Source organism: Coptis chinensis, chromosome 4 (assembly GCF_015680905.1).
Source record: "Coptis chinensis isolate HL-2020 chromosome 4, ASM1568090v1, whole genome shotgun sequence".
Taxonomy (NCBI): domain Eukaryota; kingdom Viridiplantae; phylum Streptophyta; class Magnoliopsida; order Ranunculales; family Ranunculaceae; genus Coptis; species Coptis chinensis.
This window is the reverse complement of record NC_141459.1, coordinates 10735982-10790772: the sequence shown is the minus strand read 5'-3', so window position 1 is coordinate 10790772 and position 54791 is coordinate 10735982. Positions and strand designations below refer to the sequence as shown.

General features: G+C 36.9%; 3 protein-coding genes and 1 pseudogene across 3 annotated transcripts; all 4 read right to left on the bottom strand.

Annotated features, from left to right (window-relative positions):
* Positions 1-8921: 8921 nt before the first annotated feature.
* On the bottom strand, positions 8922-10861 carry LOC147501832 (7-deoxyloganetin glucosyltransferase-like). Its single transcript, XM_086606825.1, has 2 exons — positions 10157-10861; positions 8922-10067 (listed from the first exon to the last, which is right to left on the bottom strand). The coding sequence occupies exons 1-2, from the start codon at positions 10662-10664 to the stop codon at positions 9121-9123; spliced, it is 1455 nt and encodes a 484-aa protein (XP_086462951.1). The 5' UTR covers positions 10665-10861; the 3' UTR covers positions 8922-9120.
* A 14108-nt stretch (positions 10862-24969) lies between these two features.
* On the bottom strand, positions 24970-26123 carry LOC147501831 (protein TRANSPARENT TESTA 1-like). The gene is made up of 2 exons (XM_086603838.1): positions 25638-26123; positions 24970-25562 (listed from the first exon to the last, which is right to left on the bottom strand). The coding sequence occupies exons 1-2, from the start codon at positions 26016-26018 to the stop codon at positions 25164-25166; spliced, it is 780 nt and encodes a 259-aa protein (XP_086459964.1). The 5' UTR covers positions 26019-26123; the 3' UTR covers positions 24970-25163.
* Positions 26124-27930: 1807 nt separating this feature from the next.
* Positions 27931-34062, bottom strand: LOC147501830 (chaperone protein dnaJ A6, chloroplastic-like). Its single transcript, XM_086606824.1, has 8 exons — positions 33830-34062; positions 33278-33450; positions 32345-32483; positions 32093-32150; positions 30731-30773; positions 29398-29446; positions 29208-29288; positions 27931-29102 (listed from the first exon to the last, which is right to left on the bottom strand). Exons 2-8 carry the CDS (start codon positions 33382-33384, stop codon positions 28251-28253), a joined length of 1329 nt encoding a protein of 442 aa, XP_086462950.1. The 5' UTR covers positions 33385-33450; positions 33830-34062; the 3' UTR covers positions 27931-28250.
* A 6320-nt stretch (positions 34063-40382) lies between these two features.
* On the bottom strand, positions 40383-45877 carry LOC147501829 (uncharacterized; annotated as a pseudogene).
* Positions 45878-54791: the final 8914 nt, after the last annotated feature.

Here is a 54791-nt window from a genome sequence, read left to right as displayed (position 1 = left end):
TTAGCCACAGATATAAACACTCATTTGCCCGAGGATAGGGTAATTTGGCTCAATAATCCTTCATGAACATTTTCATCTAAAACTGCTTATCAAGCACTTAGAATGAAAAGAGGTCAGCCTAACTGGTGCAAGATGGTGTGGGAAAAATTGGTGCTACCCAAGCACTCTTTCAATAGTTGGCAATTGTTCTCAGGTAGCCTTCCTACACAAGATAGACTCATGCATAAAAAAGTCCTTACCAGCTCAAAGTGTTGCTTTTGTAATCTTGAAAGGGAGAACTCGAAACACTTGTACTTCAACTGTTTGTATACAAGTAAGGTTTGGGCAAAAGTCAAACAAATGGTTGGTTTGGGGAATTTTGGCAAGCCCTCAAATGGAGAATGGTGTGACTTCATTAACTTGTGCAGAAAAAAGACTCTCAAGGTAGAAGTTCATAAGGTCTATGAATGTGCAACTGTTGGTTATATATGGATGGAGAGAAATGGTAGAAAATTTCATAACAAATCAAAATCTTGGGATCAACTAGCTTACTCTATTATTAAGGACATGAAGATCTATTTGGGCATTAAAATAGTCTCGATGCCTGATGTTAGAGATATAAAAGCCCCTTTGATCAGACTTAGCATAGATGTTCAATACAAGAAAAAGACTCCCCTCTGCTGCAAATGGAAGCTACCCCCCACTGGATTCATCAAGTTAAATACCGACGGTTCCATGACTGATCAGTATGTTGGCTATGGTGGTATAGAAGTAGACCATAATGGAATTGTGATATTCACATTCACTGGAGATGGAAACAAAATATTGGTATTATACCAAGAGCTCATGGAAATCGCAGTCAGTCTACAACTATGTCAACAACACGGCTTTAACAAGATTTCGGTGTGTTCAGATTCACAAGGGTCTATCTGTATCTTAATAGGTCAGGAAAATGCCCCATGGTACTGCAGCAACCTTCGGGCAACCATAAAGCACACAGCAAATCAGTTATAGGAGGTAACATACACAGATGTGTATCGAGAAGTGAACAAGAGTGTTGACCATTTAGCAAGAATTTCTTTACATGTTGATGAGAGTTTTATCTATAATGGTCCTCCTCTCACTAGTGTGTTAACTGAGATAAACGCAAATGATGTAAGAGGAGAAATTTATGTAAGATTATAATCTTTTAATGCAGGTAAGGATCTGCATAACCCTATTAATCCTTTTCAAAAATAAAAACAACCATAACCTAAGCTATGGAATTAACTATCACAAACAAACAATAGCAATGTAAAGTAATTTACCATAATGAGACACAAGATGTAACGTGGTTCGGCTAATGATGCCTACTTCTACAAGAGCAAATCCTTTTATAAGTATGAGAATGAATATTACAATCACTCTTCTCAAGTCTCTCCAAACTTACTAGATCTTTCTTCACTAAGCTCTCTCCTTACAAGTTTTATCTCTTTGTAAGGGTTTTCTCTCAATTTTGGTTTCTCTCAAAATTGGTTTTCTCTCACATATGACTTGTGGGTAAAGAACCCTAACTTCATATATATAGGATTCTGAAATTTCAGTGTAAAACAAAATTCTGAACCAACTTAGTTTTCTGCTGAAAACCGGAATCCAAAATAATACCGAATTCATATCACAGTGTGAGGGACCTACCACCCCAACAATCTCCCGTTCTCGAGCCATGAGGGGGGGATACCTCCACGCATTCCCAAATCAATGGGAGGAGTGTGCTACCATTCCGGCAGTAGCACAACAAACATCAAACTTGCCTTTTGACAAAACTTTGGTCATCATATCTGACCCATTCTTGTTGGTATGAATCTTCTCAATGCACAATTGCTTCTCTTCAAGAACTTCTCTAATCTAATGATAACACACATGTATGTGCTTGGATCTAGAATGAAAACTCATATTCTTTCTCAAATGGATGGTGCTCTGACTGTCACAAAGAACTACAAACTGCTTTTGCTTTAGCCCTAGTTTATTAAAGAACCTCTTCATTTATAGCATCTCTTTGTAGCACTCAGTGGTTGTAATATACTCGGCTTCTGTAGTTGAGAGGGCAACACACTTTTGCAACTTCGATTGCCAAGAAACTGCTCCCCCTGCAAATGTAAACAGATGATCGGAAGTGGACTTCATCGAGTTAACATTACCTATCATGTCTGCATCTATGTAGCCTCCAAGTAAGGTCTTACTCCCACCAAAACACAAACACACCTTGGTAGTGCCCTTGAGATATCTCAATATCCACTTAACACCTTCCCAATACTCTTTACCCGGATTTGACAGAAAACGGCTTACAACACCAATGGTGAAAATAATATCCGGTCTTGTACACACCATTGCATACATCAAGTTGCCCACTGCGGATGCATAAGGAATCTTTTGTATGTTTTTTCTTCTCATGCTCACCCTTTGGACACATATCTTTGGTCATGCGGAATTGGCCACCAAGCGGACAACTGACTGGCTTCGCTTGATCCATTTTGAATCTCTTCAACACCTTCTCAACATAGCTTTCTTGAGAAAACCACAACTTCCCACTCTTTCTGTCACGAGTGATTCGCATACTAAGTATCTGCTTTGCTTGACCCAAATCTTTCATCTCAAAGGACTTACTCAAGTCTTTATTCAGCTTGGATATTTTGTTGATGTTTTGGCCAACTATCAACATATCATCCACATACAACAAGAGCACTATGAAATCCTTATTTGGAAACTTCTGAACAAACACACAGTGATCGAACGCAGACTTCGTGTAGCCTTGTTTCACTATAAAGGACTCAAACTTCATGTATCACTATCTCGGTGTCTACTTCAAACCATACAAACTCTTTCTTAGCTTGCATACCAAATGTGTGCTCCTTGCCTCTAACCTCAAAACCCTTTAGTTGGTCCATCACTACATGATAAGAGCCCAAAACTGTAGTTTTAACCCCTTAATAATATTATATTTAGACCAATTATGTTTATAATAAATAAAAGTTAGTACTTTTTACGTACTTTTATGTATTTCAGGTTTTAAAGTCAACTATGTGAAGAAATATGTCACTTTTGCCAGAGAAAAGAGCAAAATTGGTTGCTAAAGAAGTTATATGGTTAAAGCTCAAGTTTCAAAAAGAAAAAGCTTTTTTAAAACCCAGTCAAAGCTGAAAAATCAAAGTTAATGTGGGCAGAAATAGAGCAAAAAAGTCAACAGAACTTCCACAGGCTGTATCTTTGGACTCAGACCTCAGAATTGGGCCTATTATATGTCAAAACGACTAGCTCAGAAAGAGTTTTATAATGTTCAAGCCTCAACCCAATCAGGAAAGTAAAAGTGGACAAAAAGAGGGTTGCAGTAATTTCCAACAGAGAAACCCTTTTTTTACTTAAGTAATTAGGTTTTGGGCTTGATTTAGTGGCTCAAAACATAGCTCCAAAGCCCATGCACGAAATTATAAACCTAACCCTCTCCTATATAAAGAGGAATAAGGCAAAACTCTATCTCTCTCTCCTACCTCTTCTCTTTAGTTCAATATAGTTTTTAGGGTTTATATTTATTAGCCTAGCCACCATTAAAACAATTTAAGTTATTTTTAATACAAGTATTCCTTTAATTATGTTTTCTTCTTCTCATTATTTATTCTATGATAGTCTAATGAACCATAGCTAAATCTCTATTAGAGGGGTTTGATTGAAGTTTTGATGAAAACTTGATGTTTTAGTATAGAGTAGTTATATTAAAGAGGTTCAAGTCTAGGGTTTTCTATTTAGCAATAAGTAAAATAAACATAGACTAGAGGGTAGTTCATTCACCATGAGAATGGATTTCAATTTTCTCTCATGCTAATTATTAGTTGGCTAGAGATACCATGAATAATTAGGAATAATAAAGGCCTAACCTTTATGTTGAACCTTGTGTGAAAACATAAAGATTAAGGTTGCAACAAACTCTATACTAGCATGTTAGGGATTAATCAAGGTAGATTTCAAATCTTCCTAATTCCTTCTTTATATTCACATCTTAATATTTAATTGCCCTAATTTAATTTAGAATATATTCAATATTAGTTTTCACCATATTAGTTATATTTAGAATCATTACTCTCATGTTTTTTAATTGTTCATCATTAGTGAAATTAGTTAAATATCTAAGCAATTATGAGTGAAACAAATTTTTACTCTAGTTTTATTACATGATAATTTGAGAGTAGAACTTTGATATAAAAATATATAAATTATAGTTTACTTCTTCCTAGTCTCTTTAGCTAAGTAGGAGTAAAAGCTTATTTTTCATCTTATAAATGTAGACATTTTCCTCAAGATCACCATGAAAAAAATATATTTTGACATCTAGTTGCTCAACCTTTAGGTTCATACTTACGCCAAACCCAATACCACCCTGATAGAAGTCATCTTAACTACATGAGAGAAAATTTCATCAAAGTCAATACATTTTCTTTGACTGAATACCTTTACAACAAGGTGAGTTTTGTGCCTTGGATGTGAATTATTCTCTTCATGCTTGACTGTGAAGATCCACTTATTCTTTAGAAATTTTCTTCATTTCAATTTCTCAACTAAGTCATAAATGTGATTCTTATGCAAAGAACCTATCTCATATTGCATAGCTATCAACCACTTCTTTTTGTCTTGATAGTACATAGGTTCTCCACCATCGGATAGTAAACCATACGTATGTGGTGGGTACCTGGTTGAAACTTGACTTTCTCTCTCGGATCTCCCCATCTCATCTTCTTGTGGCTCATGATCAGGAAGATGCACTTCTTGCTCAAGTAGTTCATCTGCATCTTCTATCTCAATAGGTTCAATCCCATCATGAGCAATAGAATCATCTTCAAACCCATGGTTTTCTGCATTCTCAATGCCTTCTATAACTCATTCCACAATAAAACTACTGGTTCTAACTCAACAAGATCATAAACGAAAGCTTCTAGCTTCTCACCATTCTCAAAGTCTGTTATTGTTTGGTCTTCCAAGAACACAACATCTCAACTTTGGATTACTTTCTTGTTGATCCGATCATAAAGTTTGTAACCAAACTTCTCATCTCCATAACCCATAAAAATGCACTGCTTGGCTTTGTCATCAAGCTTTGATCTTTTATCCTTGGGAATATAAACAAATACTCTGCATATAAATACCCTCAAGTATCCATAATCAATATTTTTGTCTGACCACACTCTCTCTGGATGCTTCGAAGGAGATAGGTTGATCATATGTACGATTGTGCGCATTGCTTCTACCCGGTAACTCCTTGACAACATAGAGTAAGATAGCATGTATCTCATCCTCTCTACAATGGTATGGTTCATCCTCTCAGCTATACCATTGTGATGCGGTGTCTTGGGAATTGTCTTCTCATGACGAATCCCAAGACTCTTGCAATATTCATCAAACGGCCGAATGTACTCTCCCCCATTATCTAAACGAATACACTTCAAAGGCTTCCCTATCTCTTTTTCCACCATGCTATAGAAAGTCTTAAACACACTGAGAACTTCATCATTGGTCTTCTAACTATATGCCCATATCTTTCTTGACACATCATCAATGAAAGTCAAGAAGTACAAAGCTCTCCCGTAGGACTTTACTTTCATGGGACCACATAAATCTGATCGAGTGTACTAGCTCAAGGATATTCTTCTTTCGGTGAGAGGAGAATCTTTAGAAAGACACCCTATGTTGTTTTCCAACCAAACAATGAGTACATCTATTTAAATTAATGTGTATCTTTGATGTTTGGCAAGGCCTTTTGCTTTGCAAGAACTTTAATATCTTTCTCTCCCATATAACACAGTCTCTTATGCCATAGTTTGGTGGAAGCTTCTTCTTGTGCTACATTTAACTCTGTTTTATACAAACTAGCTTGTGTATATTCTTCCGTTTGGCTACCACAAAGGAACATTTGCTTAGTTTCCATACCCCATTACCAAACGAGCTCTGGAAACCATCATCATCTAACTTTCCAATGGAAAATTAGGCTTCGTCGAATGTCAGGGACATGTTTTACATCCTTGAGTGTCAAGGTGTAGCCAACATTAGTTTCCACATAAACATCATCAATGCCTATAATCTTCGAGACTCCATAGTTACCCATCTTCACCTCACCAAATTCACCACATTTGTAGGTAGCTAGTGAAGAAACTCATGTGCGGTGTGACATGACAGGCTACTCCGGTATCTATCGCTACTATGTATCCTGACATGAGGTACTAACACAACACTCACCACAATCTGACACAATTCCCACTAGACCATCGTCTACTAATGCGGTATAGTATCTTGGCTTGTGCTTCCATTCCTCTTTACCATGTCTTCATGTACACAATTATTCTTCTCATCCCTCTTCAGTGTTCTACACTCATATCTGAAGTGACCCTTGCTGGCACAATAGTAACATTGTCTATTTGTCTTAGGAGTTCTAGATTCACCCCTAGATTTGCTTCTGCCATCACCTCTAGAATGAGGTGGTTTTCTACTCTTACCTCTCCCCCCGCTTCTCTGTGATAAGAATCTCTGAGTGAGAGGAGCTACTACGTGAATCCCTTCTTGTCTCCTCATTCAGTAATGCACTGGTAACCATTTCCATTGAAATGATTCCATCCTTAGCGTCTCCGCCAAGAGAAACTGTCAAAGTCTCCCAACTATCGAGTAGATAATTCAATAGTAACAAAGCCTCAACTTCGTCACCCATATGAATCTTCATTAAATGCAGTTGATTGATGGTATTTTGTACGTCATTAAGATGCTCAGACATTTAAAAACCTTCTTTGTACTTCGAGTTAGCAAATTTCTTAATGAGTAGCACTTTGTTGCCCACAGACTTCATCTCATAGAGGTTTTCGAGTTTCTTCCACAAGCTAAAAGCAGTAGTCTCTTGGGATACATGGTGGAATACACTATCATCAATCTATTGTTGAATGTACCCAATAGCTTTTCTGTCAAGCTTGCTTCACTCAGTCACAACTATTGCATCCAGTTTTACTCCTCCATTCTCAATAGGTTGTGCCAAGTCCTTGCAATAAAGCAAGTCTTCTATCTTTGATTTTGAAATAGTGTAGTTACCTCTATTTAGACTAGTCATGTGAGTGTTTATAGAATGATCCATCTCAACAAACTATTTCAACTCAAACCTTCAATTCTTTTAGGAATTTGATCAAACATCTTTCGAGCAAGATTTGGATAACAATCTTTGTGATTAATCTAATCACAGCTCCAATACCACTTGTTGAGGAAAATGATTCAAATCGATCCCCACTAAGATAGCTTGCACTTGAACAATCTACTATTCTAATCTAAAAATCTAACTTTCACTACAACCAACAACCACAACCTAAGCTATGGAATTAACTATCACAAACAAGCAATAACAAAATAAATTAACTTATCATAATGAGACACAAGATGTAACGTGATTCGGCTAATGATGCCTACTTCCACAATAGCAAATCCTTTTATAAGTGTGGGAAGGAAGATTATAATCACTCCTCTCAAGTCTCTCCAAACTTACTCTCTCTTCACTAATCACTCTCCTTACAAGTTTTATCTCTTTGTAAGGGTTTTCTCTCAATTTTGGTTTCTCTCAAAATTGGTTTTCTCTCACATATGACTTGTGGATAAAAAACCCTAACTTTATATATATAGGATTCTAAAATTTTGGTGAAAATGAAATTCTGAACCAACTTGATTTTATGCTGAAAACCGGAATTCTACTTGTACATGGCATGAGGGTGTGCGCCCCTTTGTGAACAAATCCAAAACATTACCGAATTCATATCACGTGATGAGGGACCTACCACCCCAACACTTACTGTCGACTTTGTGGAAATAATGACAAAACAAATTCTCACCTTATATGGGAATGCTCCTTCTCATTACAGATATGGAGTTGGCTCAAATAAAAGTTTAAAGATGAGGGGAAATTTCAACAAGTTAAATGATGCTACCAAACTCTCTCAATTCAGAAGTCCACTAATCAAACAGCTATATATGGACCTCGGCAGTGGTGGGAACTATGACCATCATTTGGAAACATAGGAACATGGTGGTGTTTGAAGACAAGAAGCCAGACATCTTAAAATGCTTTAGACAAGTCAGAAGACAAATTCATCACTCTTCCCACTTATCCAAGGTTGTCATGTACTCAGAAGACACTCAAATTCTCAACGATTGGGGCATTCAAGGGAAACTAATAACTGCTCCCCGAATAGAGCTTGTTAACTGGGTTGCACCAAATGCTCCAACCATCAAAGTTAACATTGATGGGGCATCTAGGGGTAATCCAGGACTTGCAAGGGATTGGATTTACTTTCAGAGATCATAACGGAGATTTTCTCTTAACTTATTGCAGGGCAGTGGGAGTGACTCTGAGTTACTGGGCTGAGTGTTTGGCAATCATTGAAGCCCTTGAACTGGCAGCCACTAAGGGATAGTCTGACATTTGGATTGAAACAAACTCTAAAACAGCAGTACAGGCTTTTGGATCGTCACAACTACCATGGGCTTTTATGCACATAAGGAAACATGTCCAAAATATGCTACATAAGTTTGTCATCACTTCAATTTGGAGAGAAACAAACTTCTCTGTTGATGTTGCTACTAGAAAGGGAGTCACACTTCTAGACAACATGGGAAGAACATATCTTGGTAGACCCTCATGGATTACAAGATGGGATCATTCTGCTAATACCTACTATAGATTTAGATAGTGTTTTGCATTTTTTTTAATCTTTATAAAGACCCAGTGTTGATTCTGAGTGAATTGTGAACTTGTCACAATCCACTCAAACCATTTTTTTTTTTTTTTTTTTCTTTTTAATACAATTGAACGAGCTTACCAGGCAAAAAATAAAAATAATAATAATAGCTCCTTATTAATAGAGACAGAAACGGAGACAGAGAACTGTTGGCAGTACTCATCACAAAACTCTTGATCATTTATTAGAAAGTGAAATGACACTAGTACCACACAGCAATAATGAGGTTATCACAAATACAGGAACTGGGGAACCTTAACATCTACCAGTAACCTTCTTGTTACAAACTTCCAATGATAGGCCAAATTATGAGGTCCATTAGCACCAATGATTGGCAAAAATTTGGATCATCTAACTAAGCTCTTGCTTGGTGCACTCCTAGGTACAACAAATCCTCGATTAACCTTTCAAAATTAGTATGAGAAGACCCTCCAGGATTTGTAGCATCTATTGCTTTCTTCTTGAATTCCATGGTTTTGTTCCTCATATCTTCACCCCTCTCTCCTTCCATTAACTCCTTGACCATCACCTCAACTTCCTCCCTCTTAGCATCATTATTAATCTCCATTCCAGTCCCCCATTTGTTGCATATATAAAAACAATTTGTTTGCTGCTCTGCAAAGAAAGGCCAGCATATCATTGGCACCCCTTCACTCATGCTTTCAAGTGAAGAATTCCATCCGCAATGTGTCAAGAATCCACCGATAGACCGATGTTTTATAACTTCCTCTTGTGGACACCAACCCGTAAGTAGTCCTCGTCCTTTGATCTCTTCCATGAATTCTTCAGAAAAGATTTCTGCTGAACCACTAACTAGATCAGCTCGAACAACCCACAGGAATGAATATTTGCAATTAGCAAGCCCCCAAGCAAATTCACTCAACTGTGAGGATGACATTATTGCTAGACTACCAAAATTTACATACAAAACTGACTGGGGGTCTCTTTTTTCCAGCCATTCCAAGCAACTCATATCTTCTTCCCATAGATTTGATTCAAACAACTTCATTTCCGTATCTGGTAGTTGACGACAAAGCATTGATATTGGACCAATTGTATACAGTTGGGGAAATTTAGACTTGATAGCATCTAAGACCTCTTGTTCCAGATCGTTGAATGTGTTGAGGATGACACCTTTAGCCTGGAAAGCAATGCTAATCTGAACCACGTTGTAATTAAACATGATGTCGTTTGGATTAGTTGTTCTTATGAACGTTGGCAGATCCTTTAATCGAATTCCTTCCATTGCAGGAATCCAATCAACTTGAGTATCAAGATATCCATCAGTTAACCAACTTTCATCTACATGTAACATATGAAAACACATCAACGCACAGTACTGAATAAGTTAATGGATAAGGTTACAAGGCAACTTAAAATAGTTCAAATACCTTTTAATGGTACATAGCCTCTTTCAGCCAGCTCTTCATAGTGCATATACCCCAAGAAGCCACAAGCACTAGGTGTAAACAAAACCAGTTCAGGCAGACCAAGCTCTTCAGCAACCCGTAAGGTAAAGCCCATGACTCCATCTGATAATATACAACTTACACTAGGTACCTCTAGTGAACCATTAAGCTTTAAAATAAGATTTCGAAACGGCTCAACACTATTTTTTGGCATGGATGCGCATAGTGCTGGAAGGTCTAATACGCCTCGATTGTTCTCTGGTGGCAATCCATCAGGGATGTTTTCTAATCGAAAATCGTCAAGGCCCTTACAATAATCAAGGCCTCTAGACTTAAGTAGACGTTGATAATTAAACTCAGTGTGGACAAAGGTAATGTGAAAACCTCTAAAATGAAGGAGTTTTGCTAGTTTGAGCATGGGATTTATGTGCCCTTGGGCTGGTAATGGAATGCAAACCAAGTGAGGTTTTTTGGATCTTTCAGAACTCATTTTTTTCAGCACTGAATAGATCAAATTGGGAGTGTGAACGTGCGTGTGAGATTCATATAGCACCGGCCTAAGAATATACTCTTGGAAGGGTGACAAGGGTAATTAACTAGCTCTATGATTATCTATGCAATGTCTTCATCAGCAATCTCGTCGTATAAGATTTGACATTAATCGATCATCCCTATGAAGATCGTGGTAACCAAGGCCGGTTTTTTTTTTTTAAAAAATAGGAAAACTAATGATGTTGTGGGCGGGACCCTTTTCCATTTTGGAATTTTCTTCAGAAGTTCCAGCCCCAAAACTATGATTCGTAGAAGTGCAGTATTCACGACTAACAAGTAGGAAATGCCAGAATCAGACGTTGATTTTAAGATTAGGACATAGTAGCGTGTTGAAAGTGGCAAATAAATTTTATTCCAACTGCAAATATAGCCCCACAAAAAAAAACAAACATTTTGTTACGTTTATATCTTTTCATTTTTTTTTTTTTTCTTTTCTCTTTTGCCAATACTCTTTCTCACCTTTTTCTCTCTTTCTCATCAATACTCTCTCTAATCTTTGAATAAAAAAAAAAAAAAAAACTAAAAACAACAATTTTGTTTTAATCCTCTCACTCTAACACTTTTCTTTTGCATATCTTCGTTTTAATGAGGTCATGGAGTTCATAAAACAGATGACGTTTGGATGAAATTGGTTACTATGAACTTGATTTGTAGATTATTTGTTATTTAATGTTTGTGTTTGGCGTGATGACAAGTACTTATGTGCTTGGTGAGTTATTCCTCCACCTATACACTATTATCCAATATAATGTCTTGTTAATTCCTTATTATGTTGTTTCTATATTCGTTTTCAGAATAAATTTATACAATAGTAATGAAGATTAAAAAAGCTAAGAAAAAAGAGCTCTCAAATAGCTAGAATGAGACGAATTTAATAGCATCACATAATGTCGTATAAGTGAGATACAATGTTTTACTATGATCATATTTAGTTCAGTTAAACGTGTTATTTAACATCACCACATAATGTCGTACATGTGAGATACAAAGTCTTATTATAATCATATTTAGTTCAGTTAAACGTGTATTTTCAGGTTATCCAAATACGAATTATTCGATAATGAAAACCAACTTTTGGTGAAAAAGTCATGTAGAGATGCGAACATTTGATGAGTACTGGATTATTAGAAAAAGACCTGAAACAGTAGTGGCAATAGGGATGAAAACCATATTAAGCATGTATTTTCAGGTTATCCAAATACAAATTTAACAGCACCACGCATATCATGTCGTACAAGTAAGCTACAATGTCTTACTATGATCATATTTAGTTCAGTTAAACGTGTATTTTCAGGTTATCCAAATACGAATGTTACAACACTACATAATGTCATACATATGAGATACAATGTCTTCATATATAAATATTATAGAAGGGTATTATGGGTATTTTATATTATCATCAAGTGGGGCCACGTCCGGAAGTGGAATAAATCTTCTCTGACACATTCAATAGGCTATTCTATCCTACTCTTTAAGTCAACGTCCAATTCAAGAATTTACCCATTTTTTTAAGTCTTTAACCCACCCACCCACCAAACATTATCATATGTTGCCTATAAGGCTGAGTCTAATCGTTTTGGATTCTTTATCCTTATTCCTCAATTTAAAAGTGTTTTATCGATATAGATAAGGAAAATGGGTCTAATGGTTTTACAAGTATAGAATGAAAACCTCAACAAACCACTCCACTTCATCCGACTCAAAATGCAAATAAAGAAAAAAATAATAAAGTAAGTCATACCACTCCACTTAAACTGCCGCGGAACGTACTATATATCTCAATAATACTCCCTATATATAGAGAGTAAATTACAGATAGAGAGTGAAAACTTTCCCTTTGGCCTCCACTTTTAAGGGGATAAAGAGTCATTGGACTTAGGCTAGGTGCAATGGCTACCCATTCCCTCAAAAGCGGAGGGAGTGGCGGTAGTTTTTTCCTCTTATCTCTATATAACTCTCTATATATAGAGAGTATTATTGAAGAATACAGAGTGTATTCCACGCAAGTTGAAATTGCATGGTTTGTAAAAACCCAAATGGCGGCACTTGAAGTGGCGTGGAAAACAAAATACAATTTCATACGGCGTCATTTGATGTGGCGGAGGATGATTATTATTATTATTATTATTATTATTTCTTTTTTGGTTTTCATTCTGCACTGGTGGAAGTGGCGTAAAAAAAAGTGGGTTTCAAACCGTGCCAGTTCAAGTGGCATAGGATTGTTCAAACCATTGGTTCAGCCAAACCTACTCTCTACCCGTATAACACTGTTATTTTGAGGGATAGAGATAGAGAGTGGCAGACCATTGGACTCAGCATTAGCCTAAGCAGTCTCGCTCTTTCGATTCTTATTCTAATTCAAATAAAATGTAAAATATAGTATAAAAACATTGAGGGGCTTGTTATATAATTTTAATGTCGCGAGGAAAGTTCTTCTAAATATTTTTAAGAAGGGGAGCTGATTGTAATATGTGAGGGAGGTTTTTATAAATTAATATCAAATTAGGGAGTAGTAAATTGTAATTTATGTGGCTTGAGGGAGCTGCTTTTAAATTGTTAACACAGGGAAATAAAAAATATCCTACTCGATACATTGGGGGGATTCCTCGAATTCGCTATCATACGGTGTAGAAATAAGAATAAAAAACAGACTGATAAACCACCACCCTTTCTACCGACTTATTCATCTACTAATTAACTTCACCAACTAAGAGCAATGACATGTTAAAAAATAACTTAGTTGTTCTAAACTTCTAGTGTCTGTTCTAGCACTAGTATAGAACGGCATGTTTTTTTTTTTTTGTTCGATAATTATAGAACAGCGTATAGCATTGTTTTGTTGTGACGTACTCTCTTTAAAGATCATATTTTTTTGGGAAATTTGTAAGCCTTATGTTTTGCAAGAAATTGGGGGAAATTTGTAAGCCTTATGTCTTGCAAGAAATTGGTCCCAAGGCACATTTGCCAGTGAAAATCACTCACAAAACCAGTGTTTTTTTTAAATCACTCTAAAAGATAATTTTCGGGTGTAAATAACCTGGAAAACCAATTTTCGAGTGAAAACAACTTGTAAAGACAAATAGCTCGGATTTGAAATAAATATTTTCCAGTTTTACCTTTTCAGTCGTTTTGATGTGAACAATAAGTGTTCATACGTTATGTCAATGTATGAGCATTGATTGTTCATACCCAAATAGATTAACGTATCTCATGTAATATGTTGAGGTATGAACAATGATTGTTCATAACTCATATTAAGGTATAAACAATGATTGTTCATATTCTAATAGGTGTTCTTACTGATTATACATTATGTTGAGGTATGAACATTGATTGCCCCAAATATATATGAACAATGACTATTCATAGCTCATATTGAGGTATGAACAGTGATTGTTCATACCCCAAATAAGTATGAACAGTGATTGTTCATACTCCAATAAGTGTTATTGTAAAGGTTATATTTGGTTTTACCTTACAGATTCAAGAAAGTGAGGGAGATGATGTGTAAATGTGGTATTGACTGAGTTCGTATGGACGAACTGCCTACGTATCAAGTTCTCTCTCTGGGAGGGACTTGAATCAAGCCAAACGTAGTTTCTTATCTTCTTTATATATGCAAGGGATTTGCGCCTCCGGCTCTCGCGCATCAAGTCAGATCCAGGTCTTCAAGTCACTCGCCATGATGACGAATTAAGGACATTTATGGTGAAACATGCCTGAAGCTCCGGGCTTGATGATGGTATTTAAGACTTACGTTACCGCTCGTTGGTGTAAGCGAGAATCTTGGAGATCGTTGTTCAATCGAGGTCGTTCGTGTGTAGCGAGTTACTATGGAGCAATAAGCTCGTGTGACGAAAACTTCCAGTCGGTTTATTACTGTTTAGTCAGATCGATTGCCATAGTTGAGTCGCTATGAAGCGAGCTACGAGGACGAGGATCGCGGGTCGATCTATATTCATGTTTGTGCTGGACACGTGCTTGATATTCATTGGATGTGAATATTACTCCCTCACAACCCCATCTCAGTAGGTCGTTAAGTTCGTGTTAGCGATCTATTGAGAGTGTATAGAGTTTGCGCGTGTGTGGCATGTGGTATGTGTGATTTGAAAGACTGCAGCTGAGACGCCTCATTTTACAGGAACATGTGGCACTCTAGGTTTAAATAAAATGATTGTGTTTTTTTCGAAAAATAAACTGGTGGGTGCAACTTGTGATATACACCTGGAGAGGTGAAGAGTCATCATTTGCTTCCCTTGAGAACGAGAGCTAAGGTTAGTTTCTGCCATTTTCGTTTCTTGCACTTTTCTTGATGTCTTGAATGCGGTTTGTTGATGCTGTTACACTTGCCTAGCGTTGTAGAATCCAACTGGTCAGGTGCGTCAAGGCACTGAATCGTTTGAGCCTGATTAAGTGTCATGCTCTTGGGTAGCGTTCTTGCTTAGTCAGTTCTAATCGTTGTAAGGATCAAGTAGTGGGGGGAGCTGAGGCTATGTAGCCTGTGAGCTAGAGGGAGCGGGCAACTCGTAGAGAGCGTTTTGGTTAGAGAGGACCTTAGCACGTGTGTGGCACGTGTGAAGATGTGAACCGTTTGGGAGCCAAAAAGGGTAACCTCGTTGTTTTATGGAATTTTCAAAAAATGGCGGTTCTTTCGGCACATCGGTTAGGGTTTTGGTATATTTATGGTATGTCTTGGGAAGTGGAACGGTTTGCCTTAAATACCTTTTGTGTGAGTCTTTAGGGTTACTGGTTCATCATTTTCCTTAAGCTTTTTGCGAAAGGTCTTGCTCAAGTGTTGCTAACGTTCTTGCCAAAGTACTGTTGGAGCTCTTTCCAAAGTTCTTTAACGCTTCATGTTTGTTTCCGCCCTATATTCATTGTTCTGCTTTGGTGATATGTAGGCTTTGTAGGCTCTTTTGCTGAACATTGTGTTTGCAGAATGTCTCGGGCAGATGGTGATGACTTTGAATATTTGGTCCCTCCAATGGGAGGGGTGAGGGAGACTTCTCCGCTCGTCTTGGAGAAGATTGAATAGCGTTCATGTGATGTGGGTAAACGGAAAGTAGTTGCTTCTGACACGAAGGCCAAGAAGCATTCTAAAAGTGTGGGTTGCTCTGATTCTAGTTCGTGCAAGTGACCTAGAGCTGTGGTGATCCGGGGCCCGAGCTCTAGGCGTGAGGTCGACCTGGGCGCTCGCATCCGTGCTGTGGATGGGAAAGGAAAAGCTGTTGCTGGGGCTGATTTACTGGGGGGGGGATGGCGACCTGGGAAGATCGTTTGTCTACACTGGGAAAATGGGGAAGAGGCGAGCATTCAAATGATCTGACTGGAGCCTCGGGTTAGCACCCATAGCTAACTATCTTCTGGAAGGTATTGTCTTGGATGGTAACAAGGAGATTCTAGAAGACCAAGATTTGGATAAGAATGTGGAGACCATGGACATGGCTTACTGTTTGGTAAGCTTTTACTATTCTCTGGTCCCGAGTTATGGGAAATGTGGAAAATGATGTGGGAAAGATAAAGGCGTACCTGCTGAGTTTGCAACTCGCTCAAGATGTTGAGAGGAAGGAACTGAAAGCTTTGAGGAAAAAGCATCAGGTTCGCTGTCACTAAGAGATCGTTGATGATCAGTTCGATGATCGACTTGCAAGAAAAATTGGGTGCAGTAACTGAGCACACCAATCAATGCAAGTCGGTTGCTCAGCAGGCTCAACAGGCATATGACCAAGTGTGCGAAGATTATGCGTTGCTGGAGGAGACGTGCTTTGAACTGAAAGAAGATCGTGAACATGGGGCTCAAGACGCAGGTGCGCTTGTTGTAATTGGAGATGCTAGTAACGTCTACCAGTATTGTCCCTGCTGATCGGACTCTCGTGCCTGATGAAGATAAACATGTTACTCCTGATGCGTGATCACTACTGCTGCATTTCTTCTTCTTTTGGTGAGGTTTGTTTCTATGTTTTCTCTAATTCTAGAATTTTCAATGGTTGTGAAACAATAGAACTAGTTTCCTGGGCTTGCCTGGCCAATTCGCTTTTTGCAATGGTGGGGGCTCGGCCCATATACATTAAAAGCTGATACCCTGGGGAAACCTGGGCAGTTCAACTTATCTATTGCTTTATTTTTGAGATCTGGATGAACTGGCTTCCACCTGAGTGGCAATTCGATAGTTGTTAAAGAACTGGTTTCCTGAGTGTGTTCAGGCAGTTCGAATTTGCACTTATGAAATGCATGCGTACTCTGAAGTATGTTCGTACTTTTGGCTGAATGCTTGTTGCACATATTTTCGTAGGAATTTAGCCTAGAAATATATACTCCGTTGTCTAGGCAGACATAGGATGCTATGAAGCGTGTGAGCTCGTTTGAGAGTTTTAGCTTAAGCATGTGTATTTCTCTCAGAGAGCATTCGTTACTATATACGTTAATCCTAGTAATGTAGGTTTTGAACATAGTGACAGCTATGTAAGCTATGTTGCCTTTAGCTCGGGTAATCGTTTTAGTCATTTAGAACGTTGAGCTTCGGAAAGCGTTTAAGTTCGTTTGAATGCTTTGCCCTTGGAGAGCGTTCTTCGCTTGTTTGACCATCGAAGTATAGGTCTCCATCTAGCGAGAAGTGTTAAGGCTAAGTAGCCTATGAACTATATAGCTCTGAGCTTCAGAGATTGTTTTGTCATTCAGAACGTTTGAGCTTCGGAGAGCGTTTAAGTTCGTTTGAATGTTTTTCCCTTAGAGAGCATTCTTTGCTTAGTTGACCCTAGAAGTATAAGTCTCCAACTAGCGAGAAGTGTTAAGGCTAAGAAGCATGTGAGCTATGTAGCTCTGAGCTCAAGTGAGCATTTAAATGTGGAGAACGTTTAAGCTCATAGAGCATTTTAGTTCGATTGTGTGTTCTGCTCCTCAAGAGCGAGCTGTGCGTTGATTTGACAATACTAGTGAGATTCCAGTGCATTGATGCAAAATAAAAAGTATGAGCATTAACACTAAGAATAAGAATTCATAAAATGGAATTGTTTATTGATAAAATTTCTTTAGCAAGAAAGTATTCCAAGGACGTGGAAGGGCCTGTCCATCTTGGGTTTTGATCCAATATGCTCCATTGCCAACGACTCGTTCCACTATATAAGGGCCTTCCCAAGTTGGTGCCAATTTCGAGTCATCCTTGGTATTTTCAAGACTAGGTCTCCAAGTTGGAAACTTCGAGGGTTAACCCATTTGTTGTAAGTTTTCCTCGGGTTTGCTAGTAGGATGCCACTCGAATGGCTACTAGGTCGTGTCGTTCTTCCAGTAAATCGACCTCACGAGCGAGAATGGAATCGTTCTAACCAGATTCAACGACCTCTGATCGAGTCATTGTAATTGTCAGCTCAGTAGGGATGACGGCCTCAGTGACGTAGCATAATAAGAATGGTAACTCGCCTGTACTAGAACGAGATGTCGTTCTATGAGCCCACATAATGTTTTCTAGTTACATTGGCCACTGGCTTTTGTTCTTTTCAATCTTCTTTTTCAAGTTTTCTAGGATTGCTTTGTTACTAGCTTCCGCTTGACCATTGCTCTGGGCATACTGAAGAGTGGAGAATGCGTGAACGATCTTCCACTTAGCCAGGAATTCTTTCACCATTTTTCCTTTGGACTGGAAACCATTATCCATCACCAATGTGTGGGGGAGGCCAAATCTGGTGATGATGTTGGTCTAAATGAAGTTTCTAACATTAGCCTCTTTGACATGTGCCAAGGGAATCACTTCCACCCATTTGGTGAAGTAGTCCCTGCGCACTAAGGGTGAAATAGCTATAATTACACTTTCCAATTATTCCAATAAAACGAATAATTCGGTGAATGATACGTTTAATTAAATTGAATTGGTTGGGTCGGGCTTATAATTGCTGAATTATTCGCAATTATTCACTTAATTATAAGGTTTGGCTTAATAAAATGACATTTGTATTATTTTTTCATGAATAAAATTGTAAAAATAAAAATAAAAACGTTATATACTTATATATCAAAATTTTAAATGTAAAATATATAGCCAAATTTTAAAGAAATATATTAAGATATATACCCGAAAACACGATATCGATTTTTACCCGTTTTATTGACCGAATATTTAAAAGTATTATTGTTAAAAATTTCTCTTAAATAATTGCCGAACTTTTGCCGTCCACGAATTTACTAGCTATGGGGTGAACCGAAAGCATGTGCTCTTCTGTGGAATGAATAGACCCATGATGTCTAAGCCCCACATGTGGAATGGCCAAGGGCTGGCAATATTGATTAGTTCCCGAGCTGGTTGAATGATGTTGTGGCCAAATGTTTGGCACTTAACGCATTTGAGTACATACTTCTTGGCATTGATCTACATTCGAGGTCAGAAGTATCCTTGTGAGATTGCTTTGTGAGCCAGAGAGTGACCTCCTGCGTGGTGACCGCATTCTCCCTCGTGAATTTCTGTGAAAATCGTCTGACCTTGTTCTAGGGCTTATGTACCTCAGATGTGGTCCTCTAGCCGATTTTCTAAAAAGTTTGTCATTGATGAGGCAGTAGCGACCTGACTGCTATTGAACCTATCTGGCCTTTATGCGATCTTCTGGTGCTTTGCCTAGCTGAATGTAATTTATAATAGGTTGCATCCATGTTTGACTCATCTAACTGTCAGAGAGTGGGCATAGGTCGGTAACTTCTAGGACGTGCTCATTTTGGTAAGTAGGTCAGTTTACTACTTCAATGAGTAGTTTCCTAGGGTCACAGATCGGTGTTTGGGTTGCGAGGTACGCCAAGCTATCAGCGTGGCGATTCTTGTCTCGTAGAAAGTAATATATAGTGACTTTTTTGAAAGATGGTAATAATTGATCTACAACTTTAAGGTACTTATAAAGGTTACCTTCATTCGTGGCATACTCATGAGCGACCTGGCGAACGACCAGTTGTGAATCGCTAAAGACCTTGAACTCTTGAACATCGAGTTTTAAAGCCATCCAGAGTCCCATAATCAGGGCTTCGTACTCCGCTTCATTGTTGGAGGTCGTAAAATCGATGCAAACTGACTTTTCTACCATGGAGCCATCTGGTGATACCAAGACTATGCCGACTCCACTACCCCTGGATTGCTAGCTCCATCCACAAATAGTGACCATACCGATGGGTCCCGTTGTTTAGAAGTCGGGACGTTCTCCTCTGGTTCCCAGTTCAGGTCGTCAACTGGGAAATCCACTAAGAAATCAGCAACGAGTTAACCTTTCTGAGATGTTCTTGGGGCGAACTCAATGTGGTGTTCACCGAGTTCTTCTGCCCATACTGCCATGCGAGTTATCTTATTGGCTTTAAGAAGGATCCTCTTAAGTGGCAGGTCGGTGAGCACTTTGATTGGATGTGCTTGGAAGTAGGGCCTGAACTTTCTTGCTGAATAAAGTAGTGCCAGTACTGTCTTTTCAATGTGGGAGTAGTTCTTTTCAGCTGGCAACAAAGTCTTGCTTGTGAAGTAGATCGGTTTCTCCACGTTCAGGTCCTCTTTGAAGAGAACTCAACTGAGAGCGAAGTCAGAAACAGCTAGGTACAGCCCCAGCGTTTCATCATCAATCGGTTTTGCCATCATAGGTGGTGTTGTCAAATATTCTTTGAGAGTAGAGAATGCTCGGTGGCATTGATCATTCCAGGAGAATTGTTCCCCTTTCTTGAGGATTTGTAGGAAAGGTCGGCACTTGTCTAACGCTCTCGATATGAATCGGTTTAGGGTGGCCACCATTCCTAACAATTTCTGTATTTGTTGTTTTGTTTTTGGATCGGGCATATCCAAGAATGCTCGAATCTTGTCTGGGTTCACTTCTATCCCTCGTTGGGTATTTGATACCCCAGAAATTTCCCGGAGGACACGCCAAAGACGCATTTATCTGGGTTGAGCTTCATCTGAGTTCGTCTGAGTCTGGAGAACGCTTTTTCAAGATGGTCTAAGTGATCTCCAGATTTCTTGCTTTTTACAACCATGTCGTCTATGTAGACTTCCATGGTGTCTCCTAACATGTCTTGGAATATTTCGGTTACCAATCTTTGGTAGGTCGCTCCCGTGTTCTTTAGACCAAACGGGAGGACATTATAGCAGTAGATGCCCTGTTCTGTGATGAATGATGTTTTCTCTTGTTCTTTTTCTGCCAGAGGAATCTGGTTGTAACCACTGTAGGCGTCCATGAATGACATGAGTTCGTGGCCAGTGGTTTGGTCTACGAGCTGGTCGATTCTTAGTAAAGGAAAACTGTCTTTAGGGGTATTTTGATTGACGTTGGTGAAGTCGACAAATAGGCGAACTGTGTCGTTCTTTTTTTGGACTGCTAGTATGTTAGCAATCCATTCGGGGTATTCCACCTCTCTAATGAAGCCTATTTTTTTGAGATTGTCGATCTCGTCATTAATTGCTTTTTTGAACCTAAGAGATAATTTCCTAGGTCGTTGGCGAACTGGCTTAGCATTGGGTTCACATTGAACTTACGGCATGAAATATTAGGATCAATTCTGAGCACATTAATATATGACCAAGCAAAAACATCTTTATTCAATGATCAAAAACTTACAAGTTGTGCCTTAAGAGTAGGATCAAGGTTGGCTCCTATATAAACAAACTTGGGGTCATCCTCCGTTCCTAGGTTGACCTTTTCCTTCATCTCGATCTAGGTAACCGCTTTGGTGGGCTGGGCGACCTCTGGTCTACTCCGCTTGTATGGGTGGAGCGACTTCTGGGGGCTGGAGTCCTGGAAAGATGTTTTCTGCCGAGCCCCCAGTGTTTTCTTTCGCAACCTCAATATGAGGGGTATTGATCAATGTCTTGACCTCAGAGATAAAGTCTTTTGCCAGCTTGATTTTGGCGATCTCTCCCTTGTTGCTGAGGGATGCCCCAGTGGGTTTGCTAACTTAGTGGATCTGATTACAGTTGTGAGCATCAAGCTGGTTGTTTTGGAGCTCCATCATACCTCTGGGGCCAGGGAAACGCAACACTTGATGAAGTGTTGATGGGACGGCTTGCATCTTGTGGATCCAACGGTGTCCTAGTATAGCCGTGTAGGACGAGTTGACATCCAGGACGCTGAAGCATGTGTTGATGATGACCTTGTCTTCATGCGCTCCCACTGAGACAGGTAGAATGATATCACCTATTGGATCAGCTCGTGATCCGTTAAAGCCATAAAGGGGGGCTATTGGATCGACCATGACCGACTTAGGCATGTTCATCTCCTTCAGAGTTCGATAGAATAGGATATTGCACAAACTGCCTGGATCGATGAGGACACGTTTGACAGTCCAGTCGCTGATTTTGACGTAGACTACCAAGGCGTTATTGTGAGGGAGGCACACCTTGTTGAAGTTGGCCTCAGTAAAGGTGATGTCTCTTGAGCTGCGGCCACTTGTGCGTGGGATGGGGCCGCTTGTGAGGAGAACTGGTAGACTTCATAGAGGGCACTAACTCGTCTCCTTTTTTCCCTGGAAGACGTGATAGAGTCATCCTGGAAGGTGATCATATTGATTGTTCTATTGGTGTCTCTATCAGAGGAGTGCTGGCTACGCTCGTGACGCAATTGCTCATTTGAACGTCATGTAGCATGAGAGCGAGCTCTATTGGTTGGTCGTGGTGGAGTCCGGCTTCGCTCCTGCGAGCCATGAGTTTGTGGCGCAGGTCGCCATCAGGTATATCAGTGTATTGTTTGATATGCCCTGCCTCAATAAGGTCTTAAAGCTTGAGCCCTCGGCATTCGTTAGTCTCGTGACACTTTGCTTTATGAAAAGCACAGTACGGCTTCCCTGGTGTGTCCTCTGGGCGTTTTACCTCAGGTCGGTAATAAGCCGTGTTTTTTATCTTCTCCAGTATGTAACTTGGAGATCTTGTAAGCGCAGCGAATTCTCTTTTGCTTTGGTTCCTGATGCTGGTCTGTTGACCCTATTTCCTGGGTCGCTTGTTGGAGGATGGAGCGTTATCCGAGATCGCAGCAACCTCGCCTGTTGTCTTCAGCCTTTCTTTCTCGAGGCCTTCGGCAAGTTTGATGTATTTCTCCACTCGCGCGTACAGCTCGGAAAGCGTTTCAGGGTGCTCTTCCATGAGCGACCTGGATAACTCAGTGTTTTTTCTGATTGCATTAGAGAAAGCTACTGTGGCGAACGACTCCTTGAGGCCGCTTTCCATGGACAGTAGCTCTGTCTTGAAATGTCTGGGGAAGGTGCGAATTGGCTCGTCACTCTTCTAAGACAGTTGGAAAAGTGAATTCAGGTCGGCAGTTTTACGTCTGTTGTGGACGTACTGGCTGGCGAACTGGTTAGTGAGCTTTTCAAAGTTGTCGATGGAGTTTGGCCCTAACGAGTAAAACCAATCGAAGAGCTCCATCCTTTAAACTTGTTAGGAATAAGCGGCACTGTAGGTGGTCGAACTCCTGCGCACTGTAGAGTGCGAGGCTCTGAATGTAGCGAGCTACGTGCTGGCCGGGGCACATACTGCCGTCATACATTGCGAACCTAGGCTGAATGAAATCCTGAGGGGAGGCTTTACTAAGTACCTCGAATGTGAAAGGTGATTCCCAGTACGCCTTTAGCATCTTATGGACAACTTGGGTGGCGTCTTTCTTTCTATTGCTCTATTCGATTTGCTGGGAGAGGTTATTGATCTGTTAGTTGACCTCATTATTCCCGCCCTCAGCGGTAACTCCGTTCGGTTCTGAGAATCGACCTGGGTTTTGAGAGTGGCATTCTCTTGTCAGAGCTGGGCGATGCTACCAATCATGGCTTCCATCTGGGTAGCCATATTTTGCACTTGTTCTTGAAGGCTTTCCATGCTTCGTGGGTTTGAAAATTTGGGAATCTAAGAAGATTGTTGGAAGTGATGTAAATTCTAAGTAGATGAATTTTCAAGAAATTCGACCCCACAGACGGCGCCAATGTAAAGGTTATATTTAGTTTTACCTTACAGATTCAAGAAAGTGAGGGGGATTCGTATGGACAAACTGCTTATGTATCAAGTTCTCTCTCTGGGGGGGGACTTGAATCAGGTCAGACGTAATTCCTTATCCTCTTTATATAGGCAAGGGGTTTGCACCTCCAGCTCTTGCGCATCAAGTCAGATCCAGGTCTTCAGGTCACTCGCACGCCGTGATGACGAGTTAAGGACATTTATGGTGAAGCGTGCCAGAAGTTCCGGTCTTGATGATAGTATTTAAGACTTACGTTAACGCCCGTTGGTGTAAGCGAGAATCTTGGAAATCGATGTTCGATCGAGGTCATTCGTGTGACGAAGACTTCAAGTCGGTGCATTAGAGTTTAGTCAGATCGATTGCCATAGTAGAGTTGCTATGAAGCAAGCTATGAGGACGAGCTCAGATCGCGGGTTGATCTGTATTCACGTCTGTGCTGGACACGTGCTTGATATTCATTGGATGTGAATATTACTCCCTCACAGTTATTACTGATCATACATTATGTTGAGATATGAACAGTATGAATTTTAATAGATGTTCTTACTAATCATACATTATATTAAGATATGAACATTGATTGTTCATATTCATATGAACAATGAGTGTTTATAGCCCATATTAAAGTATGAACAATCAATCATACTTTAATATGTGTTCTTATTGATCATATATTATCTTGATGTATGAACAGTGATTATTCATACCCCAAATAGGTATGAACAATGATTGTTTATATGAACAGTAACTGTTCATAACTCATGATGAGGTACGAACAATAATTGTTCATACTATATGCACTGGGTCGTTTCGGTTGGGCCGGGTCACTTATTATTTCGCATTAGGAGTATATTTGACATTTCATCTACCTTAGCCATTTCTAATTTCGCGTCAACGGTATACTTGACATTTCATCTACCCGGTCTTTGTAAGTGATTAAAAAAAAATGTCCTTAAGAGTTACTTTCTCCCCCGGTCTGTCTCGGAGGGTTTCTCCCTAGAGGTCGTCTAATATTCTGCTTAACTCCATAATCTTTTCAAAAAATAAAAATAAAATAAAAGAAAGAGACCATGACTCAAAAATCAATTTACTTCACATTTTCTGATCTTGCCAAATATATCTAGCACTATTCAATGATTTCAACCGGTTAATTTTGAACATAATCTTTAACGGTTTCTGACGATATTGCTAAAATTTTAGTACTGATAGTCTGATATGATGTATTTCGCTTCTGCAATGTTATAAGCTGCTTAGCCACAGTACAAGCTATATTCTGCAATTGACTGACCATATTCATTTCTGATAAGACCACCGTAACATCAATATTAGATCTAACGAGTTCAAGGACTATTTAGTAGGACACCATGGCCGCGCGGCCATGCAAGTGTGGGAGTACGTCCCTCGCAGCAGGACAGACAAGGTTTTAGCACCTAATTTTAGTCCTCTTATTCTGCAATTTGTTACATGGATAGGGACAGCTACATTGCACTCTAGAAGTCTTCCATGGAATCAATTGAAGAAGGAAAAGGTCCATGACCAGAACCAAATGCTTTGATATGATCCTTGAGTGATCTCTTATGTTTGAAGTCAGAACCACAAACACAGAGCCAAAGCTTACCACAATTCTTCTCGTGAGTTCTCCAATCACCTTTCACAGCTAAGAACTTTCCACATTTGCGGCACATATAAGGCTTCATCCCATGTTTCCTTTTGTAATGTGTCTGGAGTGTTCTGAAATCTTTGAGTGGCTTTGCTCTAGGATGATCAATATTGTTCTTGCACCCTTCAGCGCAACAATAGCATGGTATGCTCAGCATTGCTCTTGGTTGTGCTCCCCTTAGCGACTCTGGTCCTCTACGGTACTGTGATCCGTGTCCCCACATGTGCATCTACCACAAAAATTAAAAATGTGAAATGGAAGAAAATTACTAAAGAAGTGGCGAAGAATATACGTGCAAATCAACCTGCAAGTTGTTGTAGCGGTTAAAAGTTTTCTTGCAAATGCGACACGAGAAATGAGTGAATCCAATGAGTATCTGTGCAGGAGTTGGTATCCAATATCTGTTAGCCATTCCATTCTGTTCCTTTTTTTCATTCGAACTCTTTGGCTCACTATTTGAACAATATGGAAGGCCAATTCGTAGAGTGACCATGACCCCGTTTTCATCGTCAAGGTCATTCTCATTCATATCTTGTGCTGCTGATGTTGGTGCATGAAGCAAATTGTTGAGCAATTGCAGGGGCTCAAGGGAGTTTTCAGTGTTGTCAAAAATGTGATCAAGCAATTCTACGTTCTTGGTTTCAGCTGAAGCGCTTGAACTACTAGACATCTGTGGGGACTCCATACTCCAGAGGAGAACTAGAAAGAGAACAGAGCTAATTCTATTTTTTTCGCTAAAGCAGCAGAGCTAATTCTAACCTATGTTCTAGGCCATACTCCCTTGAATTCTAGGATACTTATAATGGATCCTCATTGCATTTAATAGGTTTAATAGGTTTAGGTCGTATGCCATTGCTCAAAATAAGTCGATTTTACCGGTTTGTAAGCAATTATCTAAAAAGGAATATGTTTGGTAGAGTGAAAAGAAAACAAAATTCATCCCAATTCCTACAATCATTAGCCATGATTAATTGGATTATTTTTCACTTAAGAGCGGGGCACTTTTTCGAACTTATATTCATAGTCACATTCATATAAAACTCTAATATAATTAAGTATCATTATTATATAGTCAAAACAAACTAGAAATGACCATTACATCGAACTCATGCAGTAAGCCAAACACCAGAGATATTTCAAATTCAGCTAGGTAACCATTCCACTTCCACGGTGATGTATCTGATGTATCTCTGTTCAAGTTTTGGCATTGCGTAAACCTCGGACCCAATTAGGAGAGCAATTATGTAATCAACAATTCTACATAGAGTAGAATAACCAATGTATAACTAACAAGTTATGAATAGCAAGCAAGAAATATGTGAGTATGGGTTGGTGTATCTGGAGAATGTGTTGGTTGAAGGATAGCAACACAATCTAAATGCCTCATTATTTTGTTCTGCCCAGCTCACTTCACTTCTTATGGGAACTGAAAGCATGTCCCTTAATATCAGTGGCCCATGGACTCTTAACATAGCAAACACCTCCAACAGAGAGTTAAGAACCACAATAGCTTATTATACAATGTATTTCATATAATGTATTTCAAACTTAAAACGACCTTCACCATTAGATTTGCTTATACCATAAGAGTTGAGAATGGTTAATGATAGGATATGACTGATTCCTAAGAAAGGTCCCTCATGTGGGACCGCTTATTTATATCCAAGTCCCAAAGATTTGTCCTTATTTGCACCATTAATGGTACTCCAAAAACCTGGCAATGAAGTAGCACATCTGTTTGTTCTTCTTTTCTCGTAAGATTTGAATAACAAGTAATACCAGAGATGAAGCTGTTCTGAATAGGTTATACTTATGAGGTGCATCTGGATGCAGACTTAGGATGTTTGGAAACTTAATATGCAGTGCGTAGAACTGACCTCATAGTTCAGAAGTTCAAGTGAAGTGTCTAAGATGTTTGTAGGACCTCTAAAAGCTGTATTTGGTTATATGAACTTTATTTCCAGATCCCATTAAATTAGGGTACCCTTAAGTTTTTTTTTTTTTTTTTTTTTTTTTTTTTTTTGGGTAAAAAACCTCAAGTTATTAGTTATTAGACACTCAAATAGCTTTTACCACGTTTGGAAACAAAGGGTCCTCGAGCTGCATATCAGAAACAAAGGCGTATACCATACCAAGAAAAATCAGTTCCATTCATAGTTTTGACCTCGCCTTGAAGATATTTGGCACAATCGACTGTCAAGAAACGAACCGGTCACTGAAAATTGTGGGGTAGTGAATATGAACGGAGGTAGAAAACAGGACCAATTTCTAGATACTGATCGCAATAATCTCCATGATGTTGAGCACACCCTTTCCAAAATCCCAACTAAACACACAGTTAACAACAGCACAGAACAGTATCCAAATTCTCTTTCTGCGTCTCCAATTGAAGTACCCTCTATCTTCTTATCTTTCTCCCATTGCCATAACGCTTCTCGGTTTGTGGATTATGTTTGTATGTCCGAGTCAGCTACATGCAGAGGGAAAAAGTTCATCGCAATAATAAATTAACATTATTCCTCATTTCGAAATACATTCACAGATTTTCTTCTTGTTACTTCACGATACAAATTCTAGCAAAAAAAAAACGGACAGCATTTACCACATTATCAATTGCAATCTCATATATAATAAAATATACTATAACCAGGCTTATCATTCTAACAAAAATTTGAGTTTAAATAAAATTGGAAGATGACTGTCCTAAAAGATGTCTTCATATTTCGTCGAAGGTGTTTTATAACAAAGCTAGCCCAAAATAATTACCAACCAGTATAATTGACAAAAGCGCCCAGAGACCTGATTGAGAGATCAGAGCGTCGAACAACCTTTCAGGCCCCATTACAAGAGAACAGCACTTGCCCAGGGAGGTCAGGATGTCAATAATAGAAACAAGAAGGTAGTCGCACCTCAATAACTATCTTCTTGCATTTGCTGTCTTAGACTTGTTAAGGTCGGCGAGCTCTTCAATCAGCTTTCGCTCTTCACCACTTAACCTTTTGGGGATCTCAACTTGAACACGTACTAACTGATCTCCCCTCAAGTTGCTTTTATTGAGCAAAGGCACCCCTTTCTTCGCCATCACCAGTGTCGTCCCAGGCTGAGTTCCAGATGGGATCTTCAGATCAACCATGCCATCCACTGTTGGAACTTTGATTGTTGTACCCAAGATTGCATCAACATATGACACTTTACAAGTGTAGAGGATATTTGTGTCATCACGTTTAAGGACAGGATCGGGAAGGATATCTATGATCACAAAGAGGTCTCCTGGGGACCCACCTCTTATTCCAGCACTACCTTCTGAGCGAACCCTCAATCGACTACCATAATCAACACCCGCTGGAACTTTCAGACTGATCCGTTTTGTTTTCTTCACTCGGCCACCCCCATTACAAGCATTACAAGGGGTGGAAAATTCACCCGTCCCTCTGCATGATTGGCACGTCATTACCTGCTGGAAAACACCCAGGGGAGTCCTTGCTGATTGGATGACCTGACCTTGCCCCCCACAGGTACTACATTTGGATGCCTTGGTCCCAGGTTTGGCACCAGACCCATTACAGGTGCCACAGCTCTCCAAACGGGTTATCTCAATCTCTTTTTCAACCCCAAAAACTGCGTCCTTGAAATTCAAGACAAGATTGTACACCTCATCCTCGCCATCCACTGCTCTTGTTCTAGTGCCTCGTCCTCCTCCACCCATACCGCCCATACCACCCATGTTCTCAAATAAAGACTCAAACAGATCAAAGGGGTTGCTGAAATCCTGCAATTAATACAAAACTCCCCTGTGAGTAGGAAATGCAAAATTGATAGTAGCGTTTGATATTTGGAGACTGTTTCTTCAAGTGATAAATTATGATGAACTCACCCCAGTGCCCATGCCATCACCTTTAAGCCCAGCCTCTCCATACCTGTCATATAATGACCGTTTCTCATCATCCGACAACACCTGTATATAAAATTTTATTAGTAGCCAAAGTCACAGCCCACAGCAGGCAAATCTTCCATGGCTGAAACATTGATCACAGGATATGATAGTCAAAAAACTGACTGCTTACCTCATAGGCATTGCTAATGTCCTTGAATTTTTGCTCTGCCCCAGGTTCCCTGCAAAATAGAATAAAATGACCCCCGTTTGGATACTAGAAGAGAGAGAGAGGGAGAGAGATTTGACAGTCGTACTGTCACTGACTCTCAGTGTATGACATGCCTGTGTAAAACTTAATGTCCAGACTAGTTGATCCAGCCTCTTCTTCATGTCCACTTTAGCATGTGATATTTGTGATTTAATTTTTCTCAAGACCAGCTAATTATAGCTATCTTTAATTAAACCCAAACATTACACAAGCTCACCAATAAGAGTAATACCTCATCCTTCACCTTTATACTTTGAAATTTTCATGTTAACTTCCTTCTTCCTCTTCTAATATTCTTCTTTCAATATTAAGAAAGTTCAAATTGAAAACGTTTGACTCATCGTCCACACATGTTCCTTCATGAATTTTTATAATGTCTGTATGTCACTGTTATATATGTATGTATGTATTTACTTGACTAAAGAACTCAATTCTTCAACTAATGAGGTTATAAATTTCAAAAATAAGCTATAATCCTCTTTAGCAGAAAAATACTCTGCCGTACATGTAGGAGAGATATCCACTTCTATGTAGAATTCAATTTCTTGAAACTAATGGGTCTTCCAGCAATATTACAACAGTAGAAAAAATGCAATTTAAAATAAAATATCAAATCATGGAGGGGGAGTCAGAAAGTGATATGACGTTTCATCGCTTGACAACTTCATATGAAATCACATAACTGTATGTTTATCATGCAAAGCGATATAACAAAGAAATGGTTTTACGAATTTATAACTGGTATAATTTTCACATTCTTAAGCGTTTATGTGTGTTTAATTGTCAACACCAAGACTTTAGACGCCAATATACAAGTAAAATGAAAAAAAACTCGAGAGGCCAATATACAAGTAAGCGAAAAAGATAGCCAAGTGCATATGTTGTGTGGAGAGACTGTAGCCATGTGATGGATTAGGAGAAAACGCAAACATGGCACAAGCTTTTTAAAACTAGTACATGCATTTGATAAACTTCCTAAGAGTAGACTTCTGACTAATCTCTTAAAGTTTGAAATCTCCCGTTAATGATGACAAAATGTTCATAAAGAATATGCATACTACTACTATTTGTGCTAGGAGATGCTAATAATTAACACAGCGGAAATTTAAAGGGTTTCTAACACAACAATGAGGTGAATAAATGGATGCAATCCACAACAGCGAAATAAAGATTTGAACTTCAACTGATGTTGCAAAAGTGAGCATAAGAAGCAAGTACGAAAAGAAATATGCTGGCATGTCTCGTAATTACTCACTTGTTTACGTCAGGATGATAGCTCCTGGCAAGCTTCCGATAAGCTGCAAAAAAAAGGTTTGTGAATTTATACATAAATGCAGAATGGATGCTACCAGTATGCGGTCATAATACTCAACAAGTAATAGCAAGTTAGGTAAACTAGTAAGATTAACAGTTTGCTACTAGGATACTTCAGAAACTAAAATAAACAATAAAAAAAATTTAGAAAAGCAAACAGATAGAAGGAAAGCATCCTCTCCTACATTGCTCTTTCAGGGCAGAGTTTCCCTCCCAAACTGTGACCCAGAAAAGCTTACAAATCATTAAGACGTAAAGAGCTCCTTTCAGAACTCCTTTTATTTCTTTCAATCAGAATTTCCCATACAGTAGTGATGAAATAAGTCCAAAAGGCATGTTCATCTACTTTCAAAACTATCATGAATCAACACACCAAATTGGGCATAAACCATAACGGCTTAAGAAACTCAAATTTGCGAAGAATTTAGAGGTTAAGAGTCCCTTGCTGGAATTTGATTATAAAAGTATGCAAATCACACTTTGGCCTCATTCCTTGTCACTCGTTACTTGGAGGGTCATCATCATTGGCCACATTCCATGTCACTTGCTAGTTGTTACTCAAAATTTGCTACACAATGTTCTCCTTGTTACTTTGTTTTCACTGCTTATTTTGTCAATTCATTCCACCTATGTTTGGTAAGAGAAGCCACACCTGTCTTGCCCAACTTACAACCCTATCTTACTTTAAATTGTGATGGATGTAGGACATTCAAGTTTATTGGATTCCACAAAGGATCCATCACTCAATCTAGTTGGCATTCTCCACAATTATTAATTGAACAAGACTGGCAAATTTAGAGCAATGTTTCTTAATGTTCAAGGCAAGAGCAATTTCGTCACAGGGACTAATATGCAATTACGCGTGGATTGAATACAATGAAATTTCAACTTGGCGAATCTTTAAGTCTACCACTGTCTTATTGACCCCACAGGGTGTTCCTACGAAACATGACCTTCCTCAGTAATGTAAAATATATAATGTGAATTTCTGAAACATACTTTGGCGATCTGGCATCTTTTTAGTACATGCATTGCTCCAACTAGTAGTTTAGTAGGATGTGGGGGATAAGAAACATAACAACTGTTTTATTAAGATCATTCAGCCTTTTTGCTCAAAGATTTTTTGATCCATACATCTACAGGGAGTGCGGGAGCATTTCTAATATACGCTATTGGAAATATCAAATCCTTTTTTTTAATCGTCAATTGATGCCCATGTCAGCCAAAAAACAGGTAAAGCAATATATGAATACTAGCATCAATTCAGAGAATTTCTGCACACGTATCTAGATGTTGTACATACCACTCTTTATTTCAGATTTACTTGCACTTTTAGAAACCCCCAGGGTAGCATAGAAATCCTGTACATGAGATAAAACTAATATTATTCAATCAAATAAAATAGATAAAGGCGCACTCAAACTACATAAAAAATGACATTGACGAAAAAAGTATGGATAGGCAAGTGGGAGGGTGAACAGAGAGTGGTGGGACCTACTAAAACAAAAATGCAATCATGAAGCAAAAGAAAAATTAAGTAACGAAATGTACTTACCCCATCCGCCCTAACGACAAAACATGAGCCCCTAGAACGGCGTGGATTTTGAAATGATGCATTAAACAATACGTGCAAGGATTCTTGAGAAAGTAAGCCAGAGTTTTTTGAGCCCAAACAACGTAATTTGCTGGAAATACTGCATGAAGGATGACAGAAAATACATTACTTAAGAACTTAAATATCAACTGTTGAGAATGAACATTACTTTGACCGTTTACAGCTAAAATATAGAAAAGAAGAAAGCAGTAAAGTTACAGTAGATAATGTTAGGAGAAACCAATCAATATAGGAGCATCAATATGAAAGGTCTTGTAAAAAATATGAACAACAAGGCTGAACTCGTAACCCAAATTGATGCACGAAATATGTTTACTCCATCTATGTAGATTGTAGAATAATAGTAAGATGGTAGAAAAACTTTAATCGAACTTCCATGTAAACGTCAAAAACACACTTTTCAACCATCATTATGTTCTACTTTCTTGATGTGGGAATATTCAGGTTATGAGTTTTCTGTTGTTGTGCAGATCCCTCAACTCGCGAAATGATAACCCATGATCTCGGTTATGAACTATGAGTTCCTGCAGTGAACTAAAAAATAACTCTTTCTCATGCCAACAGAGTTTAGATTTAGTTCTCAACTACTCAAAATACTTGTAATGAAATTAGATTGAGGTCTGCAAAGCTTCTTCGATTGTTAAATTTTCAGTCGAATATGTTTTCAGTCATACAAGTATACAACTAGAAGCTAGTTACTTGTTGAATTGTTTCTAATAACAGAATTTCAAAAACAACAATTGTCCTGATTGTCTTCTGAATTGGGGAGATCAAGCATGCCTATTCAATATAATTGAGCAAACTGTAACGAATTATACACCAATTAAAAATAAACTATATTTGCACAAGTAAAATGGATATGAAAATGCTCACCCATATTGAGAAGTCACCATTTTGTTTGTGAATGAAGGTCTCAACATAACTTGAGGTCGAACACCCCACTGGGATACCCATGTACTTCCACAAGGTACAATCGCCATTACAGTATTACTTGTGGAGAATAATGGGTTTCTCAATACGTTGACTCCCCAAAGACCTTTTGCAACCTGAAACCATTTATAAGAAATGAAAAAAAAAAAAAAAAAAAAGTATTACAATTCTCTACAGCATGGGCTCATGCTACTTTTCCATTTAAATGCACAAATCATTCTATTACAAAACGCTTTCCAATAGACAAATACTATATATGGACTCTAAACTCAATATGTATTATTACACATTACACAAGGGCATTGCACAAATTGCTTAAATGCTCTATGGAAAACCCTGTAGCAGTAAACCGTTCTAAATGAAAAAATGGATCTTTTTTACTATAAATGAACTTCAATTTCATTAATTCCATTAATTGACTAGAAACACTATCGAAATAGATTGATATAACAAGTAATTGGTAATCTCAAAGTAGGTAGGAGAAAAAAAAAAAACCTTTATGGTAATTTGCTTCTCTTTCTCTATTAGCGTGACACGTGTTGGTTGGTTCGTACGTTCTTTTGGTTTGGTTGCGAACGATTGATAGTGAACAGAGAGAGAGAGAGATAGTGTGTGTTTTGTGTGTGTAGAGTTTTAGAGGGTTTATTGAGTTTCGAGGATGAGGCTCGAAAGAGAAGGGGAACGTTGTTTGTTTTTAGAGCTTAATATATATATATATTAATAATATTAATAATATTTAGCTTTTGAGCCACTTTTTAATAAGATAATTTGGAGTTGGTCACCACCAACTGATCATTTATTTGCGTTTGGGCACCCATTCATATTTTATATATTTACATATTTACTCTTAGGACCAAACTCTAATTTACAGTTAAATTTTAGGACCAAACCCTAATTTTAAGATAAGACTTGGGACATTTAATAAAATGCTTAAATTTGTTCTAATTCCGATTGTATGCTCTAATTATGATGCATCTTTCATGTAATTGATAATTGACCCTAAATACAATAACCAACTCTAAATTGACATAAAATTAGTTGCTAATTGGAGTGTACAATTTTATGTTTTTGGTACCATTAAACAATAATTTTAGAGTGTTAATATTTTCCTTGTTAGGTCTATAAACTCACCCTTAAAAAATTATATTATCTATTATACCCTCCTATTTTTCCACCTCTCCCATTAGCATAAGTTCATCACCGCCTCCTTAAAAGTTAAAACTCTCTAATTGGATAAACTGGCCACTCAAATATCCACTCGATCTCTTTTACAAATATTTATTATATTCTAATTTATACCTAGTGATAGCAATCGAATCAACAATAGATTGTTCAACCCCATGACTAACACTGGTAATAAATCGTACGAGGTGTTCTGCAATCGGTCATCTTTATATAGATGTAAGAATTTTGTTCAAATTTAGGCTTGAGATAGTCCAATTTGAACAATATTTTACAATTATTTTAGTATAAAAACTAATAAAAAGCAAACACCTTCTAACCTCTAAGTATAGCAATTGAACTATGACAACCTCAAATGTGTTCATAATAATATTCGTGAAGTTTCGTTTTGCTCCTACTACAAATAAATTTGTGTAATGATCGAGACTATTTAATTCGTACAATTATGCAAAAATTAATAATATGCATTTTGTTTTTCTTCTCCCATTACTTTTGGGTCGTATTTGCGTATGTATGTTAATTAACTTGTTTTTTTTTCGATAATTTTTTTAATTAACTTGGCTAATTAGATGCATGATGTAAGTTGGTTAAGTTGTGGTCACAAAAAGATTCTTATATATATGGCCATTGAATTAAATCTTAGATTTTGTGTGTTTGACTATTACTTGAAATTTTTAGTATTTGGTCATACTATTAATAGTAATATTTGCATTTGGTCCACAAGTAAGTCACGTGTATAGAATGTGCTTGGCATTTTAGCCATTTTTAAGAAGTTATAGATAGAACAAGACGGTCAACTCAAAGTCAACGTAGTCAACCGTCAATTTTGGCCCAAACGCAAATAAACAATCAATTGGTGACCAACTGCAAATTATCCAATTAAAAAGTTACCCAAAAACTAAATAGCCCTAATATTAATATAAACCTTATAAATTGTGATGTCGTGGGATTGTTTGCTTTGCGGCTGTTTACAATAATAATACAACCCCGTCTAGCAAAAAGTTGTACTGTCTAGGCGTCTAGCAACTTTTGGACTGATGATGAAAACAAGATCCTGAATTCCTGATTCTTGGTTGAATCTATTGGACTGGGTCTTGTAGTGGCAAACGATTTTCGAAATTAGTCCGACCTAAACCAAAATGTAAGTGGTTCTAAACTGCCCAGCCACTTGGCATTTACTGGGCGTTGGTGTTGACGCCAGCTCATGCACATGTGTGCCAACGTAGTTGGTATTTACTAGATTTTTTAACCCGTTCAACGAACGGGGACCCTTTTTATATAATTTTTTTTTTCCCATTTTACTGTTATGTATCAAAAATATTCTTACTTCCAAACTATATTGAAACTCATACAGTAAATTAATTGATCAAAGTTCTCATCGCCAATAATTTGTTAGACTAAAAGGCTATTTTTTTGTATCAATGGGCAGTGTAGATCAGTTATACAACTTAATATACACTTTACTAAGCATTGAACGGGTGTCGTTTTACTTAATTTATGTAAAGGAAGAAAAAATTAGTAAATACATTTTTTTGTAAAAAATGTGAAGTGAACAGGTTCCACTATAAAATCATTTCAACAGTTAAATTTTCAATTCAATGAATTTTCTAATTTAAATGTGTGCGTGAGAGAAAGCCTTTATAATTTCCTCATAAAAGTATAGACATAGATATGTGAAATTTCTTGTGCAAATACTCGTATAAATAGATTAACACATTAAACACATTTATAATTTACTTGGGGGTGTATCAGTAAGTTTTTTTGGTTTTGGATGCATTTAGTTACTATTCCCTTGGAACCCCCTGTGTTTTGGTACGTTCTGTTTTTGGCATGAAGACCCAATTATTTAGAGTCTCTTTAGCAAGTCAACCTTGTAAAGATGGAGCTTCAAGTTGGAGCTTCACGTCGTCTTTAAATTCCATCAAACGGGATTTCACATTCCTCATTCAATATGTATTTAAAAAATAAAATAAAATAAAACAAATCAGAAGTTTATTAAAATCTATATTTCAATCTGAGAAGAACTTGCAAGTAAAATCATGCGACAAAGTATTAAACCCCAAGTCCACACTTTCTTAGCTAACTAATAATTGAACAAACACAATAACCCAATATCAGTAGCATCAAACATTGCAAATAGATTTCTTTGATGTTACCCATTCAAAACGATATTTCACAAATTGTCGCAATGATAGATATATACCTACACGTAAAAATCGTTGGTTGTTTATTAAAAAATGACTAAAATCAGCTATTCATGAACTAAAATAGCAATACTAGTACTAAAAATGTCCAGTTACTTGACACACGATTGTAAAATAAAAATAATTTAAATGTTAGGTAGATAACATTCAACCAAATACACTGATAATCCAGTCCTTGTACGTATTAGTTGAGAATTGAGATTAGGGTAATAACCAAACACGGTTATGCCAGCCCATGCACACATTTCCCAAGAGTAAGAAATCACTTGTCATCGTAACAGAATAAAGTAGTGTTTAGGGATGACTAGATGAGAAGGTCGCTCAACTCACTCCACAGCTGAATTAGAAAACAAACTTGGTCGTCAATGCACTTCTGATGTAATCAACCTACAGACGACGTCAAAGGTAAGCAAACTACATGATAAAAAGAAATTATACACATAATTCAATACCTACATCATATGTTAATAGACTTGAACAAAATTCCAGCAAAACAGAGTGTACTATTAACATATTACACCTTTATAAAGATTAAGTTTAATGGATCCAATAATTAGTTAAAACTTATGCCTAATAACAATTCCACAAAAAGAAAACATGTTTCAAAAGGATATTGAAACGCCCAACAGCAACATGAGAAGGAGTTTATAAAGGATTGCTAGAGTTTTGGCAATACAATTCTCCAAGATATTGTACATAATGATTTTCGGTTAGTCTTGCTTTCTTTCATAAGAATTGTCAGGAAGATAACATAATTAATATTTTAATAGAAAAAAAAAATAAATGCTCAAGACGCAACACGTGTTTTTACAAATTAGTAGCAAGAATGTAGACCGATTTGTAAGCAGTTACTGGGGTAGTTGGTCAAGTGAAGCTGACCAAGACAATTATGCTTAGCCGGATTTTTTGGATGATCTGCCACGTAGTGATGATACATGCATATACATTACGTTATTATTGACACTGTTTCGTGATGGTTAAGGCTCAAAGACAGGCATATAAGGTCTTTGCATCACCTTGCATAAAAAATAATGTCACACATACGCACATAAAAAATCAAAATCCCTTAATAATAAAATACTTGTATAGATGAAAAAATCCTGATTAAATAATAAAATATCTCATCCTCACTTGGCCATGCAAAAAAACAACAACAAAGAGAATAGTGGATTACATGCATGAGTAAATAAACCTATATTATTACTATGTCGTTGGCATATATTCAGGGTTTAACTAAGTTAGGGCCCTTGCTTGGATACACTAAGACAAAAACATTCAGAACTTCATACTTGGAAGCCTTAAGCCCAAGACACACTAAGTTACCATTTCATACAAACATAATAAAATCACTACTTCAAACAACATAAAGGCAATAAACAAAGTGAAAAAAGAGCTGCTTAAATATCAATATATAAGTTGTTCATTCTACATGTTAATTGAGTACACTCCCAAAAAAGAGATTTGAGATTTGATCAGTTTCCCTCACATCAAAAGTGCCTAATTTGTCACACCACACACTTACAATACAATCATCAAATCTTTTATAAAAAACCAAATTTGGTCTCAACGAAGTTCAAACCATAAAGAAACAATCAATCTAAATGCACCATTAGACACCGCAACTCCTCATTTTATATTATATATTTTTTCTACTTTTCATAAACCAATTTGAAAGATACTAACATTGTCTATGAGTGTAAAAAAAATTAAACAATCTACTAAAATTTTAATCCAAATACCAAAGATTAACCATAAAGAACACAATCAAACACAACAATTGAGAACCCAAAAAAATCTAAGAAGCCATTAAGCAATCAAGAACAATATGCTAGAATAGTACCTTGAAAAAAGAAAATGCTCTATGGAGTCGTGAAGAAGATGCACAACTAAAAGAATACGTAGATCGAATAAAATGTGGTCGTGTAGAAGATAACACCTCTTAGAAAACATATTGGCAGTGCTTGAATTTGAGGAGTCGACGTATTGTTGACCTGACATTAGGGTATAAGAAACCTAAGGGAATGATCAATGCATATAGTTATTCATGTTACCTTCTTGATTAAATCGAAGCACAGACAAATCTTTGTTAGCTCTATCTCATCTCTTCACCAATTGGTTCAGTAATTATATTTACCACGCCATGTAAAACAACCTGAAAATAGAATGAAAACCATTTAAGTACACATACTGAAGCAAATGCAACTACCACTCAACACATAAGCAGTTTTTCAGTGCTGCTTTAGTGGTGGTGAAAGCTTCTCATATTTAAAGTTTAAACATATAGGTCATCAGCACAACAGGTGCACATCAATTTTTATATTCTCTAAAAAAAAGTCAAAAAAACTTCACAAACACTCTAAAATCCCCACATTCTCATATATGAATTTTATTACACGAAAAAGATTTGTAATCCCATGAACCATTAGAGCTAATCCCTCAATTGATTCACTTTCCATGAATTGTTTAAATATTGTTAATAATCTAAGCAAATAATCGCCAACCATAATATTGAGTTGGTATGTATTTTAGAATTTAGAACTATTTATTTCTATTTGAAAAGTGGGGCAAATAGAGAAGGAGGTCATACCATTGTTAATCACTGATTATTTCTTAACAATTATGGCAGCTCTTGTACAAATGCATAATTACTTTGATTTAATCCTTAGATGATTTTACAGATGATTTTACTTGTATAACACAAATAAAATCACTAACTTTTAATCGTTATTTACATATGAGTTCATCAGTGATTAGCTCATATAGGATGTGAACGTCTCCCGCCTACTGGGGGATTTTACGGGCTCAAAACACACTAACGGCCACTGCACCTTGCTTAGTGAATTTTCACTCGTGTGAACATTTCTCGAGTCAGTGAAAAGTTATTTACTATGAAAATTACCATTATTATATAGGGTTTGGTTAAGGCATGAAGCCACCTTTTGGTCGGAAGAGTTAATTGGTTACCACATCTGATAATTTATTCCTCATTATGGATTAAATAAATACTTGGAACAAAGCCAAAAAACATCTAGTTGAATACATCACACACCATACCTACAAATGGTGTGAACACCCAACTTGATGGAGTATACTCTAACACTAAACTTTCACTACCCTTCTATTTTGCTTTCAATGATAAGCCCCCTTCATATTTAAAAAAAAAAAACACACACACACACACACCCCCAGTAGGACTCGTCACTCGACTCAAACCCACAATCACCTACTTGCTCCCTTTGCTTATGCATATGTTCCTTCCATGACTTCATTTCTTCTATATGTTCTTATCACCCATTTAAGTGGACTCATTTCATATTCATTTTCATGATTAATGGTTCAATATCAGCAAATCATAGAAATAATAATAATAATAATAATAATAATAATAATAATAATAATAATAAACCAAGTTAATTACATGGATTGCTCGATATCAGCCAATCGTAAAAGAAAAGCCAAGTTAATTACATGGACTGCTCATTATCAGTTATTAGAATGTCTCAAGTGTATGTGGGGATATAATATGAACAAAAAGATGAGCAGTAAGAGATCAAAGTTGGTATTCCAAAAGTGCAGCCTATTGTATAAGTGGCACTAACAAACTTTTAGGCCAAATGACACTTCGTAGCCCAATCTTCCCAAGCGTTCTACTCGATTGCTAATCATGAGGAAATGGTAATTAATTCAATACTTCTGTAAATAATAGATTTCACATAAACTTTGAAGTTCCCCTTCCCTAGTCTCCTGTTGCTAAATATTGTGATAGTGTCAACATCTTGCACAATACCCTTCGCAACAATATTAAGAGACCAACCACCACGTAAATCACATTTTTTACCTATGTACCCACTGTCCACCTCCACCTAAATGTTGAAAGGAAATGTTTGTTAGTATCTATGCCCAAAGATGCTACTACCTTAGTGCCTTGGTCTTTCTGCTATAAAATGTGCGTGGAACCAAAAGACTGATGTTCTTTAAAACATATGATCTCTTTAAAATTCACTATTTTCTTTAAGGGGAGCAACAGTCAAATCTTTAATTTGAGTGGCTGTTTTAGTGGTAAAAAGACAATTATCACATTAAATAATTCATATGAGCAAGGTGGTACCAAAAGAAGAATAAAAAAAAAATCTAAGAATACTGAAGAGCGGCTTTTTATTTGGAAAATTAATAACCTGTAGAGCAGCTTCTCTAATTGACTTTGGTGCAAGAAGGGGACCAATAAGGAGGGTAGCGCTGACAGAGCCACCAGAAGACAGAGCTCCCTGTTGCGTTCCCTGAACAACAAACCATTTTCCTTCTACACAATCGGTCACATACCAAAAACTTCGTATTTTTTTCGATATCTCGTTCCTTTTTTTTTTCCCAATTCCCTTCATGTTTTAGGAAACATTAAATTTCTATATTATAAATGAAGAGGGAAATCAAAGTCTAACACCATAGGTAAAATCAACAAAGAAAAATCAATAAGGTTATATAACATATACTTGGCGTAAAATTTAGAATCGTTCTACTAATATAGTTTTTACCCGCAGAGGAAAAGCACTGAAAAAACTAGCACCACTTTCTGGCACATACGGCTTGGGTTCTCCAATTGAATCACATATTTTAACAGCCACATTCAGATCGGAGATGCAAAGTATCCTGACAAATTTAACACGCACACACACAAATATAGCCATTATATATACAGAAATATCATGTCGATCATTTTGTAAAATACTCTAATCCAAATGGATACTCAATAATTTGATTTGTAATGGAAATGTACTTTAAAAAATGCTTCAGGCGTTTAATTTACTTCGAGTATACAACAACAATTAAGTTTAAGAATAATCTGAATTCTGATACAATTTATGGTATAAAAGTTCAAACATACCACAAAATGATTTTATTTTTGTCACATTTTGTCTTAAAAAACTACATCTTCCGTTGAAAGAAGTTCAAAAGTTATTGAGACTACTTGCTCAAAAATCCCAACCTATTTGTTTTCCTCTAACTACATTACCGTAAACATAGATGATAAACATTACGTTAGTTGTGCTAGTAAAAGAATGCAATTCTTTTTCCTTAGTAGTCGTGTGCTAGAGTACTTTTGGTCATATATGTCGAAGCCTCAACATTGAGCCTCCTTGTATGACGTTTTCGTAAGATGAAAACGTGGACAACTCAATCCAAACTCTTTAGAAGACCTCTTCAACATCACACCCACACCAAATCTTTTTCTTGTCTAAAAGTTCATAAGTGTTTCACTAAAGTGAAGTTGGAGAGATCAAAGGTGCAGGAAGTTTAGAACAAATATATACTAATTATATTGTGAAACTCAAAGTATTAAGTCCAATTGCTCAATCAAGTGTGAAACACTCGAATCAATTATTCCTATGGGAAGGTTTCCGTAAACTTGCACAATATATAGTTATATGGAAACCTTACAGAGGCATTAGAGCAAGATGGAATGGAATGGGAGATTTGTTTAATCAACGGTATTTTAGAATATTTTATCGGTTATTATTACAGTTACCATGACTACAATAAAGTTACCAATGCATTCTTATGCATCTATAATGTTGAACATGAGCTAGTTTCTGAAGGGTGAAAATGCATAATGTATACTTACCAATGCATACTTGTATAGGTGCTACTATGCTTGGTGTGTGTAAACCCACTCATAATGCAATGAAACCCCCAAATATATATAATTAATGCCATGAAACTACAATATTTTTTACCTCAAAATACAACTATAAGGAGACGTTCAAACTTTACGAAGTAGCCAAATAGTTAGTACTACTAATATCATTTGAACACATTTTGTCATCTAATAGATTAAGACGTGTCTATTCAACAATCATCATGACTATAAAGTATTCAATCTTAAATTTACAAAAATGTTAAACCCATTTCACATGAAAAACTATAGACCCATTTCATTGCATCATATGATCGATAGGTATATAAATCCAAATTGGACACGGCCCATATCCTAATTTTTGTTACGCAATAGATTCCTGGATTACGTAAACTTTTTTCAGAGAAATATTTAGGGAATTGAAAAGATATCATAGAGATAATAACTAAACCCTACAAAGTTTAGTACAACAGAGACCCAAAATATTTAAGTCAACAAAAATTATGGAATTTCTACTCGTATTGTACCACAATAAATCATATTATATCAAAAGTTCTGAAAAACATAAGTTTGTAAAATATAATTTACCAAAAATAAATATTCAACGATCTTAATGATAATATCTTTGATAAGGATTATGTCAAGTTGACTGAAATTGTTTCATTACTCAAAAAAAAAAAAAAAAAAAAAAACAAAAACAACCAATATAAAATATTGAATAAGCAAGAAAATAAAAATAAACGCAATGAAAAACACAATCAACTAAATGATATTGAAAAGGCAGACCATGCAAAATTAAACAACAAATTTTCAGTAGAAGTTGTAAATTTTTTGGTATGTGTCTCCACTGGTACTTGAGTTTTTGAAAGACATAACCAAGACGCTGTAATAATTACCTAATCAAGCTAGATACTACTCAAATCACAGACATAAAATCAATATAATTAATTTCTAATGAAAGAAATGAGATTATACCTGCAAACAACGAGGCCACCGAGAAGCTTATATCGAAGAGACTCAGCTTGAGCAATAGCGCCCCTATTGTTAACCTTCTCAGCATAAAGCTCAACACTATTTTTAGGAACATTAATTTTCTGAATGACAGATGTCAGTTCCCTAATCCTCCTCCCCTTCTCACCTTTAACAAACCAAATAACCCAATAAGCAAAATATAAATATCGGGAAAAAATGAGATTTTTATTTTAATTTAATTTACCGAGAACGTTTTGGGTATGGGTGGCACAAATGATGATTTTCGTATGCAAGGGAGTGACCATTTTCAGCAAGTTCTCTTGTCAATACTTCGTTCAATTCGTCGAAAAATACTCCATCATCCACAAACTGTTAACCCAAAATGAACACATTAGAAAAAATATATATATTAGATCTAGTAAGAGAATGGGAATAGAGGGAATACACCTTTCTTTCTTTTTTTTTTGCTTATCTAGGTCGCCATGATTGGAAAATGAGATTTAGTGGTGGTGAAAGAGAGAAGACTGGTTTGTGGGTCGTCAGGAGCTTATGAGCAATGCAAGATGCATTAGCATGAAGCTGTCTATATGTCCTGTGGCATCATACTTCCCCTCTTTCGCTAATCCAAGTATAAATAGTTTTTCCATGAGTGACGACTCGATCTATGAGTCCCCCAATGCTTTAAATAGCCATCAAGTGTAGACAGATTAGGAAATTCTAATCTTGGGAACTCTAATATCCGAGGACTGCAAACTGAATGAAGCGGTAACAATCTCTGTAGAAACATACATTTCACAATAATTATAACAATCGCTTTGTAGAGTATGCATGTCATAAATCAGTTTGAAAAGCAATGATCTTCAAAATTACCTTTACATAAGGAAAAATAGGCAACGCACTGGCTTGCACGCCATGGCCATGGCATAAGATGAGTTTCTCTCTGTGAGCTCAAATGCCAATAAACTACCTACATAATAAGTGTTATTGAGACCTTGAAGTTCAAATTCCAACTTTTCATAAAACCCGAGCTTCATATCTGTATTGGAGTCGTTAGTATCTCTAAGTTAGTAATGTTGGACAAAAATAAATGGACAAATTGGAGTAAATTATTGAGTATACCTTAACTGTTAACAAGAGGGAAATACTTAAAACGTTGTTGTAAAACAACTGATTGCACTTCTGCTCCCATTTTGTTTACCACATCAATTGCAACCTTTGTCACCGTTGGTCCTTTGATATCCTCGGAGTTTTCATAAGACCAAAATAGAAAAATATATATGTGTCTTCATAGAATTTTTGCATTGCAACTGAATGACCAATAGTTTTGGGATCCTCTATGAAATTCCCAAAGTAATAGAACCCCTTAGGGATATGTTCCATACCCTTGATCTTTAAAGCAGTTGTATATAGTAATCGATAGACTGCACTTTACTAAACAACTCCACTTCGAGCTCGGTGGTACCTATGACTTCCGTCTTGATTGCTATAGGAAGAAAATTGCGTTAGGACATACTTTTGAAAGTTACTAAAATGAAAAATAAAACCACTATGAAACAGTCAAAGTTGACATTTTGGTGCACCTGCTGAAGTTGAAGAAGGAGATTTGTAAGTTTTTCCACTATTGAAAGGAAAAGCGCCTGAGTTTATAACTTTATCAAATTCCAAAATTCATTTTCCTCCCTCAATGTTATTGACATCAATGGTAATGCCCGAAGAGTTGCGTGTGATTGCCAGAACTTCAGTGCTGCAATGGACTTCTATTGGCAAAGATTGAATGATCGTATTCCAAACACTCGTATATCCTCTTCAAACACTCGTATATCCTCTTCTAAAATGCCTAATCTTTCCTGCCATAGAAGTGCGGATAAATTCATGTATATAAGCATATGGCATGTCTTCGACAAAGCCATATCCGGACGATGTATATCCATAAGCCACCACCTTGGGGACAGATTTGAGTCCATGAGACTCGAGAAATTCTGGAGTTGTGTCAGATGCTATTTCAATTCACTCACTGCATGTATCCCAATTCAATTTGAGTTCTCTGTCTCTTCCTGCAAAGATGAACTAAATCTTTAACATTTGAGTTGCCAACTCTGACAAACTAATCAAATAGTTGTTTCTAACTAAAACTGACCTGGAGTTTTAAGGTCTTAGGAATTACGGACACATAATCATTTGCCACTTATTTCATGTCCTAAAACTTTCCTGTAGTTTCAATGAGTGCAAACTTCTGGAATCCAACTCTTCGAATTTTGCAACTTCTTGTAAAAAGATATGGTATCCACAATATGAGAATTTTGCATAGAAAATGCCAATTGATACAAAGACATTGGTTTCAAAATATTGCATACCTTCTATGTCAACTGATTCACACATGCCTCCAACTGTGTGATATTTCTCGAGCATGGTTATGTTTTTGTAATCGAGCTTAACCAGTGCATAGGCTGACGATAAGCCGCTTGGGCCAGCTCCTACTTTGGCGATTCTTGTATCCACTGGAAAGCATGGATGTAGCTTAGAGAACTAATCCTCTATAGATTTGCCAATGTCCATGTTTTCTATTATTTAAAGCTTCGTGCAACAGAACCTGCTTGCATCAAACAACAACATCAACCCTATCATTCTCATAGCTTAGTACCCCGAATTTGATTATCTCAGATGCTCGTATGTAACTAATAGTACGCCAAAGTGGTGAATCCCAAAACTATTTTAGGTTTTTATTTGATAGACTAATATCTTCAAACTTAATATCATAACTCATCATGAAGAGAAGCAAAATGAGAAATAGAGAGGAAAACAAAAATTTTACGTTGGTATCTAAGCTTCTATGATGACAACTATTCAGTAAATGTATTACAAATGTATCAGTATATTAGTATATACAAATTTATATTACTAACACAACCGCAGTTTTGGAAAATCATTTTTGTTCTCTTGACGGAACTTTTTGGTTTCTTACTCGTGGGTTTTTTTGGTTAGGGTAATAGGTTTTGGAAAAATAGTTACCTTGCTTGGATAAACATAGTGGATCCAACATTGATTGTTGTGTTCATATGACAAAGAAAATGATTAGTATTAAACCTACTCCTTCATCCTGCAACCCAGAAACATTTAGAAAAAACAAATAAAGGCCCGAAAAAAAAATTACACAATAAACAGGAAATTTTATATTAGATTTATTAAACCTCAAATGGCATAAACGATTCTCACCTGTATAGAATCCATTGAAATTTTAATCGGATAAATCTTTCTCCTTTCTATACATATAACTTATGTATGATTGATAGTTATAAGTATTTGTGTCATGGCTGCCAGTTTGGCTCAATGCAGTAATGGGGCTATTGTGAACTCTTGCTTGGTAGGAAAAAGATAAGAGACAATCGTAGCTTCAGGAGAAAAGTTATGTTTTCGGTAGAATTTGTATAAGGTTTATTTAATTTGTTATTTTTTTTTAATTTGAAGAGTCCATAGAAAATTAAGAATATATTAGGGAGATTTAAACACACCTGGGGAGGTGTTACTAATTATTATTCCATCCAATTTTTTAGGAGTCAATCATATTACTCGAGGTGCAAAATAGAGCAATATAGTGAGGAGAGAGAATGTGCGCGAGCTTTTATATATATTGACGAAAGAGATGAATAACGTAAAAAAATAGTGAGAAAAGTGATGGTGATTGAATGAATGATGAGATTGTACCTTTCGGTTGCCTACGTACCCAAATTATCGATGGGATCAAGTCTCAAGAACATAGTTCTTTATGAAAAAATAGTTTGGTATTTATATGTGTAGAGTAGAGATTTATTGTAACTCAAGTAATTGTAATTGATCGTGACTCTTAATTGATGATTATCTCTTTGATATGAAATAAATCTAGACATAAATTAATATACGTAAGTGGCAAGCCATGTGGCTAGGGTTCAGCCCTAGACACATGAGTTAATGGGCTTGTATATTGATCCATAGTACTGCAAATTGGGTATTAGCCCTGTCGATTAAACGAATAAAGTGGAGACCCCTACTAATGGACGTTTACCACATAGGTGGGGGTCGAAATACAACCCCCTCTTTGGCATGCGAACAAAGTTCATATGGCGAAAAAGAGAAGAAAAATCAAGGAAAAAATGGAATAAGAAAAGAGTGAGCGGAATGCATAACAAAGTGTTGTGTGAATGTAAACGATAGGAAAATGAACTGTCAGAAAAAAATCGTAAATTATTGTGAACGAAATAATGTCAAACTAACTTATATAGGATGCAATGGAGTTAAATGAAAGATGGCTGAAGAGAAAATTGAAATGGGTGACACAGAAAAAATTGCAAAAGAAAATGATGGCAAAAACTGTACCGAAATAATTACGTAATAATAATAAAATTGATTTTGACTATTCATGCCAGTGGAAGATTTAGGATTAGACAATTAAAATTAAATGTAGGGACAATTTAGTAATAATAGGAAGAAAAAGAAGTTAAAGACAAATTGGATTCGAAGGTGAAGGCTTTAGCGATTAAAACTGGATGCCAACTTCGGATTATATAAGAATTCGAACTAGATAAGAATTTTGATTAGATAAGAGTTCGAATTAAATAAGAATTTGGATTAGATAAGAATTTAACCAGCAATGTAAAACTAGATCGATGAAATATTATGTAAGTGTTGGCGAAGCTCCATATACAAAACAGTAGACGGGAAAAAAAAAACTAAATAGAAAAAGATATACAAGGGTGAGAAAATCAAGTTTCGAATCGATAGAGACGTTTATGCACAGACAGCGAAAACAAAAAGGTTAGTATGATGAACTATATTCTCCCACACTTACATCTTATTTTTATGATAACTGTAAGTTCTTTGATAGACCAGATGGAGAACACACTTGTTCTCCATCACCATCGGGGATGAACCAATGGAAATTTCCAAGTTCTTGATAGCCTTTGTGCTTGGACTTGCTATGTCGGCCGAAATACAAGACTCATGGGCCTATTTGGTAGATAATATATACATGTATAACTATGATGATTTGCATGAGTATTACGGGGCAGGAATCTTTAGAATATAGGACCAAGGGGATTATAACGTCGCCCTTGGTAGCCTGTCTATGAACATGGGCACTGTTATGTTTTGGATTATGCTCAACATTATATGGGGAATGGCGTTGTTCTTCTGTAAATGACGAAACTTGTGATATTTTTCCTTGCTTTAGCTGGGGGACGTACACTCTATGATATTCCCTAGACCTTAATGTCTAGTTTAGCCCGAGCCCATGACAAGAGGCATGAGTACCTTCTTATGCCTATTTTAATTTGCCGTATAATGCTATGTTTCTTCCCTGTTTTTTGTGCCCGTTCACGAATTGGGTTGGGGTCGACATTGTGAGACACACCAATTGTATTATTCGATCGTTCCATGCAATGACTTGGCAAGGGTGGAGGATACAACCTCATCAAATTGCGCCTTACACCCAAAAAGGCAGTTTTCACCCTCGAACTTGTCAAGTTTTACCACTTACCCCCCTAAACTTCACTTTAGGCAATTTTAACCCTGTACTTGTAAAACGTATCCAGCTCCATTTTTCCAGTTCATTTTCGGCACCTGAAGAGTGACGTTGAATTATATTTTCTGACGTGGCAAAATTAGAATTTGACACATGGCAAAATTAGAAATTCCACGTCATAAAATATAATTCCACATCACTCCTTGTCACTCTTCAGGTGCCAGAAATGAACCGGAAATATGAAGGTGGATACGTTTTACAAGTACAGGGTTAAAATTGCCTAAACTGAACTTTAGGGGGGTAACTGGTAAATCCTGACAAGTTTGAGGGTGAAATATGCCAATTTGCCCCTTACACCCCATCCGACCAAGTGGTGCTTGATAGGTTAGCTATAGTAGACGATAAGTGGCGTGAAGCCTGGCAAATTACCATGGCATGGCAGGATGTGACGGAACCTCATTTCTTTATTAAGGATGAAGAGGGAAATGAGAAGGAAAATGTTTAAACAGGAGTGCAGGTAAGTTTTTATTTCAGTTAGTGTCTGCTTATGTCCCAAGCAAATTTGTTTCTCATTAACCCCATTACGGGTGGAACTCTTATAGAGTTGTGTCAGATTTCTTTTCTATATTAGTATGTTATAACCTTGTTTTGCATATGTTCCAGAATTTCACGTTCAATGGTATTTTCCTACCCTGTTTAATTTTGAAAATCATGCTTCTTGTTTGGGGGCATAGAAACACGTATTTAAGTTAGGATATAGATATGTATAATATGCACTTGTTTTCTAGCTAAAAAATTCAAAAAATTTAAAAATATAAATAAAAAGTATGTTATACACTTAGGAATATTGGTATTGTTTTCTTTCTTTATGCTCTCAATAATCTAGAAGTCTCACGTAGCTTTTGCATTATAATAGTTTTTAGAAACTTAGGCTAATATGTAGGTAATAATCCTTGCATCTATCTATAAATATGTTACATGAGTATCTATGATTGTTGGCAGTAAGTTTCTGAAATCTATCCTAGAGTACTTATTCTACAAATCCTGTGAGAATATAGCCTAAGGCCTTATATGAGTGAAACATTTGAGAAATGACACAAGGGAGAAGTAAAATCCAGATAGAGAAATCACACGTCCACTTGCTTGATCACTATACCATATCCTAAGCGAGAATTTAGGCCATTTTTGGATCGATATAAGCCAGAAATTCAAACATATGAATTATTTTATTTCCGCTAGTCACCCCTCTGAGCCTTTCTTTAGCCTTTCATAAACCGCAAATCATTTACCCTGTTACAAAACAAAACAAAATAAAAAATCAACCTACCCAATTCTTTGAATAAGTCTGAGAATAGAGATGAAGAATAGAAAAGAGAAGAACCTTTGAAATCAAGAATTCGTTAGTCGCTTCAGATAAGAAAAGGAAGTTTCCATCCAAATAAAAAAATAAATAAAATAAAATAAAAAATAAAGAGTTAGAAATCCAAAAAATATATAATCAAAGGAGTCAAAAACCAAAGAAAAGAAAAATATGGCTAAGAATGGAAACAAAGTGTAGAAGCAAAAGTAAGGAACAAGGTCTTCTCTAGTTACATAAAATGAAGACTCTATTATCTCATACTCGTCCTTTTTGAATATCCATTTCCTTCTTAAACCATCTCCTAATCCCCGCAACACCTAATAAAGACCTCTAGCTCAATTAGGAATATGTTTGTGTAATAGTAAGTGGCAGATGTGTTTGATCGACTTCGGCTTCCTTGTGTGTCATAGAGATTGTAAGGTAAAGTGTGCCCACTACACACTGGAGTATCAAAACTTGAGCAGAAAAATCAGAGTGGTTTTTGTCTTGATATTTATGTGAGGACCTACTTAAGGACGCTATTCCGAGTTTTCAGAAATGGACCTGCTAGTTCATCTCATAGTATTACTCATTGTATATATGTTTATTCATAGATGATAGATTAGTATGCATATATTAGTTTAGGTTTCGACTTGATTATTCTGTATTCATTTGCTAGTGAGATGTATAGATAATTGAGACATAGATAAGGAAACAATAGTTTTATTTCTGAGTCGTTGTAGTATAGATGAAGTTTGTGAGTACCTTCACTGGAAAACTCTCACGAGGCTATAACTCGTCCACTAGGGAATTCCTAGTGGTTTAAGGCCTTGTTGCATATGGTCAATGCAATCGCACTCGGCGAAACGAGATTAGTTAGAACTCCATTTTTGGTCACTTATGCTAATTTCTCATATTTGTTTGAGGACAAGCAAAATGCTGTTTGGGGGTGGTTTGATAAGAGCCCAAAACTGTAGTTTTAACCCCTTAATAATACTACTTTTAGACCAATTATGCGAGTAATAAATAAGAGTTAATACTAATTACGTGCTTTTATGTATTTCAGGCATGGAGCTCAATTATGTGCAAAACATGCCACTTTGGCGATATAAATGAGCAAAGGGTTGGTTGCTAAGAAGTTCTGTGATAAAAGCCAAGATTCAAGGAGACAAAGCCTTTATAAAGCCCGGTCAAAAGCTGAAAAGTCAACACGGGCAGAAATAGTGCACAAGTCAGCAAAATTTCCAAAGACCATATCTTTGAACTCAGGCCTCAGATTTGGGCCTACCTTACGTCAAAACGACCGGCTCGGAAAGAGATTTCCAATGGTCCAAGCCTTGACCCAATCAGAGGAGCAGAAGTGGATGAAAAGTCTGCTGAAATTAAAACCAACTGAAACGGGCTCTGTGGACTGGAGAAATTAGGCTTTGAGCTCGATTTTCCGACCCAAAACATGGCTCCTCAGCCTATGCACGAAATTGTGGATCTGGTCTCCTTCTTTGCATAAAACAAAACTTAGCTCTTAAGAAAGATATAGTTAGAGAATCTAGAATAGAAAGTAGCCATTAAAATAGCTTGTAGATTTAATTTTTGAATTCAATTAGTTAAATTAATTAGTTTCATACATTGTTTTAGACTAATTCTTTGAATCATAGTTCTTCATTGATTTGATAAATAAAATAGTTATTTCTTGTTCATTTCGATTTTGTCATTTAAAATTGTTAGATCTAATTTCAGTTGTTGTTATTCAATTATTAGTTATTAATTTAGAATTCAATTATTGTTTAGTTAAATTTAATAAAGTTATAATCTTTATATTACGTCTAGTTTTAATTCACATCATAGTATAATTCCCACCATTGCTCTCATTAGACTTTGAATAGATTAGTCAATCTAGGAAACTTGAATGCTAAAGAACTAAGAGTGGAACGAACTTTTTACTCCACCCTATTTCGATAGAATTGAGAGTATAGAAATCTTTGATAACAACGCGTAATTAAGTTTAGTTTCACTTGCGTTTTGAGTTTCATCTTTCATTTCGTAGGTAAATTATTCAATTTTACGTTTATCAATTACAACCAAGTCTCTCGACTTAATTATAATAATCTATAGTTTAATTTACTATATGCTTATTTTGGAAGTCATATAATAAACTAAACTCATTGAAATATATACACAATTAAATAATTCTACTAAGCAATATATTCCTCATTAGGCTTCATAATCACTCTCTCTAATGGGGGGGATTAGCCTAATATCATTGGATTAATTACACTAAAGCAAGAAAAAGAAGACATAATAATAATTTGAATTGGATTGAAGTAATGGTGGCTATGCTAAAGAAAACATAAATTAGGTTATACTAAAGAGAGAGAGAGAGAGAGAGAGAGAGAGAGCTAATTTAATTAAACTAAGAAGGGAGTAGCCAAGTTTTGTTTTGCCTTAACCCTCTTTATATAGGAGAGAGTTAGGTTTACAATTTTGTGCATGGGCTTTTAGGCTAGGTTATGGACCCATAAATCAAGTCCCAAACCCAATTTGTTGAATCCAAGACTTCCAATTCTGGTCGTGTTACTATAGTACGAGTTTTCACCAACTTATGCTTCTCTAATCGAGTCAATGTCTAAACCATTAGAAAGAGCTTAGATAAATAAAATAGTTATCTAATCTTCATTGATTAGATAAATAAAATAGTTATTTCTTGTTCATTTCGATTTTGTCATTTAAAATTGTTAGATCTAATTTCAGTTGTTGTTATTCAATTCTTAGTTATTAATTTAGAATTCAATTATTGTTTAGTTAAATTTAATAAAGTTATAATCTTTATATTACGTCTAGTTTTAATTCACATCGTAGTATAATTCTCACCATTGCTCTCATTAGACTTTGAATAGATTAGTCAATCTAGGAAACTTGAATGCTAAAGAACTAAGAGTGGAACAAACTTTTTACTCCACTCTATTTCGATAGAATTGAGAGTATAGAAATCTTTGATAGCAACGCGTAATTAAATTTAGTTTCACTTGCGTTTTGAGTTTCATCGTTCATTTCGTAGATAAATTATTCAATTTTACGTTTATCACTAGTTCACAAAATGAAAGACCGCCGACTATCGACCGCCTCTTAGAAGTTCAAATTGGAAATTTAGGTGGAGAAACAACTTTCATATCGGCAGAACTGACGGAAAATGAACAAAAAGAAATGGTAGCACTCCTCAGAAAGAACAAAAAGATCTTTGCTTGGTCAGTCGAGCAGATGCCAGGAATCAGCCCAGAAGTTGCATGCTACACACTTGACATGGATCCTACCATCAAGCCAGTTTGGCAGAAGCCTAAGTGCATGGCCCCAGATAGAAAACTCAAAGTCAGAGAGGAAATTGGTTGGTTACTCTCAACTCAGTTCATACGGCCAGTTTCATATTCGCAGTGGTTGTCTAACGTGGTTGCAGTGCCCAAGAAAGATTGTAAAATGAGAGTGTGCATTGATTTCACGAACCTTAACAAAGCTTGCTTGATTCATCCCTACCCTCTTCCACGAATATCGGAATTGGTAGATGCCATGTCTGGCTACCCACGCTTATCATTTATGGATGCGTATTCGGGATACCACCAGATCCCGCTAGCTATTAAAGACTAAGAAGCAACTGCATTCATCACTAACCAAGGGATTTTTTATTACCAAGTTATGTCTTTCGGTTTAAAAAATGCAAGGGCTACATACCAAAGGATGATCAACACCATATTCGGAGATATGTTGGGCAAGACAATGGAGGCTTACATCGATGACATGGTTGTAAAATCCAAGCATAGTGGCGATCACATCTCTGACTTACAATCAGTTTTTGACAGAATTAACGAATTCAACATGCGGCTAAATCCTTTGAAATGTGCTTTTGGACTGATATCAGGAAAATTTCTAGGGTATTTGATGACTCGTCGAGGCATTGAAGCTAACCCAAAACAGATCCGATCCATTTCAAGCCATGCCCTCTCCAAAAACAAAAAAGGAGATTCAACAGCTCACAGGGCGCTTAGCAGTACTAAATCGTTTCATCTTTAAATACTCGGACCGGTGTTATCCTTTCTTTCAGACATTAAAAGACTCAGCAAGGTGGAATGATGATTGTGAAAATGCCTTTCAATCAATTAAGAACTACCTAGTCTCGCCACCAATCTTGGCCAAAATTTCTGGGCAACTGTTGGAGCTTACTTGGCGCTACATATCTTATGGGTAAGTGCGATCCCTGTTCATCGATGGAGAAGACGGTCGTCCGATCTTTTTCATTAGTAAAACACTAACGGGGGTGGAAAGCAGATATTCGAGAATTGAAAAAATTGCTCTAGCGTTGGTTCATGCTGCCAAACGCCTCAAGCCGTATTTCCAAGGAAGACTGATCAAAGTATACACGGAATATCCTCTACGCAAAGTTTTTCGAAGTGCCCAGGAATCAAGTAGGCTCGCGAAATGGGACATCTACTTAAGTACTTATAACATCAATTTTGAACCTCGCATTTCAGAAAAGGGTCATGCACTTGCATCCCTAATGGCAGATTTCCCTATCGATGATTTTGTCCCCGAAGTCAATCAAGACAACGGTATCTCTAGCGAAATGGCTACAGTTGGGGGCGAGGAAACCC

Bases quoted from the DNA above. Each gene is read 5' to 3' on its own strand.
- LOC147501831 (XM_086603838.1), bottom strand. From the start codon at position 26,018: ATGGAGTCCCCACAGATGTCTAGTAGTTCAAGCGCTTCAGCTGAAACC. The intron at 25,563-25,637 runs GTTGATTTGCAC...TTTTTGTGGTAG, and splicing joins ACCGCTACAACAACTTGCAG to ATGCACATGTGGGGACACGG.
- LOC147501832 (XM_086606825.1), bottom strand. From the start codon at position 10,664: ATGAGTTCTGAAAGATCCAAAAAACCTCACTTGGTTTGCATTCCATTA. The intron at 10,068-10,156 runs GTATTTGAACTA...TGTTACATGTAG, and splicing joins AGGCTATGTACCATTAAAAG to ATGAAAGTTGGTTAACTGAT.
- LOC147501830 (XM_086606824.1), bottom strand. From the start codon at position 33,384: ATGGCGATTGTACCTTGTGGAAGTACATGGGTATCCCAGTGGGGTGTT. The intron at 29,289-29,397 runs GTAAGCAGTCAG...TTTTATATACAG, and splicing joins ACATTAGCAATGCCTATGAG to GTGTTGTCGGATGATGAGAA. The intron at 29,103-29,207 runs GTGAGTTCATCA...TATTAATTGCAG, and splicing joins GTGATGGCATGGGCACTGGG to GATTTCAGCAACCCCTTTGA.